A 72,089-nucleotide genomic window follows, 5' to 3' on the forward strand; every position below is an offset into this window, starting at 1 on the left:
TCGGTTTAAGGAGCCTGCCAAGGGGAAATAATTAGTCGCGTAGCTCCCACATGAACTTCGCTATTCAAAATTTGATCGCTGCGATAGGTAGTGTCGAGGACGGGCCCCAAAGTGCTCATTTGCTGTAGTCACCTATTGTTGATCATTAGGAAGTTAATTAGCGTAACTTCGCTAATTACGCACGTAAGTGCGGAAATTGCTATGTATCTAGAGGCCGCCAATCGGTGCACTCGAATGGTAAAGATAACGTGACCAAGATTTCAATTTTTCTAATTTTAAAAATTTGGTGCAGCTAAAAAAAGAACACCCTGTATAGGCTGATGATGATGATGGTATAACTTCAACATACTTTCTACTTCAAGGAGGAAATGTGCCGAATACGATGCCTAATGATGATGCCGATGAAAGAAATAGTTTTCTATATTGTTTGCTAAACATCAACTGCTATAGGCTCATGAATACTAATGAGGTTTTCACCCTAACAGTGCGCACCACTGTCCGTCACTCTAATGGCGTTCCCATCTGTACTTGACGGCATGCATCTATGTGCTATGTCCCACCGCTGACATACCACTAGAAAGGAATTTGGCCATTATCCAAACCGTGTTCACTGTTACAGGCAATCAGACTTTGCTTCCTCTCCTTAAATTTACCTGCTAAGCTCAAACTGTTCCCAGAGGCATGTCCTTGGGCGACATTTCGCCTGTGAACGATTGCGAGATGTCGGCTTTTGACGCCCAAATTTCGTCGCCCTATACAGGAACCTACGATTCACCGACTCTCGCAGACGAATTTAGCAAGATGATTGCACGTGACCTTCCTGCACAAGCTGCTGACCTCCGCCGTCTCTTGGAAACTTACCGCGACTATTTTTACCTTGACGGCCGCTCTTTAGCCCAGACATCGGTGGTCACCCATCGTATTTACACCGGAGAAGCCAATCCGGTACGCCGGAGGCCGTACCGGAGGCCGTACCGCGTTTCACACGCTGAACAAGCGATCCAACGAGAAACCGATATGATGTTGACTAAAGATGTTATCGAACCATCTTGCACTCCGTGGGCGTCTCCTGTTGTCCTTGTCAAGAAGAAGGACGGCAGTTGGCGCTTTCGTGTCGATTACCGACACCTCAACAAAATCACGCGCAAGGACGTCTACTACTTGCCGCGTATTGATGACACTTTCGACTGCTTGCACGGAGCCAAGTGTTTTCATCCACAGACCTTCGATAAGGCTATTGGCAAATCTTGGTAGATGACATGGACCCTGAGAAAACTGCTTTCGTAACACCTGACGGCCTCTGCCAATTCAAGGTTATGCCGTTCGGCCTTTCTAATGCCCTTACTCCATCCCCCTGTGCAGAGTAGCCAACCGGACACTTAACCTGGTTAACCTCTCTGCCTTTCACCTCTTATTTTCCTTCCTTCCAGCAACCTTCGAAAAAATGATGGACTCCTTACTTCGCCGCTATAAATTGTCCGCATGTTTGTGTTATCTAGACAATGTGACAGTCTTTTCCCCAACTTTCGCGAGCCATTTCACGCGTCTGTCGGTCATTGTTACTGTTTTCCGACGCGCCGGCCTGCACTTGAACTCATCCAAGTGCGACTTTGTACGTAGTCAAATTACCGTTCTTGACCATCTCGTCAGTGCCGCTGGCGGTCAACCTGACCCTAAGAAGATTCGCGCTGTCCAGAAATTTCCTGCTCCGTCTTTCACCGCAGATGTAAGAAGCTTTGTAGGACTATGATAGTATTTCCGTCGTTTCGCGAAGAATTTCGCCGAAACCACCCGCCCACAAACCGACTTACTTAGGAAGGACGTTACTTTCACATGGGGACTTGCTCTAACCACAACTTTCTCCGCTCTCATAAGCTTGATAACGGCTCCCCCAATGCTGGCTCATTATGATTAGGGCTCCGTGTTTTCGGTGTTTATTTTTCTTGAAAATCGGCGGGTGTTTATCCGAGTTCATATTTCTGGCAGAAATTCGGCGTTTATAGGAGTTTATTTCCCGTAAATCCCCAATTCTCCAAAATTCGGCGTTTCGCATTATTCTCAAAACCAGAAAATATTAGATCAATTTATATCTGAATACTAGAATATCAAAACACACGAAGCGCATCTTATTTTTCCTAGAACGTTTGAATGGACAAAAACGTGTATACGCACAAGCGAAATACTTGAATACAGAACACCTTTAATTTTGCGTATAACAACCTTAGCTTAAAGCTTATTGTAAAACACGCAAGCATACTTTGCGAAATTGCTGTCAGTGATCGAAGCGCGCTCCTTTCTATTGAAGACTCTCAGCTTTGAAAACGCCCTTTCAACGTTATCGCTAGAAACAGGAAGTGCCACAAGACGCAGCGCGCATTTGAGAAAGCACTGGCCACTCGACATTGTGAAGTCTCCAAAACTACGGGGGTTCAACAATGTTACGTATTTCATAGCACTGATAGTTCGCAAAATCATTCAGGAGCTGGCTCAAGTCGTCCGTTTCAAGAAGCACTAATTGAAAAATAGGCGCATAGGTTTCGAACGCCCAGGGAAGCTAATGCTTCACATTTGGGTTCACAATTTCTCTTGAGGGGGGCAGCGGCGGCTGCGGGCGGCGAAGCCCGGGGCCCGTATGTTCGATGTTGTCTAGGCGCCCTAGCCCCGCTGTCGCCTGGCGCACCTTAGTGTCGCCAGGGGACCGTATATCAAGATTCCGTCGCGCGCTTCTGGTGCGCCTACATTCGTTGACCTGTTGACGTCTCTCGCTTCGTGCGCGACAATGCCGTTAATAAATGTGCGATGGGTGTGGTCTCCGAGATACTGTCGACGGGCGGTAAACTTTGAATCGGTCAAACCAGGAGTTGTATAAATGAGCGCTTAGAACTTGTCCTTTCGATAAAGAACGGAACCAGATCATATTGTCCCTTTAAATCAGAGTTTATCGGATAAATCCGAATTGTCAAAAATTTTACCGGCGAATGTTTATCGGATTTTTTCGGATAAAACCGAAAACACGCAGCTCTAAATATGATCCATCTGCCGCCACTGAACTTCACACGGATGCCAGTGTCCACGGAATTGGGACTGTACTCGTTCAATGGCAGCGTAACGCAGAGCGCGCGATTGCATACGCGAGTCACCTCCTGTCACCCGCCGAGAGGAATTTTTCAATTACTGAGCGCGAGTGTCTGGCGTTAGTTTAGGCAGTAGCCAAATTCCGCCTCTATTTGTTTGGTCGCACATTTCCCACGCCTTGTGCTGGCTCTCATTCCTCAAAGACACCACTGGGCGATTGGGAAAATGGGTGCTACGGCTCCAAGAGTATTTATTTGCTGTTTCATACAAGTCAGGCCACTTACAAAAAAATGCCATCTGCCCCGGCCGTCATCCTGTCGACCACACTGAAAATTATGACATGACAGCGACGCTTGCGTCCTAGCCATCTCTGATCTGCATGACATTCGCACTGAACAACGGCGTCATGACTGCTTACGTGTTGTCATCGATCGTCTCCATTCTGGACATTCGTAGCCCACGCTGCACATGTTCGTACTCCGCGACGACGTTCTCTACCGTCGCAGCTTCCGCCCTGAAGAACCAGAATTTTTACGCGTTGTCCCGCGCCATCTCCAAACATCTGTGCTTGAGCAGTTGCATGACGCACCTATACTGCAGACCACCTCAGCGTTTCTCGTACTTACGACGTCTTTGCCCGGGCTCACACGGCACGCCAGATTGCCGGCTCCCGACTCACTGAGTCTCAGGCCGCACAGGAGATCCGGTACGACAGCCGACATCGGGACGTTCGATTTCCTTCTGGCTCCGTTGTCCTTCTATGGACACCATGTCGCCGCGTCGGCTTGTCTGAAAAGCTGCTGCCGCGCTACACAGGGCCCTACACGATATTGCGTCAGCTTGGCGATGTGAACTACCAGATCACTGCGCTGGACTCGTGTGTCCCCACTGACGTCGTGCAAGTGTCCCGACTGAAACCTTAGTTTGCCGCGAGTTCACCTCCCTTATAGTTTGCGCCGAGACAGCACCTTTCCAGGTGGGTGTTATGCTACGCCGCAACTGAGAGTGGCGTCAGTCAGAAGAAGACGATTTGATGTGTAGAGGTGGAATCGGTCTCGCCAGCCATCTTGTTTATGTATCGTTGCCTCTCTTGTATATATTGCAAATACACCTGTATAAGTGACTTCCGCAACGTAACAATATCAGCTTCGTAGCTTCGCGGTTATAGTTTTTGAGTCTGTGGGCTGCCAGCCTCGGTGAGGCGATTTCAGAAGACTTGTGCGCTTGGAAGACCTAGACACATGAGGCGTTTTAGGTCTGGCAGCAAGCATGCCACGCCTCGAGCCTGACTTATCGCTTGTAAACGGCGTTGTATTGAAATCATACAGGTGGTTAACGTCGCTCTTAGTGTGTTAGTGTAGCTTACTCGTGGTAGTTGTTCTTCAAAGAGTTGAACCTTTGAACGCTCAAGTAGATGGTTCCCGTGACGCCCACGCTTTCCAGGCACGTGTACAGGGCCTGGGACCACATCTGCGCATTGAAATTTCCAGGCAACAATGTTGGCCGTGAGGAAAACACACCGCAAGATCAGAAAAACAGTGTGGAAATTACGGCGTTAGCTGCCTCACTCGGTCAACAGTTAACCTTCTAATATTCAAACAATCGTATAAAAAATAATGCCAACATTCTACGTGTAGCTATACGCTATACATAAAAAAATAAAAAAACAAACAAAAAACGACATTTTCCCCGAAAGGAAGGCGTGCAAGCTTAAGAATAAGCTTGCTAGTTAGGGTGGTCGGATCCACTGCGTGACCGCGCTGTTGCACTAACACCACCTCTACTAACCACAAGGGTGTCAGCTCAGTGATGGAACATCCAAATTTATCATTTTCCTAAGGTCATTCGAAGAAGGTTAAAGCGCATCTTGCTGCTGTCGTTTTTATCGGCTTTGCATTATCCAATGAGCTTTGGTGGAGGGAGACTATGTGCATGATTACAGCAGTGAGTAGAACGCTATACAAATATTCTTATCAGAAGCTATTTGCGAGGTGGAAGTGTTCCAAAATAGAAGATGTTTACCAGTTTTGGTAAAGTGCGCATGCAAAATTCTTTCCAACGTTAACACTGTACACGTTGGGGTGTGACTGCCACTGGGAAGGCGAAAATGCGTCGAAAATTTGCATTTATTACTTCTATGGACTTACATCTGGAAGGCGTTGAAAATAATTGGGAGGACGCTTAAACTTCGACTTTAGGAGTGCAAAGCGATAGAATTCAAAGATCCATGACTGCTTCTCACGCTTCCCATATGCTTATGTAACCGCAATGTTTACCGGGAAACGCTAGCTGCGAATGCTATGCACGAAGGCGAGCTTTCTGGTAATAACGCGGCTTCTTGCGTGGGCCGATCCCGAAGGTTGTGCACAGCCGCCCCAAAAAAGTACATGATTTTCAGGTTGTTGTTATTGTTTCGCAAGTTTAATATTTCAGTCTGAGGATATTTAGCATAAAATGCATGTACTTTCAGTGTTTTGTTTCATGACATTTGTTTGTGGGCTTTCATTCTTAAAATTCCGAGGAATAACTTTGTCATGAATGTAAGACAAGGTATAATCAACGTTCGTGATAGAAATATATAGCAATATAACCTGCATATACCATATATAGCAAGGCGTGGCAAATACCGATAGCTAAATGTACACGGAAATTTGCGCTCAAGAAAACTCCGCCGACACCGACACCGAATTTTCTGCGACCCGGGGCCCTTAACGCTGTCGAGTTAATAGGGCGATGCAGAAGTCAAGATCACTATTTTGCATAGCAGACACACAGTCCACAAAAAACGCACGTGGAAGAAGCGATTAAGCTCTTTTGTTTCTTAATGATATACTGGGAGCGTTCGCATAATTAATGATTACAGTATCTTGGTTTTATCTCTGGAAATTTTTTGAGGATGTATTTTATTGGATATACTCCGCGTCTTTAAACTTGTTCTATACAACTTACCGTGCTTCAGCACGTACTAATTTGACTGATCTGCAACGAAGCTCGCCGTATTGGCGGGAAGCAAGAACATTGATACCAGGGATTACAATAACCTCAGTTGGAAGTGAGCGTTCTGCTTGCGTGTTTCCCAAGAACATCTAGCAATCATTTTCGATTACTATAAGGCCACTTGGACCTAATCAAGTGTTAAATCACACAATCAATCAATTCATCAGTCAATAAATCAATCCCTATAGTTCACAAAAAACATTGAATTATTCTTATGGTCGAATTTGCAAAGTTATTTAGTCCGTTGTCGTAGTTTTTTGGGTTTGCCTCCGTTCAAACATTGTTGATAAAGAAAAGATAATTTTTCTATTTCAACAGCCATGAACACTTCTGTATTGTCAGATTTATCGCCGTATCATTAACTGGATTATACTTTTAGATCGGTAATTAATTCCGGAAGTGATAACAGCAAGCGAAAGCCTAATCTGTTGACACTCTTAAGACAATGATTTTGGTACCAATCTTTATTGCGATAGGAATTATATGGACACTCCAGATGCATTTCCGCCGTCGGCGTTGCCGTGAGGTTCTGTATAATGTCCAAGTTATATAACATCGGGGCCGAGCGCCGTATGCTGCTTGTGCGAGTGAAAGCGTGCGAGAGGGAGCCGAGGATGGTGGATCTATCTCGCACGCGCATGGGAGGAAGGCGGGGAGGAAGCGCGCTGTCTTCTATCGCACGGAAGGCACCGAGGGCGCGAGACTGGGGCGACTGCGTATGGCGCGACCGCGTGTACCCTATCTTGAAAGCGATAAGCGATGGGGACAGGTTGGCTGAGTGCTGATAGCTTCGTGTGTACTGATGGCTTCGTGTGTGCTGTACTTAGATTTAGGTGCACGCTAAAGAACCCCAGGTGGTCCAAATTTCCGGAGTCCCCTACTACGGCGTGCCTCATAATCATATCGTGGTTCTGTCACGTAAAACCCCATAATTTAATTTTTTTCGCGTGTACTGTGATCTCGCCGTTTAGTTCGTGTTGGAGATTCGCTCGCTGCTGTTGTGGTGCTTCCTCACGCCAGTGTTTTGACAGCGAGGATCCGCGATCATCGAGTGAGATGTGTTCATGTTTGGTTGTGTGCGCGTGACACCATGCTTGTTCATTTTGTTAGTGAATGGAAGTGAATGTTTACAAGTCTATACGGCCGCTAAAACTACTTTTCCTTACTTGGTATACCTAATATTTGCTATCGCAATCGATGCTTCGCCTTTCTGGCGAGCGACTGCTTTTCTCGGTGTTTTTTTAGATATCCACGTCACCATTACCGATGCCTAAGTACAATATATAAAGCGTATGAGGTATGCAGAGACACACATAGTGTTACAAAAATTTTCGCACAATCGATGGCTTTCGGCATATTCCCTAGAAAGCATGTTGCGTTTGATTTGGGCGAGCATTAATTTAGCTATTTTGTGCCGCTTTCATAGGTCACTTTTGAAAGGGGTACCCGCTTGTCGCATCCGAACTTATCCGCCACCCTATGGACAGATTTATCATCGCACTAAAAAAACCGGCATTTTGATATCCATAGAGCTGGGTACAGCGACACAGTGACACGATTGTTTCGTGGAGCTTTTTAGTATGTCGGGGATGATTTTGAAGTTATGAACAGGTACTGTGGCTAGTTCAATGTTTTTCACTCCCTTAGAAGATACCAGAAACATTTTTAATGCTTATTTGACCCCTTCTATCATTTTGGCTTAGGAAGGCCTGATTGTCGAAGAGGAATGGGGCAGCAAAAGGTTACAGTTCCATATTATTTTAGGTTACTTTTGTTGATGCAATGAAAAGTCAGGAGACACTGCGTGATGGCATTCGCACGTTTGTGTGCCTGAGTAGCAATTGTGCCGAGAATCCTAGACTGGTAGATTTTCATCTGCGTTTGAAAAGCCTTGTGCATGAAGCAATAAAGGTCGCTTTTGGCGGCGTCATAGTTATTCTAAGGGAATTTTTTGCGCTTTGCTCATTCATACGCATGACGTTGTAAAAACCCCGAACGAATGGCCTCTGCCATACTTCTGCCTACGCGTTCTATATGTTCATTGTCACCTTTATCAAGCCGTCAAAATAACCTTGTGTCGACGAGCTACCACGTAGACCGGCAATGTTTCGGGCTCTCGCGGCAGAGGAAAAACCGACACTTCATCTCTTAGCGTAATATATCTCAGAACGCAAGTACGTGCTGGTGGTGGTGTTGAAAAACTTTATTTTTGTCAAATAGAGAGAGTTTGGGGGCAACAGAGTGCCCCGCTACATGGTCGGCGCCCTAGTCCGGGACACCGCATGACGCGGCCCTGTCTCGCGCCCGTTTCACTAGAGCCCGTTGGGACTCCAGCGAGGAGCAGTTGAGGAGGGCAGTCACCCGTGCCTCTCGGAAAGGGGTAGGGGAAGCGGGGAGGTGGGTGCGTGACAGCCGCTCGTGCCTCGTCTAGACGCGAGCGTCTACGTAATTCTCATGCGACGCCGATGCTGCTGCCGGTAAAGAGGGCTCCCCCCTAGAGAGAAGGAGGAAAGTTCGACGAACAATGAAAAGTCCACGTGACGCGGCGTGCGGCGTTGAGGGGCGGCGTTGATGGATGCAGCAGGATTGCGTCGCACATTGGTGGGGCCGATGGCACGGGTGCTTCAATGTAGGCGAGTTTGAGACATTCCAGACAATTTTGTCTGATCGGCCGTTCACATTCACGACAAAAGTCGTCGGGCGACGCTCGAGAACACAATAAGGCCCGGAGTAGTGTGGTTGCAAAGGCTTTCGCACAGCACAGTTACGCACGAAAACGTGGGTAGCAGAGGTGAGTGCAGAAGAAACGTACAGACACCTTGCTTCTAGCGAACGTGTAGGCACGGAGTGTATCCGGCTGAAGACGGCTTGCAGTTCAACAACGTAGTCGGCAGGTGATGACTTAGGTGTTTTGATGGTGGCGACAAAGAAATGACATGAAAGGCGTAGGTGAGTGCCGTAGACTAGCTCAGCACAGTAGCAACCTAGGTCGCTCTTTAGTGCGGCTCTGATGCCAAGTAAGACGAGAGGAAAATGTAGAACCGACTTCTCCGGCGATACATGCGCCATAAGGGAGACCTTAAGGTGCCTGTGAAAACGTTCAACAAGTCCATTGAACTGCCGGTGGTAAGCACTAGTGCGAAACGTGTCGTTCCTAGTAGTTTGAGTAGCTCGTTGAAGAGTCATGAATCAAAATGCCTACCGCGATCGATGACTATTCTGGATGGGCAGCCGAACCTTGCAATCCATGTAGGCACGAAAGCTGCTGCAACAGTGGGCGCTGAGATGTCAGATATAGGTGTAGCTTCTGACCACCGTGTATAGGGATCGATACATGTCAGTAGGTAGCAGTAACCTTTTGAAGGTGCGAGAGGGCCGACTAAGTCCAGGTGTTCGGTGGCAAAACGAGCATACGGTGGAAGAAAAGACTTGGCAGGCGGAATGTGGTGCTGCTGGATCTTGGAGTGTTGACGCGTCAATCAGCAGTGAACCCAATCGCGAAGTTCCGCGTTTAGCCGAGGCCAAACCAAACGACTGGAAAGAAGCTTCTGTGTCGCGCGTATGCCATGACGCGACAGGTTGTGCACGGTTTCGAATAGACGCCTGCGAAGAGATGCCGGAATGTATGGTCTATGTGTGTCGGTAGAAGTGTCGCAGACGACGGACGTACCATCTGTAGTCAAAACGACGTCCTCCAATTTCAGGGACGGTGACGAATTCCGGAGTGTACGAAGTTCGGTGTCGTCACGCTGTTGACTGGCGAGTATGTCGACATCGATGATGAAAGGCTCCGACGTCAACGTGGAAACGGCATTCACGAGACTGAGAACGTCGGCTAGAACGTTGTCGGCGCCCTTGACTGTGGCGGAACGTTGTTGTAAACTCGGAGATGTAGCAAAGGTGTCTACTCTCGTAGGGCGAGTAACATGACACCGAATGGTTCATTGCGTGCACAAGGAGCTTGTGGTCTGTCAAGACAGTAAATGCGCGGCCTTCTATGACATGGCGAAAATGTCTGATAGCCAGGTAAACGGCGAGTAATTCACGGCCGAACACGCTATAGCGGGACTGCGCAGACTTCAGTTTCTTGAAAAAAAAGACGAGTGGGTACCATGCATTGTCAATAAATTGCTGCAGAACGGCACCAACAGCGGTGTTTGAAGCGTCGGTCATGATCGCAGTGGGCTGCGTCTGGTTTTGGGTGTCTAAGCAGCGTGGCGTCGGCGAGGGCAGACTTGACTCTTGTGAAAGCGTCGGTGGTCTCTTCAGTCCACTGAAACACTTGTTTACGTTTGTTCACCTAACAGGTGGTGGTGGTCAAAACTTATATTTTGCCTTAAAATTGCTGCGAAGAGACTCCGGTTGGTCGGAGGTTCTTGGCTTGCGGTGGGGGGCCCTCAGTCCAGGACTCCGCTTGCGGCTGCCGCTCTGCGGGCCCGGTCAATCAGACTTAGCTGATCGTCCAGGCTCTCGCTGGCCAGCAGCTCTTCCCATCGCTCCGCTGTGGGGTGTTGTATGGGGGGTATGGCAGTGATAGCCTGACATGCCCACGTGATATGATATTGCTACACGCGTGTGGTATTTGGTTGTTTGAACGATGCGCGCGGGCGCCATCGCTCGAGAAAAGAGGAAGAAGGAGCTGGGCTCGCGCTGTGAGTCTAACCGGTCAGCGCTGCAACCGCTGTTGTAAATACAACCTGTAAATAGTTGGTAGTCTTACTGACTGGTTGTTCGCGTAACATTCTGGTGGAGGTGGAAGGTTCCCTGTCCTCGCCACGGAGCTCCGAAGCGGCCGCACCATCGTCTTCTCAGCCATGGCTTACGATGGAAACACCTCGTCGCCACCTACACCTGCGGCGCCAACCAGAGCGTACGTTACGGTTCCTAATCTCCGCGATCCTGGGACATTCTCCGCCCAAAATTGCGTTGACGTCGACGACTGGCTCAGTCGTCGAAGCCACCACTCGGACGCTACCATCATGCTTGCCAATGGGCTATTTTATTTGGACGGGACACCGCGTGTCTGGTTTCGCACCCATGAGGTTGAGATATCCAGCTGGGACACTTTCAAAGAGAGACTTCGCGACCTATTTGGCAATCCGTCAGGTCGCCAACAGGCTGCGCGGCAAGAGCTTGCTTCCCGTGTCCAGTCGTCGACAGAATCGTAGAAGTGCTCACGCTTTGCCGGAAAGTCGACGAGCACATGACCGAGGTTGACAGGTGGGCCATATCCTAAAAGGCATCGCCGACAATGCCTTCAATTTGCTCGTCTATAACGACGTTTCTACTGTAGTGGGGAAAAGAGTCCGCAGCCATTGAGAAAGGATGACGAAGCCCAGCTGCCCGGAGAGCGCGAGACAGTGACCGATGCTCTTGGAACAAAGACGTTGTTCCGTATAGCCCCTGCTTGTAAATAAACCCCCTTACAGTTTGGTGGAAAGGTGCTGGGTATCTCCTAGTCTCCCAACCTACAACTACGTAGCCGTACTCTGCCTCCAGCGCCAGCGATGGCTGAAGAAACCACCACCCAAGGTCCTTCTCAGACTCAACCCAACGTCTGTCCCGGCGTGCTGCCTCAGCGTCACCCGCCGATATTCAGCGGGACTGACCACCAAGACGTCGAGGACTGGTTGGCAACTTACCAGAGGGTGAGCGTAGTCAACAAATGGGACGATGCGACTAGGCTGACCAATGTCATATTTTACTTGACTGGCGTCGCCAGTCTCTGGTTCCGCAATCACGAAGCGGAGATTCGTAACTGGGCCTCGTTCAAGACCACTTTTTGAGAAATCTTCGGCCGTCCCGCAGTACGCAAGCTCCGCGCAGAACAGCGACTTCGTGAACGCGCTCAACAACCCGGTGAGAACTTCACCAGTTATATTGAAGACGTCGTCGACTTGCGTAAGCGTCGATGCACGAGTCGATGCACGAGTCAGATAAGATCAAGCAAATCCTGAAAGGAATAGCCGATGACGCGTTTCAAATGTTATTGGCCAAAGACCCCCAAACCGTCGCAGATGTTGTCAGCTTGTGCCAGAGTTTCGACGAATTGCGCAAGCAACGCGCCCAAACTCGACGGCCTCTGGAACAGAACGACTCGATCGCGGCCTTGACTCTGGGTGACCAGAATGCACTAATGATTCAGATAAAGCAGTTCGTGCGTGAGGAGGTCGCCAGACAACTCTCTATTTTATCGAGCACGCCCGAACCAGCACAGGCACAACATCTGGCCCCAGTCCTACGCCAAGCTATCCAGGAAGAGGTCACTGACGCTTTGCCTTTCGTTCGTCCGCTACCTCCGGAACCTGCGCCCTTGTCGTATGCGCAAGTCGTCGCTGCCGGGCCGCCTCGTCAACCGACCTATTCTTCCGCGTCGGCACCCGTTCGGCCCCCACCAGTTCCGTTCAGCCGACCAGTCCCCACAAATCCATGGCGCACTGCGGACAATCGCCTTATCTGTTATTCTTGCGGCTATGCAGGACATGTGGCGCGCTTCTGTCGCCGTCGCCCTCCTGTTCCATTAGATGTCATGCGACCGTCTGATTACGATCCTGGGCGCTTTGAAGGCAGAGCGCGGCTACAACAATCCTCTTCGCCCGAGCGCATGCCCTCAGCTACCCGCCGATCTCCATCCCCCCGACGTCGCTCTCTGTCACCTATGCGCCGTCGACCCTGCCCTTCTGACACTGAAAACTAAACGTCGCAGTTCCCGAGGCACGAACTGCGTCGTCGTCGAAAAATTCAAGTCCTCAAATTTCTCCAGCGAACCTCATTGACGTTATTGTGGATGGTTTTCGTACCCTTGCGCTTGTAGACACTGGTGCTGCCGTTTCAGTGATTGATGTAAAACTTTGCCGCTTGCTTCGGAAGGTTACGACGACGTCAACGGGATTATCCCTCCGTACCGCGGCCGCACACCATATTCAGCCGTTAGCCGCCTGCACAGCCCGCGTCATAATTGAAGATGTTGTTTATCCCACGGAGTTTCTTGTGCTACCAGCCTGTTCGCATGATGTCATCCTTGGTTGGGATTTTCTTTCTCGCCATTATGCTGTTATTGACTGTGCTCGTGCCGAGGTGGCGTTCTCTGCGTTGTGTTCTGCGTCGTCTGCACCTACAATGGAAAAGTTGTTTGTCGCTGAGGATACGAACATACCACCCAGTAGTGCAGTCCTTGTCCCCGTGTCCTGTGCCGCTGTTCGTGAGTCTGCAGTTCTGAATATGACATTGGTCAGCCTAGTCGCATCGTCCCATTTGTTGACTGCGCTCACCCTCTGGTAAGTTGCCAACCAGTCCTCGACGTCTTGGTCGTCAGTCCCGCTGAATATCGGCGGGTGACGCTGAGGCAGCACGCCGGGACAGACGTTGGGTTGAGTCTGAGAAGGACCTTGGGTGGTGGTTTCTTCAGCCATCGCTGGCGCTGGAGGCAGAGTACGGCTACGTAGTTGTAGGTTGGGAGACTAGGAGATACCCAGCACCTTTTCACCAAACTGTAAGGGGGTTTATTTACAAGCGGGGGCTATACGGAACAACGGCCTTGGTCCAAGAGCGTCGGTCACTGTCTCGCGCTCTCCGGGAGGCTGGGCTTCGTCATCCTTTCTCAATGGCTGCGGACTCTCTTCCCCACTACACTACTGTCGAAGCCATCGTCAAAGAATGCCGCCGCTTCGAGGTAGCCAAAAGCCGCCGCGCCGTCCCACAGTTTTCCCGGCTCCCAAACACCCCTGCCACGTCCTCTTGCTTCGCTCTTCCTGCAACACGACCATTTCAAGGGAACCTCACGCGTATCGTTCGCCGCGAGATTGAAGCGGCGAGTGCGGCCCCCCTTCATCCTCGACCCCTCGACGGTACCTTTGACCCAGCGGCCCCTACTATTTCCGTTATACAAGCGGTTGTGCGGCAAGAAATTGCAAACCTTGGCATCCCTACCACCTGCTCTGTCTCCCGACCTGATTCGGCACCCATTCCTATGTCCTCAACCTTTAATGGCCAGTATTTCGCTCCCAGACCACGCAATCCTGCTGAATGGCGAACACCTGACGACAAATCGATCTGCTTCCGCTGCCACCGAGTTGGTCACGTATCCAGCCACTGCCGCACCACCTGGATGCCGCCGTACTGGAGCTCATTCCCTGCTCCTCGCCCATACGCCGACGCTCGCCGTTACTCACCTCGCCGTCCGTACCCTACTTCTGATGACCCTGGCAGCCGCTCCTCCAGGCGATCGCCTTCGCCTCAACGCTGTCGCTCCCCGTCACCCCAACCTCGCCGCTTTTCCTCGCCAAACCGTCGGACGGAAAACTAGGCTATGCAGCTCTTGGAGGTAGCGCTGCACCCCGTTCGTCCTGTCAAAATCCTCCGTTGACGCTCCTCACGAACACGAACCTCATTTAAGTAGACGTAGATGGTGTCCCGCTGACGGCATTGAATGATACTTGAGCCCAAGTGTCCATAATGAGCGCTACCCTATGTCGTCGCCTCAAAAAAGTTATTACGCCTGCCGTCACTCGAGCCGCACGCGTCGCCAATGGCGCCACTGTTGCCGTCTGTGGTATGTGCACTGCTCGCGTAGGAATTGCTGGCGCCAAGTTCCCGTCCTGTTCTCCGCGCTGACCAGTTGCCCTCATGATCTAATCTTCGGGCTCGACTTTCTGACGACGCATTCTGCCCTCATCGACTGTTCCACTGGTACGCTGTGCCTCGAGCTTCCTCTTCTTTTCGACGTTCGCCCCGCACAACCGAACACCCTATGCACTACAGCGTTTGTTCGGTTACCTCCAGAAGCCCTAACCTTCGTCGAATTGGCCTCAACGGCAACCGTGCCTGATGGCTACTATGTCGTCGCCCCTATTCGTGATGTCCTCCTGGCGCGCGACATCTCTGTACCACACTCCGTCGTTACGGATGTGTCGTTACGGACGGACGCCGCTAATCGGATGTGTCTCCTCGTTGTCAATTTTGGCTTGACGAAGCAAGTGGTACCTGAAGGCATAGCGGTGGCCACGCTCCGGTCAGTGACAGACGATCACGTCACTGCTTTTGCAGCCGACGCGTCTCCAGATCCTCCTGATTACCCGCAGGATGCCTTGAACCTCAGCGGCCCATTACGTCCCATGGTCACTCCGGACCTCGCCCCTGGCCAAGCAGCCGCTCTATATTGCCTTTTGCTTTCTTACCGCGACATATTTGACACTGACCATCACCCACTTGGTCAGACGTCCCTTGTTAAGCATCGAATAAACACAGGTGATGCTGTTCCCATTCATCGCCAACCGTATCGCGTGTCCACGGCAGAGCGGCAAGTTATTCAGCAGGAAGTCAACAAGATGCTCGCCAAAGGGATTGTTGAGCCCTCGTCGAGCCCTTGGGCGTCGCCGGTCGTGCTCGTCAGAAAGAAAGATGGCACGTGGCGTTTCTGCGTTGATTACCGCCAGCTAAACCGAATCACAAAAAGGAGGTTTACCCGTTACCACGAATTGACGACGCTCTTGATTGTCTTCACGGTGCCAAATACTTTTAGTCTGGTTATTGGCAGATTTCCGTCGATGAGCGAGACCAAGAAAAGACCGCTTTCGTCACTCCAGATGGCCTCTACCAATTTAAGGTTATGCCGTTTGGTTTATGCAATGTCCCTAGCCACGTTCGAACGGATGATGGACTCTCTGCTTCAAGGTTTCAAATGGTCAACTTGCCTTTGTTACCTCGACGTCCTTGTGTTTTCTCCTACGTTTGAGACGTACCTTGAGCGCGTCGTAGCTATCCTGGACGTCTTCCGCAAGTCTGGCCTCCAATTAAACTCATCGAAGTGCCACTTCGGGCGCCGACAGATTACAGTGCTCGGCCACCTCGTCGATGCTTCCGGAGTACAACCCGACCCGGAGAAGGTTCGAGCAGTAACATCTTTTCCTGTACCTCAGTCTGTCAAAGACGTCCGGAGTTTTGTGGGGCTCTGCTCTTATTTCAGACGGTTTGTGAAAGATTTCGCAGCAATCGCTCGACCACTCACTGAACCTCTGAAGAAAGACGTGCCTTTTACGTTGGGTTCCCCTCAGGCTGCCGCATTTTCACGCTTTATCACGATTCTGACCAATCCACCGATCTTGGCCCACTTTGACCCATCCGCACCTACAGAGGTCTGAACCGATACCAGTGGTTATGGGATCGGCGCAGTCTTAGCGCAAAGGCAACACGGACACGACCGCGTTATAGGCTACGCTAGCCGGCTCCTGACAACTGCAGAGCGCAACTATTCGATCACCGAGCGCGAATGTCTTGCTCTCGTCTGGGCTGTTTCAAAGTTCCGGCCATATTTATAGGGCAAGCCCTTCTCAGTAATCACAGACCATCATGCGCTGTGTTGGCTTTCGTCGCTCAAGCATCCTACTGGCCGGCTCGGTCGTTAGGCTCTCCGACTACAATATCCCTACACAGTGACGTACAAGTCGGGACGCCAACACCAGGACGCAGATTGCCTCTCTCGCTACCCAGTCGAAGACCCGACCTCTACGTCTGAGCCTGACAGCGACGCCTGCGTTCTCTCTGTTTTTCCACTGGTCCATGTCGCCGACGAGCAGCGCCGTGACCCGTCCTTGCGTATCATCATTGACCGCCTGGAATCGTCACTTGCCGACAGCTCCCTTCGCTTATTCACACATCAAGATGGCGTACTCTACCGCCACAACGTTCACCCCGACGGCCCAGCATTACTCCTTGTGATCCCTAAACACCTTCGCTCGGCTGTTCTCCACGAACTTCACGACCTCCCCACTGCCGGTCACCTCGGTGTGTCACGTACCTACGACCGGCTCCGCCGACGCTTCTTTTGGCCAGGGCTTGCTCGCTCCGTTCGAAGATACGTAGCTGCGTGTGAGAAATGCCAACGACGCAAGACACCGTCGACGCTCCCTGCTGGGTACCTTCAACCAATTGACATTCCCGCGGAACCATTCTTTCGGGTTGGTTTAGATTTACTTGGTCCTTTTCCTCTTTCTACCTCTGGGAACAGGTGGGTCGCTGTGGCCAGAGATTACGCCACGCGCTACGCCATCACCCGAGCGCTCCCTACAAGCTGCGCCACAGATGTTGCCGATTTTCTTCTACGCGACGTGATTTTATTACATGGAGCTCCGCGACAACTTCTCACAGACCGTGGCCGGACATTCCTGTCAAAAGTTATCGCGGACATCCTGCAGTCCTGTGCCACGAGGCACAAGCTATCCACGTCATATCATCCGCAAACAAATGGCCTTACGGAGCGTCTTAATCGCACTCTCACAGACATGCTCGCGAAGTATGTCTCTTCCGACCACACTGACTGGGACCTCGCTCTACCGTTTGTCGCCTTTGTGTATAATACCTCGCGCCACGACAGAGCCGGTTATTCGCCATTTTTCCTTCTGTTCGGCCGAGAACCAGCGCTGCCCCTCGACACAACCCTCCCTTTTCACGCAGCACCCACCAGTGAATATGCACTTGATGCCGTCGCCCGCGCTGCCCACGCAAGGGAAATTGCCCGTGACCGCCTTCTGCACTCCCAAGAGAGTCCAAGGCGTTTGTACGACCAGCGACACCGAGACGTGCACTTCCCGCCTGGTTCTTTGGTGCTTCTATGGTCTCCGTCGCGTCAGGTCAGCCTGTCAGAAAAACTGCTGTCTCGTTACACAGGCCCCTACCGAGTGCTTCGTGCCGTGACTCCCGTCACCTACGAAATCGCCCCTGACGCTCCAACTGCTTCCCAGTCCAGTGATATCGTGCACGTTACACGACTGAAGCAGTATCACCCTCCCAGTGATGATATTTAGACGCTCCGGGACGTCGCTTCTGCCGCCGGGGGATTATGCTACACGCGTGTGGTATTTGGTTGTTTGAACGATGCGCGCGGGCGCCATCGCTCGAGAAAAGAGGAAGAGAGCTGGGCTCGCGCTGCGAGTCTAACCGGTCAGCGCTGCAACCGCTGCTGTAAATACAACCTGTTAATAGTTGGTAGTCTTACTGACTGGTCCTTCGCGTAACAATATAAGGTTGCTTTATCTGAGCACCATGGGCAGCGAGAAGGGTATGCCGTAGGATTTATTTTACTGAGGATATGCAAATTGGGATACGTGCCGGTTTGGATTTGTTTCCAACTGACTGATTCCTCTTTATTTAGTGTTCGGTTGTTCACCAGCTTAGCGTCTAGCAGAGTCATACGTCGTGCGAAATCGGGAATGAATCGGTGGTAGAAATTGACAAATCCGACAAATTGGCGACGCTTGGTGAGTGTGGTCGGTCGGGGAAGGTCTTCGATGACGCGAATCTTGGACGGCAGTGGTCGAATGCCGTTAGCGTCGACGATATGACCTAGGAACTCGAGTTCTGGTTGACAGAATTTGCTCTTGGCGACGTTCATGACAATTCCTTTACTGGCAAGGCGTGAAAACAACAACCGCAAGTGGTGAAGATGTTCTTCTGCAGAAGAGATTGTGACGAGAAGGTCTGCAATGTATGCAAAAGCGAAAAGGCACACCTTGGGTGACGGTATCGATAGAACGCTGAAACGATTGGCCCGCGTTCCGTAAACCGAAAGGCATGCGGAGAATTTCAAAAAGACCGAAGGGTACGGTGATGGTGGTCTTGGGAATGTCATCTTCAGCGACCGGTAGTTGATAGGCGCGAACGAGATTGATCTTAGAAAAGATCGTCACACCGCGCAACGCTATTGTGAAGTCCTGAATGTTCGGCAGAGGGTAGTGATCAGGAACTGTAACATTTAGTGCCCGGTACTCGCCGCATAGGCGCCAGTCTCCAGTCTTCTTAGGCACCATGTGAAGTGGTGATGCCCAATTACTGGAGGAAAGGTGGACGATGGCAACTTGCAGCATATGTTCGAACTCCGCGCGAGCGATCTTGAGTTTCGAAAGGGACAAACACTGCGGTCTGAAGAAGACCGCAGTGGTGGGCCGGAGGTGATGATGTGATGGTACACCTCATGTTGCACCGGTTGCGTCCAGACAGGCAGGCCCGTCAAAGTGGGAAAGTCGCGTAGGAGCGCGGCGAAAGGTTCGTCCAACATGGCTGAAATAGGCGCGATCGCCGATGTGCCTGATTATGGGATGATTTGCTGGAACTACGGCTGCGTGGGCGAAGAGATGACGTGCGGCGATGTTCTGCTGTACAGATGGTGCGTTCCAGGCACTCACACAACGAGTCGAGCGAAGATTGCGCTGCTGAAGAGCAGGGAAGGGTTTGCAGGGTGGTTGTATTGTCACCCGGAGACAATGTCGAGGCTGCGATGGTTGGGGTGGCTAGTTATTTATTTACAAATACTTCAATCCCGTAACGTATTTCAGTATATCCATGACTTCCATGAGTTTGTCGGCCAAAGCGGCAAGTAGGGTAAGATCCATGGCAGAGGCTGTCACCAGGACCATCTGCACGTTAGCCGGGAGTCGCTGCAAAAACAATTCGCGCTACAGCGTGTCGTCGATGGAATCGCGTTGTCTCCGAGCAGCTGCCTTATTCGGCGAAGAAGTTGACTAGGGCGTCGGTCACCGAGTTCTTCAGCGGACAGAAGCTGCTGGATGCGAGAACTCCGTGAAGCTGCTGTGCGCTGTAGCAGGGCTGCTTTGAGATCGTCATAGGCGGGGGTAGACAATGGGGCGTTCAACAAATCTACTTAGTCGATGGCTGCGGGCGAGAGCGCTGCAACGGCGTAATGAAACTTTGAGGCCTGAGAGCGGATACCAGCGACTTGAAATTGCGATTCGGCCTTAAGAAACCACGCCGAAGGATGCTGGTCCCATTACTGTGGGAGGCAGACAGCGTTGGCCGAACAGGAGGGCTAACCGCGTTCCTGAGAAGGTTTCTGGCTTTGAGCTCTCGTAGCGTTAGTCTGGTCCATGGTCGTCTCTACCACAGGAGCGTATGACATTATCACGTCAGAGGTCACTAAACTATGGCGACGAGCGATCACGTAGGCCGGTAAAGTCTCGGGCTCTCGCGGTGGAGAAAAAACCGACACTCCATCTCTTAGCGTAGCATTTTTTAATCTGTCTCGGAACGCTATCCTCTGTGCCGGTGCGTGCCAGCCGCTCGTGCCTCGTGTAGACGCGAACGTCTACGTAATTTTCATGCGACGCCATTGCTGCTGCCGCTACAACTCTAACTTCTTTCTCTCCAACAAACTCACAACATATGATGAATCTGATATCTCTATTTATCTGACAGTTACTTGAGAAATGGTAAATCGCAGCTGAGGAGTCGTTAGATGTCGCACATGGCAGTTGTCTTCATTGGAGAGGAAACATTCCTTTGTAAGGGGTAATATAGCACCTGGTATACTTACACGAAGTCTTTATAATTACTTTTCTTGTATGTTAGCTTTGTGTGAACGTATAGCACTATATTGTATACACACTTTCTATTTATTTCTGTTAATTTACTCCTACCTCTACACTCATTTCCTTTTGCAACGTGGGTAAAAAATAATTAATGTACGAAAACACTAACCTTCAGGCCATGAGAAGCACATCGCCCTATCTCTTCGCAGATTTGGCCAACCGGTGACTGAAAGCACCATCTCTACGAATACGTAAGCTAAGACAACAAAGTGCAATCAATATGGAACCGATTTTGGGTTACTAAATTTCAAATCGCTTTTTGAGGTATCCAGTCTCGTATTTCATCCTTATGTCGTTAAGTTTGTCATATCGGCTTGTAACCTAACCTATCATGTTCAGTTACAATATCGGCTACTAATGCATAAACTTTTCAGCATCCGGTGCAAAAAGCAGTGGTTTTTTATACCTGCACAGGTCAGTTTTTCGTTTCATCGACTGTTTAATTTGCGACGACCACAGCCAAGTGTTTATTAATCTACGGACGTCACTTTCAACATGCGGCAACTGCAACACAGTGTCCGTGTATATCTGCATGGACCTCCTACATGTTCTGTATGTGGTAGAGCCCCATGCCAAGAACCAATACCTCTTGCTCCAAAACCGACCTCTACAGAACTCAGAAACTAACTGTGGTGTCGATGCGTACCTCTTGATGATGTAGAACCCTGACTGCTACCTCTTCTTTATTTCCCCCCTTAACTCCCTCTCTCCCGCTCTGTAGGGCAGAAAACCGGATACGTGTCTGGTTGACCTCTCTTCCTTTCTGTGTGTCAGACTCTCTCTCAGTTACGAATCGCCTTTCTATACCAAAAGGTAATGGCATCTCTACAGCGCAGTTCGGCAGTGTATGAAATAGAACTGCTTGCCTCCACGCTGGCTATGTGGCTCCAGTCTGCGTAGGCGAACGCGTGGAGTCCTCTGGTGGCCCCTTCCAAGGCCAGGGCCCTTAGTAGCAGCATGGTGGTGGTTGCGACGTGCAGGGCCAGCATCACGTAGAAGAACTGCATGAAACGCGGGAGTACCAACAAATAGGGCCTGTGAGATAACCACGCAGCGCAGCTGTGAAGATATTGGTTTTGTAGCTGATGAATCTGTCAGTAGCGCACGAATGGTGCCAGTGTATATATATATATGCTAACGTGGGCGTATGCTTGTTTTTCGATAGATTTCGAGGCTGCCTTGAACTAGACTGAGGAGTGAATACAGCTGCAGAAATTGCTGACTAGCCTGTACAGTACTAAGAGTTTCGCCGTATCTACACGACGACGCAACTTGTTCTTTTAAGTACGACTATCGTGCAGCACTTTTTCTCAGCGCACCCTTCGAACATATGATTGACACATCGTAGACTGATATTGGAGACTGACACCGCGAAGGTGCCTTGCGATGCCGCAGGATGTCCTTAAACATATGCTCGTGATTTTTGTTGGTGTAAGAGAAAGTTCCAGGTAAGAGTACGCTCTAAGAGTGCTGCAAAACACCAGTGAAGCATTCGAACTCCAGCCCAAAGAGCGGAGCTCACTTCATAACGCGGATGCCAAAGATTCTAACCGCTGTCTACTATGGCACAAATATCTACAAATGAACACATCAGGACTGGATCACTCAGCTTCACCAGGATGTAAAGACACACATTGAAATACTCAAAACAGCCGCCGCCACTCCTTGCAACGACGATAACTTGCTCCCCATGTAGGACGCCCGGCGTTGAGTGCCGAAACGTGGGAAAAGGCAACGATTAAATCGCAAGATCTAACAGGTGAATCGCCCTACTCACACAAGAGGCTGCCAAATACGCCACCACGCCATGCAGAGAAAATTGGCTATCCCTCTGCCAGCCACAGCTTGAGAGGAATGCCGAGTACTTCCAATACGTGTAAGTTGCTGAGGTACCTAATCAACCCGGCCAGCATCAAAACGGAATCGAACCACAACATGACCCGAGTAATCCACCAATTACCAGGCCAAGAGGCGAACTTCCTTTTGACACTCAAAGCCCAGCACTTCCTCACACAACTATCGGAACCTCTGCCACCCGACACTGGCAGCCCAAACAAGCTCCTAGATCAGCACATTCATCTGGCATTCTACATGAAGTAACAGTGGTAGTAATGGGTTTGAGACGCCACACAGCCCTGGAAATGGACCTCTTTGTCAATATTGACACCCCCTCGCTACTAGAGCTTACCGCTCATCTGGACAAAGTATAGAGGGAAGAGAGCCTTCCCGTAGACTGGCAATCGGCGGAGGTCCATCTCATACCAAAGCCAGGCAAGCCCCCGGCCATTGATAACCTACTGCCTATATCCTTCACTTGATGCGTGGGGAAGCTCCTAAAGCATATCTTTCTCAACCGACTACGACCATTCCCGGAGGACTCGGGGAAACTTCAAACAACGATGTTAGGATTCTGTCTACAGATCTCATCACGTGACATCCGACATCAGTTGTAAGCGGAAGTGATTGTACAAGCGACGCGCAACTCCCCCAATGCTATCCTCGCCTTCCATCTTAGGGGGGCGTTCGATAACGTCAAGAATACAGCAATACTACCCAGAGGCTAAATACACTGGGCTGTAGGCTGAGGACGCATTACTGCATCAGGGTATTCCTCACAGTTAGAATCAACATCATCATCAGCCTATATTTTTATGTCCCTCTCCCTGCGATCTCCAATTACCCCTGTCTTGCGCTAGCGTATTCTAACTTGCGCCTGCAAATTTCCAAACTTCATCATCCTATCTGTTAGAAAAGGCGCCCTAAATGTCAGGGACCTAAGCCACAAATCCCTTCCTACTGGGTGGGCGCGGCACACCGCAAGACGCAGTGTTATCCTCTCTCCTGATTAATATAGCCCTAGTAGTTCTTCCGCCGCTCCTCGATAACCTCCCGGGGATCCGGCATGAGCTATACGTGCACGAAATTACTATCTGGTAGGCCACAGGCTCAGTCGGAGCAATGGGGAGCCGCTTGCATGAAGTGGCAGACGTGGTGAGCAACTATGATAAGTCATGTGGCCTCAGCTGCGCTCTCCAAAAGTCGGAGCTATTTCTGGTCTCACCACGAAAGAAACGTGCACCCGAGTCCCGACTCACCCGCTATCAACAGACAGCTGGAGGGAAACACCGTCGTCCCGTGTCATAGCTTGAAGATACTGGGAATGGTTTTCATGTCGGATCGCAGCAACAAAATATTAATCAACAAGCTTAAGAATACAACAGCCCAAGTTACGACTTGTGCAAGCCTTCGCCGTCCTTGTCTCGTTTAACTTACGGTGGTACATGTGGACTACTCAACGCAACGAATTCAAGAAAATCGACACAATGACCAGAAAGGCATACAAGCACGCAATGGGTATGCCGAAGAGTACAGTGCCGTCCACTGCTCTGAAAAGCGCGTGAACGGCCAGGCTTTGCTCTGAGAGATGACTATTGGCGGCGGTTGCTGGGTTCGAGATAGCGTGCCCAGGAGCATGTTATGCTTAATAAACATGCATACTTGCGCGTGTTGCATTTAACCAGAGGTGAGGTTCATAAGCGCCTTTGTTATCTCGAACAGTCCGTGAGCTCGCTTCATTTGTTGCGAAAGGACCGGCGCGCGTTATCAGCTCATATGCTGCATTTTATGGCATTTGCGGTGGCGCAAGCACGCTCAGACCGAGTGCAGATTAGGGTAAACAAATGCGCTTTTCAGCGTCGCCACTCGTCAAACGCAGTTCTGCATGTCTATTAGGCCGCGCATGCTCCTCTGCCCTCGGCACACTGCCTTGGACCCAGCAACTGTAGAGCATAGTCGGCCGCTCGCGTGCTCTACACAGCAGTGAACTGCACTGTACGTCCACAGAAGGCCTACTCCGGCTAAGAGTGCAAAATGCGGCCGAGGAGCTGATCGAGGCTCATCTATCCACCCAGCGAAGAAGGCTGGTGGTCATTCCTCTCACGCCTGGGACTCTCTGCCCCGTTCAGCCTCAGACTAAGCTTACCCCATGCCATCATGACCAACATCGCCGTACCTCGCAACGTGCACTCAGTTCAGCACGTGCAGCGAAAGGAGGCCCGGAACCCGGGCCATGCACAAGCAATACGGGAGTCAACTCTCTACAGCCTACATCGATGCGGGGTCTTACCCTAGATGTGCAACCAGAACAGCCACCGTAACGTGAACAAAGAACATCGGAGTAGCATTAAATTCCTCAGAAATAATCCCCTGTAAGCCAAGGAAACGACCATAGCACTTGCGCTCCCCGAAACGGAGGTTGAAGTCACAGTGACCTACTCTCAACAGGCGTGTCGCTGCTTCACTAGCGGCATAATTCATACCAGCATGCTCATAATCGTCAATAAAAAAAAATTGTAAACTCGGCAGTAATGCAGTTCCACTCAACGTGACAGATGGCGAAGGGCGGAGCAGTGATTCGCCGGTGTTTCCCTTGTGTTTTCCTCGCCTTCCATATATTTACCTGTTTATCTGTTTCATTTTATCTCTTTATTAATCTTTAATTTGTTTATCTTATTTTATCCTGTGTTTATCTTGTGTTTAGCTATTCTTTTCACGATGTTTGGATTAGCTTGCCTGCGCTGGCGAGCACCTTCAGCTTCTCTGGCGCGCACCGCTTGAGCAGGCCTGCGTCGGCGCTGTCTTTCACGGGCGAGCGCCCGCTGTCGCTCCAGGCGTGCTTGCTGCTCGGCGTCCATGTCGGGAAACAGCGTTCCGGAGCGTGGGAACGGCTCTCTTTCAGCGTGCTCTAGCGGAATCTTTCCACTTATGAGGCTGTGGCGCCCTCTCTTGACTAGTTTCTTATCAGCTTGGCGTTTTCGCGTGTTCATTCTGGATGGATTTACATGAATTTTTTTTTTCAAAAATTAAATCTGTCCCTTGCATAAGACAATGAATGGCTCACACCCCCTTAAGCAATGGCTCATACCTACGTAAACGCGGCCTCTCCATTACGACGACAGAACACAAGTGAAATTCTGCGCTGGAATGATTAGCGGCCACGCAGCCAGCTGTAGAAGCAGGCAACGACAATGAACGCGGGAGCAGTTGCACGAGCGCGTGCCGACCACCTGTGCATATAAAACCCCGTTTTTAAGGGAGCGTATGATGAACCGACAGTGGCTGATTCGGTTAGCGCGGTGGTCTCGCAACCCGTAGGTCAGTGGTCGAATCCGCAGCAAGACGAGTAATTTTTATTTTCGCGCGGCTTGAGAGTGGGGTCACACCTTATGTTGTGCGTGACACCCACCCACGAGGGACGACATCCCGAGCCCATAAGGTGTCCCGCACTTAAATGTCGCCAACACGCCGAGTCATGCTCATGTGGGCGCCCGCTCCCCAGGGCATTCCTCGCAACGCGATATCCCCGACCTCGTGCTTCGAGAACATACATGCCATCCCGACGCGGGGGATTCAGAGTCCAAGTGCATGCACCCCTGTACTCTCGTACCAAGACGTCACACATTACAAGATGACCCACAGAACATACCCTCACCCACACAAGTCACTACCTAGAGAGCAGGAGAGATTCATCCGAGCTCTGCAAGTCAATACTTCTAGAGCTCCACCCAACCCAACCAGAAATCACTTCATAGCCCCTACGCAATTCTCCTCGCAATGCCACTTCAGCGGAGAACCCAGGTCCCTTAGGTATATAGTCAGGGGCTGCAGACAGGCACCACGAAAACCTCCAAAGCCTTATCACACCAACGAGCTTTGGGAGAGAGCCTTGGCCAGCACTGACTTCGAGGATCAGAACGGCTGATCGCGATCGCCCAGGACGTGGCCCAAGCTCAAGAAATTCTGGAATGAGGATGCCCCTCCGAAGCTACATCCACATAATAAAGATGTTTAATCTCTCTCTCTCTTTCTTTCGAGTATGGTGCTCCTTTGGCACTCCTTTCGCTGAACCACGTTCTAGCATGTCCCACGCACATACAAATTCTCGTGTGTAGCGCCATTTGTCACTGACGTCAGGAAAACGCAAGTGCGCGGAATGGACAACCAATAACAATAAATATAAAATAACCCATTTTCTAAAAAAAACGGCTAGAGGATCTGGTAAAGAGATAGTATGTCAAAGTGAACGCGGAAAAAAGGTAACTTTTTTTCTGGATGGAAGGCGCCGAGAAGTGCGGACGTGCATTCTTCGGCTCTTGCTTTCATCAATGTTTTCGGCCGGATTTCCGAATAGGACTCACGACTACTGTGTATTTATCGGCGCAGCAAGTCGCAAGGAACCTACTGATATCGGACTTTTATCGGTAGGTGGCCTTTTCACCATTTTGTGCGTTTGTGATCTTTCGACCACGGCGAGGCGACGCGGGTAGGCCTAGGCCTAACCCCAGTGAAGTGGGGCGCGATGTCCAAAGTACAGATGGTTGAAGGGGTGGAAATCACCCACGAAGTACCGAATAGGTCAGGATGGACCATGGCGTTACGAAGAAACAACAACAAGCAACAAGAAGACACTACCCGACCAGACAAGGCGGCGGCCTCGTCTCGTCGGGTATTGCATCACACTTTGGCGGGAAGGGCAACAGCCGCACCACCGCAACGCAGGGCGTATCGAGACGCCTCGCGGCCGCTTCAAGGCTTCGACTCCTGAGGGACACTATACGCATCATTATCAGACCGAGGGATGGCCTGAATGTAACAAAGGTCAGCCAAATACGTTTCGCGCAAGTCCTGGCTATGGCGGCAGCCTTGGCTCCGGTAGAAACGAAGGACGATATCATCTGCTCCAACACAGCTCAAAACATCTTTGAGGTTAGCACGCCGCACAAGAAGAACGCAGATGCCTTCCCAGGGGTTCGACAAGTTCGGCTGAGCGAAGGAACGTACAAGGTGTCGGCTTACATAGCTGCCCGGATAGCACGTGCAAATGAGTCATACGAGGAGTCGACGCCGATATCGACAACGCCCCACTCCAAACGCTGATCCTTATTCACCGAAACCCTGGGGTCCGGGAGGCTCGAAGAATCAAGACCACAACCACGGTAGTCGTGCTTTTCGACGACGTGAGAGTGCCAAACTACGACTTGTGTGACGCCAGCATGTTTCGCTGCACGTTAAACAGACGGCAAACGGATGTTTGTTACGGGTGTGGAGGCATCGGGCATAGAGCAGATGTTTGCCATAACCCAAACAAGAGGGTGTGCCGAAGCTGCCGAACAACATCTCCAGTGGAAGGACATCAGTGCATACCAAAATGTTCATTTTGCGGTGGACAAAATCCTACAGCGTACAAAAAATGCAAGGAGCATTTCCAAGTCCCCGCACCGTCATACAAAGGAGGCGGCATTGAAGGCGCGTCAAGAAGACACAAGTGGCTCGGGAGAGCCGATCACGTAATTCCAGCGTGTCAAGTGCGCCCAGACGGGGGCGCTCCGTCACGCCAGCTGCGTGTCGACGCAGTCTCTCGAGGGGGCGCTCCCGTTCCAGAGGGTGCTCCAACTCTTAAGTGCGGATCCAGGAGAGGCCTACCTGGGTGTATCGAGTCAAGCCACAAACAACGACACCCAAAAACGTAACGCAGGCAGAATGGCCAGAGAAAAAGGAAGGACCCCAAGGCAGTAGCGCACCCACGATCTCTGCCAGGGGGGATTAAATTTTATTGCGATAGCAATTATATGGACACTTCAACCGGATTTCTGCCGTCGGCGTCGCCGTCGCCGTCGCCGTGAGGTTCCGTATCGATTCCAAGGGCGATAAAATCGTCGCCGCGCGCCGTATGCGCGAGCGAAAGCGCGCGGAGGACGCGCGCTATCACGGAGGGCGAACGCACGGCGGAAAGCAAACGCGACCGTCCCGCGAAAGGCCGTTGGGGTATGGGAGGGAGAGAGGCGGGGCGGCGCTGTGCTCCGGCGCTAAAGGCGTATCTTACCACTCAATCTCCCACGCGAAAGCAAGAAACGGGAAGAGGGGGGGAGGGGGGGGGGCAGCTTCTCCTCTGCCAACAACTTCTCTACCCGGCGGTCGCCCGCACCGTCTCTTATCTCCACACGGCTCTGACCTTTGTATGGGCTGTGCATTTGCCGCTCAGTTTCCGTTGAAGCGATAGACCGCGCGAACTTGCGCTTGCTGCCAGCGTTTTGGCAGTCGTTGGCTGCGGCCATTCAGTGTGATCTATTCATGTTTGCTTGTGCGCGCTGACACCACGATTGTTAATTCAGTTAGTAAGTCAATGTGTCCAAGTTTATGCAGCCGATAAAACTACTATCCCTACTCCGAATAGCACTCTACTAATTTGCTATCGCAATGGATGCTTCGCCTTTCGGGCGAAACTGCGACATTTTTTTGGAAGCAAGCACTTTGCATAATGTGCAATTTCCTTGCTTTATCGCGAGGAATCCAAAGCAAATAAAATGCCTAATAATTATAATAATGACACCAAGCATGATGACTATGTTCATTTCTTCAGCATTTTACTCAAAGTAATTTAAGAGTGCATGAACAAATACAAGTCAGTGATGGCTGGAAATACTAATGAATTGGTAACTGGGCAGTGGAATTATCCCAGTTTGCAAGGGCGGAAGACTCCCCTACAATAGCTTATTAAGTCACAGGCGGTCACACCGCACGTATTATTATTACAGGAAACTTTGTGTGAGTCTCCGTTCTTGGCGGGCTATCCATCTGTTGCGGGGCGGGATGAGAACAAACGAGGGATAACCACACTAGTTAGTATGAAATGCTCTTTCCAGGAGCATAGAATGCATCTCAGCAGATCCAGGGCTGAGGCACACCTCGGGACTATCCAAGCTACTAGGGCGAAGAGGTGGGGGAGCTGGGTGTCCCCTTTACAGAGGCTGAGATCGGAGAGGCTTAAATAACCTAAATGGCCCCTCTGCCTCGGTGCCCGATGGTATTTTCAACCAGCTCCTTCGAAACCTGGATGATAAGTCCGTCACGAAGTTGACGGAAGAAGTCAACAAGATATGGGAATCGGGCACGGTTCCCGAGTCCTGGAAGACTGCTTCGGTGGTACTCATTACTAAGCCAGGGAAACCTCTAGCCCCGGAAAACCTGCGCCCGATATCGCTCACCTCTTGTATGGGCAAGGTTGCAGAACACGCTGTTCTCAATAGTCAAAGTATATCGAGGGCTGGGAACTATTTCCCTACAATATGGAAGGTTTTAGACCCGCAGTCTCCTCACAAGATGTGATGCCTCTCATGAAACGCCGAAGCATCGACTGCAGAACTACATATATTAGGGGAATACTCGTCCTGGATCTGGCTAAAGTCTTTGGGAATATCTCACATAGATTTATACTTGAGGCGGTCTCGGAGCTAAACTTGGGACGCAGATTCAAGTCATATATGTTAGATCCTTTCTTAACGATAGAGTTGCTACCATCAAAATTGGGCAAATTAAATGTGATGAGTTCGAGTTGGGGGCAAGAGCTAGGGACCCCGCAAGGCGCAGTAATCTCCCCTCTCTTCTTTAACATGCGGGGACACTCGGAGCGCCTATCCTCCGAGCAAGACATTGGCCATGCCTTATACGCAGACGGCATCACGATTTGGTGTCCAGGTGGATCAGACGCGGACGTTGAACATGCACTAAAAGAAACACTAAATGTAACGGAATAATTATTAACTGAAACAGGGCTTAGCCTCTCTCCTACCTAGTCTGGGTTATTGCTGTACAGGCCGGCGAGACAAGGCGTTAGGGGTTTGTTTCCGATGGAACAGATACCTATTGCCTTACACACGAAGGATGGTAAGGCTATTCCTCGAGTCAACTCGATCAGCATATTGGGCCTGTTACTGGACGCCAGAGGCGGTAATACAAAGACAATTACCCATAACAGCTTCAAAATGGAGATTATGCTCCGGCTCATCTCTAGAATCTCGAATCGAAAAGGGGGATTCGGAGAGAACAATCGCCTCAGTATATATCACGCGTTCCTGATGAGCCACATCATTTATGTGGCATCAGCCCTAAATTTGACTAAGACAGAAAGGAACAAAATACAGGCTCATGTGGAAGAGCATTAGAAGAGTACTGGGATTACCAGTCACTACTAGGGCAGAGAAGCTTATGCAGCTGGGCATGCATATTACAGTCTTGGAGGTAATAGAGGCGCAAAGAACAGCACAAATTGTCAGGCTATCCACATCCAAAGCCGGCAAACGTTTACTAGACGCAGTCAACTTAACTCCAAGCTTAATTAACGATAACGAGGAATCACTCTCGGAAACAATCCGAGCGGCATTCGCGGTTAGTCCTTTTCCTGGGAATGTTCACCCACAGTATAACATTGGGCGACGCAAGGCTCGCGCCCGGGCTATTTCAAAGACAGTCGCAGATACCCAAGCTTGTAATCATTCGTAGATGCGACCCAATATGGGCATACCAGCCACTTTGTTTCGGCAGTAGTTGATAAGAACGGTACACTTATTAACGCGGCTTCTGTCCGTCACATCTCCATCGATGTAGCAGAACCGATAGCCATAGCTTTGGCAATGAGGTACCCTCCAAGTCCCAATATATACACAGACTCTCGTGCGGCCATACGTGCGTTTGCGTCGGGTTCGGTCTCCCGAGAGGCTGCGGCCATTCTTAGAAAAAGGAATGGTTACTGGTTTTCACCTCATTACATGGTTTCCGGCCCACATGGGTCTGAATATTCTTGCAAATCCTCCAACCCCAATGAGCTTGCTCATAACCATGCGCGAGATCTTGCCCGCCGTGGCGGTATGTAAAACTTTTGGGGGGTCAGACAAAATTAAGCACAGCGATCCGTTACTTACTTTCCACGAAATAGTTTCTCACGACCAGTTAGAGGGGAGGAGTTTTCCACTACCGCATCCTAAGCTTAACAGGTCTCATCGTCGTCTTTTAGAATGCTCCAAACGGGCTCCTTTCCTTCGAGGGGCTTTCCAAGTCGCATCGCCCCAAATATAGAACCACACTGTCCCGATTGTGATGTGCATTTCTCTACATTGGCTTACACGCTCTGGCAATGTCATGCATTACGTAACGCACCGTTCAACAAAGAAGCGGACTGGGACAATGCCCTTGAAAGCGGCGTACTCTCGGTTCAACTTCAGGCTGTCCAGAGAGCCTGCGAAAGAGCGGATGACCACGGTCTTGCTGCCCCTACGTGGACGCAGCCAGCGACTACTACAGACCTCCCACAGGGGGTCCTCACGTAGTTCCTCAGGACCAAACAAAATTCTTGTCTGTCTGTCTTCTTACTGGAGTGATTTTGTTCCGTAAGTTTGCAAGGTTCCCACGGCTAGCCTGTTTTTTTTTCCCTTCAAATGATTACTCATGCCTTTAGCAGATGCGGTCTTTTGTAGCATTTTATTCTTTATATGTGTTTATGTATTTGTTTCCTCCATTCACCTGTTCGTTTGATATCGTGTATGTTTCTGCCCTTGATATACCAGGGGCTGGTACGTGTTCAAGCGCAATGTTTGACTTTATGGGAGTGAAAGTCCAGTCAGGCACTGTTGCCTTTCACGCTCCTCCTATAAGTGCGTAGATTGTCGCACACTCGAATGAATTTCAATTTAAAATAAGTCGACCACGTAGTCATCCCATTTATGAATCCCGAAGCCTAAGGTTTATGGCGACATAATTTATGACTTGGCTCGGAATCAAAAGTGACCCGATAAAATCTCAGAAGGCATTATATTTTATTTCGCCTGTAAGCGTTCGTTAAAGATCAAATGAGGGACGTGAGACGCACGTTCTTGAGCCTGATGAAACCACCGTGGGCAAGCGCGAACACCAGGGCCCAGATAGCAGCCATCGACAGCAGAGGCTGTGCCCGGATGTAGTCGAACGTGTGCTCCACCCAACTCTGCTGACGTCGGCTGCGAAAATGAATGAATAAGAATACTGGCAAGAATGTTGCCTTGAATACGAGCAAAATCGCAAGTAACTGATTTCCCGAGAAAGCACAAGGGCGCACAGACATTCGTTCCATTTGAGGGTCTTTCTCGGAACAAAATTGTTCAACACTTTTATTGCTGTCGATGGCCAGCTCATTGTCACCATTCCATCGATGCTATTATCAATTACCACTGAAGAGTACGAAGTCCGAGCTATAGTTCTGACACTTAAGGTGTTGGTGAAGACCATTCGAGGTGTTTTGGACTTTACTTAAAATAGTCGTTACATATTAGACAGTTTTAGTTTAACGTTAGCATAATAGCGGGGTTACGGGAAATAGCGTTGCCGTTCCGCAAACGAACTTTGCAGAGAGTTTTAGTATAGCGTGATAGCGTAGTTTACTTGCGAAACGCTATTCCATTACGCTTTGAATTTCGCATACATAGGGTACCTAATTCTATATGTGTGTGTGCATCCGAAAAGTGCGATAGGCAGCGCAATGGTAGCCAGGGGCGCGTTGTATTTTTACCTCCCATGTCCGCCGATCTGCAGTGAAACAGACAAGCCGTACAAGCTGTCAACCGTAGCCTACGAAGTCTTCCCATCTCAGCGGCTATATGCTGTCTTCACGATTATCTTTCGATTTTACCGATACGTGGGCCTCGCCATCTCAGAGAAAATTTGTCTCGTTAGGCTTAGGCGCGTTCAAAACCAGAAGCGATTTCAAAAATTCCTCAAGGTTAGCCATAACAGCGGCATGAGACTAAGCGAAAGCGGTTTACGCAGTCATTTGCTACGAACAAAGTGAATTCTACAAAAACAACGCCAAATTCAGTTCTAAGCGGGCGTCCCGGACCACCGCCATGTTTTACGTAAACTACGTAAACCACGCAAAGACGGTACCGTTAAATCTGAGAAATAGCATGCGTACGGTAAACTGTATGGGTCGGTTAGCGTTCTGCGCATGCGTATTTCGATCCCGCTATTCCGGTAAGCCCGCTATTACAGTAAACACGCTAAACTAAAACTGTCTATTAACGCGATAGCTTTTAGGGCCCCGTGTCGCAGAAAATCCGGCGTCGGCGCTGGCATTGCCACCCGCGGCCGAGAAAATGAGCCTCAACCACGCAGGTCCTCGACATATATTTTACCACTAAAGTTGCTCACACTTTGTCTTGCATTCTTTATTATTCTTTGTTATTCCCCGGAATTTTGAGAGTAACAGCCCACAAACAATTGTCATGAAACAAAACACCGATCGCGCATGCCTTTTATGCAAATCTTCTTAGGCTGAAATACTAAAGGTACAAGCAATAAAAGAAGGCCGGCCCACGAAAGAGGCCGCGTTTCTACCAGAAAGCGCGCCTTCGTGCATAGCGTTCACCGCCAGCGTTTCCCGGTAAACGTTACGGTTACATAGGCTGCAGTTGCCGGGAAGTGTGAGAAACAGTCAAGGATCTTGGAATGCTATCGCGTTCCACTTTTGAAGGCGAAGCTTAAGCGTCCTCAATTTTTTGTGTTGTTGGCTGCGGACAAAAAAGAAATATAGTAGCGAAGACTTTGGATCAACCGAACTCTATCTACTAGGCTTCCTGTTTGCCTGTACCTCGGATAATGGGAGCAGCGTTTTCTTGAGCTTCTACTAAACGGAGCTGCCGCGAAAGACTCGAATGAGTCAGTATCAGGTTTGTCTGATCACGCGACATTTACACGGCAATTATATTCAGGAGTAGTTAGTTTACAATCATTAAGAAAGAGCGAAAACTAACATTCATGGCACCGAGAACGAATAAATGAATTTTCATTTTTTGATTGCCGCATGGGAGGCCTTAAGATCTCCTAGACCGGTCGTCAGCCTTTTAGGTGCGCGAGGAATCTCGGTGCAAAAGACACTGACAATTTGTGTTTGGACGGCTCAAGCTCTTGTTGTACTCCAGCCAAGCGATAAAATATATTTTTTTTAATATTCACATCAGTGTAGGTGAATAAATGAACTGTTTTAAAAGAGAAAACCAGAACGAGACATTAGCAACGTTTCCTAACACAACAATTTGTTCGCGGTCCTGTCCGTGTCTTGTTTTAAGTTTTTTTTCTGACCAGCTTGGTTAAATATCTGCAACGTGCAAATAACTAGCCTCTGTCCTGGCAGTGCTATTTACCTAATTGACCCTACGCACAATACCGAAACGAAGCTTCGCCTAAACCATGGAACATTCGGCCCCCACCCCCACCCCTCCTCTTCTGCAAGATTGGTTTTGCACGAACCTTGCGATATTTTAACTTGCATGTTGATTGGACATTTGTAATAACATAACATTTGGCATGGATGCTTCCCTAGTTCGGTGTGAAGAAAACTTGCTGTAATCCACACACATGCGGCTAAACTTTGGGAGGACACTTATATATGCTACGCCTGTAACAGTGGAACACGATAGCATTCAAATTTCCCGGAGTCCTCCTCACGCTTCCCGGCAACTGCAGCTTATGAAACTGTAATGCTTTAATGTGTTAGCATTCTTTGCTGAGCACCCAAGCCCTGTCACACGAGAGGTGTAATGCCATGTATCTACACAAAATTCGTAATTTTCAAGAACATTTAATCATTGTGCTAGTGTAAATGTAGACTATTGGTAGCTTTTAAGCAACAAAAACAATTTAAAGTAATAAAATAAAATAAAATAAAAAGAGAATAGCCATAGAGGTACATAAGGCTCCTTATAAACTGTATGGGGAAGCTTATAGTAGGGGTGGGCCAACTTAAATTAAGAGGTGGCCCAACTGGTAATTTGCAGGGGCCAAACCTAAATTTGGGAGTGGGCTAACTTAGATTTGGGGCTGGGCCAACTTAAATTTTGGGTCAGCCAACTTGAAATGTGGGGTTGCCTAAATTAGGTTTGTTAGTGGGCCAACTTGAAATTCGAGGGTGGCCTAACTTAAATTTGGCCATGGGTAAGCTGAAACTTTGAGGGGGGGGCAACTTAAAATTTCGCGGTAGGTCCACTTAAATTTCGGAGTTGGCCAACTTGAAGTGTGGGGGTGTGTCAAGTTAAATTTGTGGGGCAACTTGAAATTTGGGGGTGGTCTGACCCAAAATTGAGTGTGAGCACGGTGTAAGATATATATATATATATATATATATATATATATATATATGTCTTACACGGTGGTTGCGGGCCAACCTGATATTTTGGGGTGGTCCTATGTCCAATTAAATGCTGCTGAACGCCCTTTGAGTTATGAACACTTGACGGGCAAGCAAGCGCGTTGAGACGCTTGGCACGTTTTCATTGGGCCTTACTGAGGCCCAATTAGAACGCATGCGAAGCTAGCGTACTCAAGGAACGCACCCATAACACATAAAGCCCCTATATAAAAAAGTAGCGACACTCTCCTCCTCCACCTTCCCTCCTCCTCGATTCTCCTCTCTTGCGCGCTCGCTCCTCGACCGTGGCGCCGCCTACACCGCTCGAGCGTAGCAGACGACCTTTCGCAGAGTGAATGCGCGCTTAGCAAGGCGGTGCGTTTGAGCGTTTGCGTTTGCTTTCTAGCTTCGAGTAACTTCGTGTACAGCATAGAATTTCTGTAAGGAGGGTTATATAAATTCAGTGACGGCAGGTTTTCGTTTATTCCTGTTTTGAAAACTTCTTTTAAGTACCTAAACGAGCGCCAACGCCGTACCATGACGACCCCGAATGTATCGCGTGCGCTACAATTAGGTACGTTAACATTTGTCAAGCGCGTGTCGCAAGATATTGTTGCGAATTGGTGTAAATAATAAGTTTGTGATCGAATGTCAACATCTTGGCCTCCAGCAAGCCCTCGGTAACCTAAATAATCCGCACCGTCCATACCATGTCAATTCGCGACGCGTATCAGATGACGTAAAAAGGCTGATAGAGGACACAAACAATCGCTGCTCTGAAGGTTCGATGGGGCATTACAAGCTACAAAGCTGCCTACATGCGTGCTTGCCAATCTTATAAGCACGCGCCAAGGCTCGGGGTGGGCGCTGGTCCTATTATGTTTCTAGTGCCTCATACTCGACAGAATTTTGCGCGGTCGGTCATCCAGTCGGGACTCTGCGTACATAGAAAATGAAATCACTTTTTTAGCATTCGCTCGCGAAGCGGGAAGGCGGTAACAGCGCTTTACTCAGTCTCAAACTAGAGCATAGTGAGCTTACGTTCAGTAAATTATTTTTTTAGGTTTGTGACTTGTCACGTTAGCTCGTCCGTTCACGAAGTGACGTACTTGTCGCGAACAGAGTTGCATTAAGGTGCATGCTTTGGGAACGGTTGCGAGAGGGTGACCGCACGTTTTCTTTGCGAGTGCTCCACCGCCGCTTCTTAAAATTCACACACTTTAAAGCTCACGCGAATTAGCATGTATGTACGTCTCAAAGACCTTTGATGCTGTCATTTGGCGACGAACGCACCCTGTAACTCAATTTTGGTAGAGTACGCACGTTTTTCATCGGTGCCTTTGTATCGCTTATCAACCGCGCTACCGCCAATGACAAACACCAACGAAAGAGGCAAACAAAGCTGTTCGCTATAAAGAGCTAGGGCTATTAAGTAACCACAATTACGATGAAGAGTTGCTTTCCTAAGATGACTTTTTACACTCGACCCTTTAATTTTATCAAAAGGACTGCGCAGAATCTTAAAAAAAGTTCCGGAATCAAGTTTCGGAATGACGTTCTCGCACGCAGCCTCGCGTGCCCGCGAATGCAAGCCTGTAGGCGTACAAAACGATTAAGCGCGCCGACTACACGTCCAAATACACCAAAGTACACGTACTCGCAAATTACCTCGCATAGTCGTGTGGAGAGTGTTGGTCTGAAGTTCTTCCTGCCAATTCGATGAATCCACGTCTTTCTTCTTAACCCGTCGCGCTTACCGGACGGTATCGAGAAGAGTCGCTTGCCTTTGCTAGAAGTATTTTGGCATCCAAAGGCGCAGCAAGCCATGGTTATGGAAAATGCCTTGAAGCGACGTCGCACTTGCCACAAAACTTAGTTTAACGCATTCTCAAACTTAAACAACAAGGAAGAGCAACGGTACCAAAGTGCGCTCCTCGCCAGTCGGTAGACGCTTATCAAGCGAAAATGGCGACGGAGCGTGATCGTAAACAAACGCAGCCAGCGTCCGGCGGCTCGGCGGTCCACGTGATGTCATTAGGCCAATACCAACGCGGCGTCGGCCTCGGACAGGGTGTGCGAGGAGGCGGCGGCATTCTTCAAAGCGTGACGCTACTTTTTTATATAGGGGCTTTAATAACACAGGCTTGCGAGAGCGAGGGTGACGATGCCTCGCGACGGTGCGCTCTCCCCTCACGCAACGCCTCACGCACTACTGCGGCACCTGTTGTAGTACCCTTTTGACCGCTCTGCTCCGCCGAGGCACGCTCGTGCCTAGCGTTTGCGTTGAAAGGGCCTGAAGCGTCGAGAAAATCTGAAAATTGTCTACTAAAGCCTAAATATTCTTTTCCACCGGATAAGCCATGGGCCACGCGCATAAGCTAGAAAAAAAATGTCGCAGTTTCACCCGAAAGGCGAATCATCAATTGCGATAGAAACTCAGAAGAGAGCTATACGGAGTACGGATAGTAGTTTTACCAGCTGTATAAACTTGGACGTGCAGCAGCACCAGCCACGCGCAAACTGTTGTCGACGCCGTCGCCGTTTTTCCCACGTTCGCATCGAACGTACGCGGCGTTGGCGATTGTTGCCAGGGCCTCTGGGGCGGCTCGGAGGTTTTCGACGAGATCAGAACGGGAAACTCGTCGAGCATCATCGGAAGTCTTTACCCCCTTCTCGCCTCGCAACGTTCTTACATAAATACGCATGTGGTGCCGCAGCTAAACGTCGCCTCCCCTCCCCCCTCCCTCCCGTCCCCCCACAGCCTTCCGCGCGACGGAAAAAGTCGCATTCGCTCTCTCTATATGGAAAGGAGGAAATAGGCGCTTAATTCTGCAGCCCTTCAGTGAGCACGGCGCAGAACGCGCGTTTGCTCTCCGCCGTGCGTTACCTCCCCGTGAAAGCGCGCGTCTCTCGCGCCCTTTCACTCGCACATACAGCGTCCAGCGCGCGGCGACGATTTCATCGCCGTTGACGTCATACGGAACCTCACGGCGACAGCGACGGCAGAAATCCTCTTTGAGTGTCCATATAATTGCTATCGCAATAAAATCAAGCAAGCCAAACTAAGCAAAAACGAAGTCACGACCTAGCCAAACAATGCTCACGCATTAGTAGACAATTCTGAGAATTTCAACACTGGCGGCAAACGCTATGCATGAAGGCAAGGTTTAAGTTTCTTTCTTTCTTTCTTTTTTTTGGTGCTGTTTCAAGAAATCAAGCGAGCCGCACCGCTCCTTCTTTTAAAAAGACCTCAAACGGCCGCTTGAAAATGGGTTTGAGTTTAAGCGTAACAGAATTATGTTTTCTCGTATTTAAAATTGCTGTTCGATGTTACCATGGTTCTGTGTAAGTCGGACTTTACGAATTTTCTTACGCATTTTACTTACAGAAATTTAGTTAGTTCAATAACGCCTCTGCGCCACGTAGATGGCATGCGTGGTTGGGGATTAATTAATTAATTACGCTTTCACTAAATACAGCGGTAGCTGATCCAACGGCGGCAGCAGCGACGAGACAAGGATATAGGCAAGCTTCCGTTTCCATCATTGTTAGCTTCATACGGTTGTTATACCAAGGAACCTGATCCCTCTGATGGCTTACTGCATGCCGAGGGTATCGACATGGCCATCCGTGATGTTTTGAGGTAGCACACGAGGCTTTAAGGCTATATCGGTCAGTTGCGTATACTTCACGTATATACTACGTGGCACCTGCAGTTCAACCGCTGCTCGACATGCGCAGCCACGGACTCATGTGGCTAACATTTCCCCCCATGGCTAGGTTTAGTGCATATATATACGAATACCCTTGAAAATGTATGGGGGCAGCCACTAGTTAAATTGGTAGAGCATATCACACGAGTTAGGCGGAGGTTGTGGGCGCGGCACCCAGCCGCGGCAAGCTGCCGTTTCATCCATTTCGCTTTTCCTTTACTAGGAATATACAGCATGCCGCAAATTATTGTCTCATTTGTACTTATTTCTGTACTTCAATAAGGAAAAACGTATGCATCGCTGAAAAGTGCCTCTAGAGGCGGAAGAAGTGCATCACTTCTGACTCTGACTCTGACCCATAACACTTACATCTGTAAATCAGGGAAAACATGCGGAATGCGGGAGATGGATATTCGAGACGATGAGCAACACGAGAACAAGGGCGAGCAGGAGCCAACGTTTCGACAAGTGGACTTGTCTCTTATTTGTAAAGCATGAATTTAACTGCACGAGGGCACCGATGATGACAAAAGCCATTTTGTTATTAAGACGATAGTCGTTTTTGGGCTACCTAAACGCGAAAAACTAGTCTGTGTCTCTGTCTGTCTGCCTCTATTCAACGGCTCGGCCAAGACCGATTCAACCGCCCAGCCAAAACCAACCGAGCTACTAGTACTGGTGCACGGGTTCACACATGTCAACATTATACAGCGCAAAGGAAGCCTCAGGCCTATTTCAGGCAAACTATATGTAAACAGCCGCAATCCGTGGCGTTCACTTAATTAAAAATACACATTGGATTGGTTTTTACGCTTGTAAATTAAAAATTAACGCGTTAGAAATGGTGTCGAAGAGACGCTACGCGTTAAAAAGAAGCCGACTGAAGCCGCGGCTCTGTAGCCGGCTTTAAGCCGACACTAATAAAATGTCCCAATAGATGGCGCGAGAGCAGGACGAACAGCGGGAAATTTGAATTGAATTCAGCGAAACCTCCATTTCATCCATCATGGGAGAAGTGAAGGGGAAGGGAAGAGCCTGAGGGGTGGGAGGGGGCACAAGAGAGGGCGTTACGTATCAGGGGCGGCAGAAGACTATCGTCTTTCGACGTCATTTCCAGCGAAGCAAGCAGATATGTGCCCAATTTTTTTTTCGGAACTCACAAGTCGTAGGTGGGCGCCGGTGTGTACAGGTAGGGCATGCACCCGGCGGCATCGTGGTGGTAGGACTTCGACGGCACCAATACCACCTGGTCGCCGTGCAGCAGAGGCATGCCTTCGCCTAGTGCCATGCGCTGGAACGAGTCCACGAAACGACCGCGCAACAGTCGGCACGGGACCTGCGTGCGTAACCAGACGACACGCGACTGCGGTGACTGCGGAATCGTATGATGTTGTTTTTCACTTTGTACTGCGACTGTCGATCAGAAACTCTAGGCAGAGAAATACACGCAGTCAGCACCTACTAAAGAGGGGCCGTATTCGCTTAACAAGTTACTTTCGGAGACGCCACCTTAGGTACACGTTGTTTGGCAAAGCCAGTGTGAAGTGAATAGAAGTAGTGGCACACTTATGGTTAGAGCTATTATCGCATCGCATAGTTTGACTGCACCAACAGAATGCCCGTGGCTCCAGTGTGGCGTCTCACTGAACGGTACGTCATAATAATCGAAAGCAAAGGAAGAGCTATGAATTGGGCTAGTTAGTGTGCATTCATTTTTTCTTGCGCTAAGTACAGTAGGACGCCTACAGGGATGGAACAGACACTAGAATGAAGCGTCTGTCACTTCGTGTCCGCTTCATTACAGTGTCTCTTCCATCCCTGTGGCAGTCCTACTGTACTTAGCGCAAGAACAAATGAAAGCAAAGGAGTATACCCAAAAAATAACCGGATATAAATACTGCTCCTCGAGCGTGATGAATAGAGGCAAATGCCTTTATTGTTCCTTGCGCTCCTATCGCCCCACTTTGACATATGAGCATGAATTCGAGGTTAAGATGGGCTTTTATAGTGTTTTTATAGTGCCTATAAATGCCTATTTTGGCGTTTGTGCCTAAATGCCTATAAATGTCTATAAATGCCTATTTTCAAAATCGGCGAATATATGAACACTATTTACCCTCAAGTTTTGCTTTCGAGTGCAGTTAGAGATCGTTATTTATGTCACCGGGCAACATTGACTGTTCGGACCTCTATGGGGCTTAACCTAGTCCTCTATTTCAACCAACTTCTGGAAAACAACCGCTAGCAGCAGTAAAATGGGAGGCATCGGCCAGCATATGCCGCCGCGCTGACATTGGCGCGAGCGGTTGGCGAATGCGAAACCGCGGAGAGCCGTCAGGGGAAAGGATAGAGAAGAGAAAAAGAAGGAAGAAAAATGCGATGCGCATGCGGCTTTTGTTTTGTTTGTAATTTACTTTTTAAGGTGTTCACCGCCGTCAAGCGTTCCTTCTCAGCGTACAAGATCATTCTCAATGACAAGAGGCACAATTTTGAATCCGAAATTCTGGAGATTCTTAGACTTTGTCCGCGTGCCCTTTAAACAGATTTCTTCAAACATGTGCACTTCAAGTGGACGGAAGTGTATTTGGCAGTGTTGGAACATTTTGCCTGTACAATTCGGATAATGTCATTGTATATGAGAAAATTGCCAGCGTTGTACCTAAGAGTCCTCAAGTAAATACATGTGAATTTCTTAATAAATCGTTGTCTCTCGCATTTATTATTTATCGGTTTTTGTTGTGTTTTAATTTAACTGCGTCCAATCAGACATAAAGTAGTGCTTTTTTTAATCAGTATTCCCAACTTTCAAGTATTTTGTTTCACGCCTGTTTCACTATATGCGACGCTCAAGTACAGTGGCCGTTGAACATGAATATGAGCAGTGTGCTTGTTGAATTAAGCCAATTCATAGTCATTAGTATAGCAGTGTTATGGGCAAATGCAGGGCTATGTTCAACTGTTGGTGCCTTTGTGCCATCGTACACAATAACGTTTCTTGTTTTTTTTTTTTTTGACGTAGATGCAGATCGCGCACGTCTTCGTTTGAAATAATTTGCATTATTGTAAAGATTTATTGTGCCTATATTTACGACGTTGGAGGCCTAAAACGTTGTTTTGCCTGCCTATTTTTGGCGCCTAAAACGCGCTTTTCTAATGCCTAAAGATCCGGCCTCTAGTGATGACCAGTGGAGACGTACGGCCAGTATTGCGTGGCTATCGGGCTAACGTAGATGTCTTTGAAAAGACTGCCTAATAGAATGCTCAGGCAATGCGAGTTGCAGGATTAACAGCTGACAGTCCAGCAGTGAAAATTAATTTCGCGTGTTCTCGCTAACCATAAATTCCGTTGACATCAGTGCAGGCGCAATTTACGTGCTGCTGTCGAAGGAAATGTGCCATATCGTTAAGGTGTCCACAAGCTACGTACGTCACAATAAGGTCATACTCATCACAACATTTTAAACCAGAGGCGTTGTTAAGCGTCAGAGAATATGGGCTCCTGAGGACGAATGAGCATATTTACACAAATCGCGGCAAGGCCGTCTTGCAAGATTTTGGCAGAACTGATATTGTCAGAAACTTCAATAAAAAGTAAGTTTCATTCCCTTGAGAGCAGCTGAAAAAAAATGAAAGAAGACAAAAACGATAGCTTCGCAGTTGGACTAAACTTTGTTTTGGCCCGGGGCTCTAACAAGAAACCAATTCCCTCATCCAGAGACACTGGTCGCATCATCCATTATACGTGCCCTATCGCACCGATCACGGATATAAAGTTGGTGTCCCATCGAGGTTCGCCACTCTCTTTATTCTAAGAACTGCCAACGAATATAACCACCGTTCCCGCCACCATTGCTGTCATCTCGGACGCCACTAAATTGAAACAATTTGTCACCAATTAACTCCACTCTTCCCAGTAATGCCTTCCCGCCTTGGGACTATTCAGCAAAAAAGAAAAAAAAAGAAGAAAGCTCTTTGTGACGAACGATGAGTTTTTATTTCCTGAGTTGGAATAGTTGCCCAATGGGGATGTCCGGGTACTGCAGCATGAAAAGGCTAAGGTCAAAGCAGCTACGGATTCAAATTTGTACTTTTGGAGCTTTGGCAACGTCTGTCATGTCGTTAGCCACCGTCGAGTGATGTGGCATTCCTGGTAACTACGGAGTCGAATAACCTACAATCAGGAATATACCAATGGTACCTTCTAATCACTTCAGCATCGCCGAATACGTTTGTTTTGCTTTCGTCTATTTTAGATATCCCTGTTTTTTTTTTTCATAGAAATAAGTAACACGTACAAAATGGCCGAAAAAATCTAGTTTTAGTTTCCCAACTTCTACATAAAGTAAACATTTCGATTTCATTTCCGCTGGTTCACCTTAGCATTGTCTTTCGCATCGTGCTTTTCGCTGCATACATCTCTCCTCCCCGTTCTTCTCACCACGTGCAGCGAGCATCGCCTTCATCTTCGTAACATCACTCCGTCGACGTTTCACAGTGTGCGATAGCATGAACTGCTGTTTACGTACACTTCAGCATTTAGGCATGGCTGTTTAGTGTCATAATCGCAAACATTGCGTTTTATTAATGTTAAGATCTTTGCGGTGGAGAGGATGGCAATAAATATTGCGGCACACATGGCATTTAGTTTTACAGCACGTAACCTCTTCACAACAGCTTCGCTACACAGATTCCAATATGTGCCCTGGATCTCCATATACATATTTTTCTCAGGTGTGTCCATCGCCATCATCGGGCGTAGCGCCCTAGTGACGCCTCATGTTTCTTTGTTGGCCGGTGTCCGAAGTACGCAGTGTGTGCGCCATTAGGCCAAACAGCAGAGCCGAACAGGTGTACTTACCGATCCCTGTCTGATGGCGTAACAGGTGCGGTTGTTGGCCGTCCACCCGCCGGGACAGAACCCGGACCATGGGACAGTGGATTCTCCCAGACCGACCATCTGCAGGAGCACGTCGGAGAGCGGCAACGAGTCGGCGACCACGCGCAGAACTACGTACAACGTCAATGCGTAGCCCGTGCCTGCGTTGTATCAATAAGAGGCCATGACGCTGTCACTCCAGTACCAGTATTATGCGACAAACTCATTACTAATAGAAATGCGATGTGGACATTTACATTACAATTGCATATTTGACTGCGCTTGTCCAAGAGTCACGGCTACGAAGTCCTAGCCATCAGGCGCTGCCAACGGCCGTTCCTCGTATTTCCGTTGTTGCCCACAATGCCAATGGGGTGGTGAATATTGACTCCAGGCGCGTATTTCTCACAAGCTTTTGTTGTTCGTTATCTTGCGCGTGCTTATTTGTCTATCGTCTATCAATTCCCAAAGCGCGTTGGATCAGCTTAATTTTTATGTTCCTGATATGCGCCCCATCGTAGAAATGTTTTAACCATGCCACTGTTACTATGCTAAAGAAAATAGATGGGATTAATAGACGGCTTGACGCACTGTCATTTTTTTCCGAAAAGAGCAATAGTATAAAAATTGAGCTTTGAGCTTTCCTCGATTTGGTGAAAAGATTGGCCATTTTGGTGTTTCTTGAGAAGTTAACACTTCGAACAGGTGACATCGTCAAATTTATTCTGTGGTGTAATTTCAAGTTTACAAACTTGGAAACGCAGAATGTGTACCTTGATTGATTGCGTATATAGCTGGACGTTAAAAAACAATATTGAAACACGTGTCACAGAACAAGAGGAACTGAGTTCATGAGGCATTTTGTTCATGCGAACATATTCGTGTCATTGACACATGCCCACTGTTATAATTGACCGGTGAGTTGCTCAAGGCTATGAAATGCTTCGTTAGTACAGGACCAGATAAATGAATCGAACAAGCGTACAGCAAGAATGTTGGCCTCCTCACTGGCAGTGTACACAAACTCTTGTAACTTCTTAGCGTCGATTTCAATGACCGTATGCAATGGCAGGTCTGATTTTATCTCTCGATGGATCAATAGCGAATTATCTTTTGGTCGGGAGCCGCAAGCTGTGAATATGCATCATATACGTGTGGCACATAAATATGCATGAATGTTTCTGTGTGAGATATTCGTACTGTCCACGTGCTGCGCTCACCGAGGAACAGCGGAACCGTGCTGAAGACGCCACAGTTGCCGTCTCCAGCGAACTGGGCCAGGTTGCTCTCCAGCTGCATCATGGGCATCGCCACGGTCGCCAGCAGGACAAGGTACGCCAGCAGGAACGGCACTGCGCGTGCGCGACGTCGGCAGTTGTCTCAGTATTCCGATTTAGGATAACCATTTACTTTGGAATCTAACAGCTAAGACGACTTATTAGTCAAATTTAGCTCTTCGATTCTGCCGCTAAGCTCGCAGCAATAACAACACGTACACCAAACTTCCAGCAACCTACCTGACCCGACACAGATTTTGAGACGAAAGAAAACAGAGCCGAATCAACTACTCGTATATACAGGGTGTGCCAGCAAAAGGTAACCGGTGTTTAAAAAACGATGGAGTGTGCTAGGTGGCTGGATCAAACTCAGTGGTGTTCACAATCGCACAGCCTAGTCTGCGGTATTTTTTTTTCGTTTTGCAAAGTCAGTTAATTAGTGTAACTCATTACCTAACTATTTAAATACTGGCTTTACTAAGCAACTGCGAATACGATAGTTGTGGATCACATTTAAATATGGTTCAATGAAATGTTTCCAATTAAGTAGCGTCGATGGAGCTTCTTGTACTTGCCTTTAAAGAAATCCCGCTAAATACAAAAGCAAGCGTGTGATAGTGCCACTATTTCAGCGCTCCCAGACGACCGACCAAGAAATCAAGAAAAGAAACCCAGTTGTCTCTGCAGCACTGTCCGGGACAGGCTTGGCTTTTCCGGTGGCAGCAAGATACGCGCCAGCAACTCTCGCTAGTAAGATGTGATCACGAAACAACGGAACAAGCATGACAAGTGCATTTTCCTTCCCGATTAAACAGTTCTGCGGTAAACAATTACTCCATCCCGAGCATTTTTTTTTACCTTGTGGGTTCTAGATTCATCCCACAAGCGGAGCGAAGGATATCTCTGTGCCACGTCACGTCACTGCGCGACACAACTTCATCCCCGCCACTCTCTCTGTGCGCCCGATCGCGAACAATCGCCTGATCGCGATCGGTCGTGTGGGGGCACTGAAATACAAGAATAACCGCGAGATAGAGGTGGTTTTTTTATATCGGGGGCTTTCTTTAGGAGCAAGTACAAGAAGCTCCACGAATTCTAATTAATTGCAAACACTTCAGTCGACCATTTTGAATTGTGATCCACAATATTCTTATTGACAGTTCTTGCTAAACGAATTTCTAAAAATTTAAGCAATTAGTTTGTGGTAATCAATTGAACTTGCGAAGCGGAAAAACTACCGCAGACTAGGTCGCGCGGTAGTTTGAATTCATTTCAGCCCACTAGCGCACTCTGTCGGTTTTAAAACCTTTGTTAATTTTAGCTGGGACACCTTATCGCTTTATATGCTACTTGGGAATACTAATCCGTATATTCTGCAATATTATGAACAAGATTGACAAATTAACCATAAGCAATCGCCTAGTTTTTGCTTAAAGAACAGTCAGCCAGCGTCTTCTACACCACCTTCGAGAAGCTGACGCGGCCGCCCTCGTTGGTGACATCGGGGGGTGCCAGGGAGGAAGCAGGACAGGAAATCGAGGGCAGGCTAAATTAAGTTAAAACTGGCTAGTCTTTACCTACCCATCGGTTTCCTGTTCTGTTTTTCTATTTCGTTCTCTGTGCTCTTGGTGCTCAGAACCAAGAGCCAACTCGACCGATATGCTTCCCTAATGACGTAATTAACAATACGGCAGCTGGCCTTCAATTCATGCAACATGCATTCGGCGCTTGCACGAACGCAGTGGTGAGCAGTGGCACCCACCTCCTCCGTAGAAGATGAACATCATGGGAAACATGGCAGCGTTCGCGCTCCCCGTGGTCATCATGATTAGCGTCGCCAGTTTGTGAGCGCGGCTTTGAAAGTGCGTCGTGTCGCGTTGCGCCGCCGCTTGCCCATTTTGATGCTGCGGAAACAGCGGCGTGTTGGATTCATTAGCAGTGCTAGGCAGGCACTTTGTTTCGTAGAATAATAAACAAATCTCATCGGTAAAACGAACATCAATTTCGGGTCACCTTACGAGATCATATACTAATTTTCATCAAAGTAGTCATAAAATAGGTGTAATTATTCGAAACTATTTCACAACCTTCATTCCCTACCAGCTGTCTGTCGTACGCTTATTCTTCTCGCACATTTCAAATGTGCTCCTAAAGGCTAAATTTCCTTGCATCCAGCATACCGACCCGTAAGTCAAAGCCTGCAGTCACCCATAGCTGTACTGAGAATAAAGTGGGAACAGCTTCATGCGCAGAATAAGCTTCAAAGCCTATTCTCTGTAATAGGGTGAGAATATACATGCAATGGCAGCACTAAGAATAAACTTTACATTATAATTGCAGCATTCCGCGCAGCTTTAAGTGAAGGCAAAGTCAGGCAAAGCCATCCCACTAGCTGCTTCATGTCAGCTCTAGGGACTTGGCGTACGCGCTGACGTATCTGCGTCGGCTGACCCGTGGCGGTGGCTTAGTATGAAGTGCCGTTGTTGAATGAATGTTAGTATGAATGTTAGTTAGTATTAGTTGAATGTTAGTATGAAGTTATGAAGTGCCATTGTTGAATATGAGTTTGCTGATTCAGTTCCAAGTATTCAAACAGTGTCGGAATGGAAAAACGTAGTGCTTTAGTTGCACGTTAAAAGCACCAGGTTACCCGCCGCGGTGGCTCACTCAGCTAAAGCGTTGCGCTGCTGAGCACGAGATCACGGGATCGAATCCCGGCCGCGGCGGCCGCATTTCGATGGAGGCGAAATGCAAAAACGCCCGTGTGCTCGCGTTGTATTGTACGTTAAAGAACCACAGGTGGTCAAAATTAATCCACAGCCCTCCACTACGGTGCGCCTCATAATCATAACTGGTTTTGGCACGTAACATCCCAGAAAGAAGAAGGAAGAGCCCCAGGTGATCAAGATGAATCCGGAGTGCTCCACTGGGGCACCTTTTATAGAACGCGCGTCAATTTCAGACAGTAAAAGCAATCAATCAATCGATCAATCAGTTCTCGACGATCGCCTATGTTTTTTTTCTGCAGAATTGACTAGCACCCACATAAGAAATGAAACAATACAGTAAGAAAGAAGGGTGAGTCTATTCTCCCGGCAGCATTTGTACCGGAGCGCACTTCCTATTGGCGCTCGGAAGTCACATGACAAACTGCCGGGGGAAAAACGGCCTGAAGGTGCGCCCTAACCTAACATCACATAACCTAATATCACCTAATCTAACCTAGCATAACATAACCTAACCTAACATAACACCCTAACCTTCCAAGAGCCAATAGGAGGTGAGTGACGGCAGAAATTCGTTGCAGAAGTTTTCCCGGCTGCCGGGAGAATAGCCACTGCCAAGAAAGAAAGCTTACCCCACTTTCCTGATCATTGTCGGCTGCTCTGGTAGGGTTTGGCAAAGTCATAGGGACAGTCTTAGCTGGCGTGCAAAGTTAAGACTGCAAGCAAAGAAAGGCCTCTAGAATGCTGGCGGACACGCTGGAAGGCAGTCTTCTTCTGACAGCAGGAGAAAAGACCCCGTCGCTTCACGCGCAGGCAGTGGCGGTAGCCAATGATGATGATTAGCCTTTAATTATGACACGTACCAACAACGGTACGTGGGTCGGGAACTGGCTGGTTGCAAGAAAGCCGCAAGAAAGTAGTTGTAACTACAGGAATCAAAGTCGAAACAGTACCTTCAGGAGAAAGGTTCAAGACTGGGAACACAACAAAAGTGCATAATTAAGCAATCCGATCATGGTCTTGGTAGAAGAGTGAGATGTAGATGATGAAGATTCATTGGATGGTTGAGACCGAAGAATATTTGGAAATGTTCTAATCATTTATGTCATTTTTTTGCGATTTACTTACGCGATTAGCATTCTTAACCTACTTCAACCACTATCAATCTGCCTATCCTCTTTACCCTTGCTTCAATATAAATAAAAGCCTTTAAAGCTTTCGGTCGTTATCACGGCGCAGTAATCATGCCGTCTTCAATCAATCGTGACCTTGTCATACCATGGATCGTCGTCAATTCGTCTTCGTCATGCATTCGTTCACAATTCGTCATTGTCCTTGTGATGCCGTCGTGGTAGTTCCCATGGTCGTCCTTATTCCATGTTCATCATGGGTCTCTCGTCATATAGTCGCTGCAATCCCATTGTCGCCATGCCGCTGGAGTCCCGCTGTCGTCATCCCATTACCTTCAAACCGTCACCGTCATGCCGCTTTCGCTGTTCCATTGACAACATTCCTTATTCGTCATTTGATCGTAATAAAACTGTCGTCATTCAATCATCATCATGCCGCTGTTATGCCACCGTAGCCACGGCATCGTCGTCATACATTCGTCGTCATGCATTCGTTATCATACCTTTGTTGTGACGCTATCGTCATACAGTCGCTGTGAGACCATCGTCGTCCTACAATCGTCTTCATCCCATCGTCATTACGTGGTCTTTACGCTGCCGTCATCGCACAATTGTCGTCATTTCAGCTTAGTCACACATCCGTCGTCACGCCCTTGCCGTCATACCACCTTCGTAGTTCAATCAGTGCCGTTCCTCATACTTCATTTCATCCTACTGACGCTGTCGTCACTTGTCGTCACTGCGTCGTCGTCACACTCTCATTGTCATACCGTCGCCGTGGTGCCGTCTTGGTCGTTCCGTCGTCCTCATCCCAGCTTCGTCATCCAATTGTCGTCATAGCCTCGTCGTCACGTCGAAGTGGACATGCAGTGGTCGTCGTCGCATTGGCGCCATGCCGTAGTGGTCCCGCTGTCGTCATTGTGCCGTGGTCACCATTTTAGAATCGTCACCGCGATAACGTCATGCCGTAATCCTCATACCGCCTTCGTCGTTCCATTGACGTCAACCCTTCTTCGTCATTCCATCGTCGTTACTGCGTCGTCGTCATACCGTCATAGTCGTTGGCGACCCTGGCGAACGAGTGTCATAGAAAAGTGAGTTGATCCTGGAGAAAAAGAATGAGCACTAGAGCTTCTAAATAAATGTGTTTTCAGCAATACGGTGTACCGCTGCATTGCTTGAATGCTAATCGCATTAGCGTCGAAAGTGATCGTGAGATGGGTTAGATTGTGGAACTATCGCGGCACCTCATCGTCTGACGTCCCTAGGCAGGCACTCATTCGGCTACTACGATAGACCACCGGTCATATGCTTTAAGCATTACATGACTTCCCCAACTCGACTTTTAAGTGTGAAGCACTTTAGGGGCCCGGGCTGTCGGCGTCCGTCGTGATCATGCTCCGCACATGTGCTCAAAAGAGGGTCAAAACAAGTGCACTATTGATCAAAACCGGTTCAAAATAAGCTAACATGATTCAGAATAATTTAAAAGACAAGATTATTCATGCAATAAGCGCATTAATTAGCAGAAACTCGTTAAAATCGGTTCCGAAAAGTGAGACTGGTACCAGCGCAGCGCAAGAGAGGGCGCCACCACCCCACAAGCGCTCGATTGCTGCTCCCACCAGCACTGCTCCAGCACCGGCGCATCACTGCTTCGCACTTCCCCAGGTCTCGCGTTAGTGGAGCTGCATTAGCGCTGGATTTGAACTACACAAGCGCAGGATTTGAGCAGAAGTGGAGCTATAGATACATTGAGTGTTAGATTTGAGCAAGATTTGACCTGGACAGGAACTGCATTTGAGCTACATTCTGCAACTGCACGGAGTTGCCACACATCGTCCGACCGCAGCCGAAGCCAACGGTTGCGCGCTGCAACCGTTTCGTGCGAGTTTCGCACAACGCGCCGTTTTGCTTTTCTCTCATCTGTCTGCTGAAAACTTACGAGCCTAGCACATTTTTTCTATTTCATCTAAACTACAAAAACAGCTGCACCAACCGTTTTCTCTGCAATCCACACGTTTGTTTTACCCTCTCTCAAGGCCGTTTCACATGGCGCCGATGGGATGACGATGGCACGACAGCGTGGTCTTGACCACAAGACGACAATGGGATGACGACGACTTTTGACGAAGACGGCTGGATGATAAATGACCAAGTAGGAAGGACGATGCTGGAATGACCCCGACAACGAACGCATGACAATGACGGTGTTTCGAGGACGCAATGACGATGATGGCATGACATTTGAACGGCGACAGCATCACGTTCGAACTGCGACAGCTTGATTACGTTGGCGTGAATATGGCGCCAAGTGTTAGCACTGTGTTTTTAATTTAGGAGAGGCGTAAATAAACCTAGATCGGTCGATCTATCAATAGATAGATAAAGAAAGAGAGATATAGAATGTGGACGATGTAGCCATGAATGCTAATCAAAATAAAAACGATTTTTTTAATTTGTTACGTGCATCCATCTCATGATACAACAACAAGGCATGCAATTGCATGCAGCGCTGTATTTTACAGCGTAAGCTGTTATGGGGCGCTATAACGTAAAATGACTCCAAACTGTTTTGATTCCAATTTCTGCAATCAGCGTCTATGATTGGTCAAAACATTTTCCGGCCACTCCCAGCTTCGCCTGTCTGTCACGCCACGTCACGAAAAACACGATAGAAAGCCGCAGGAAAGTCTGATATAACGTGTACACACTGATAATGCATGATTAAACCACACCAAAGAAAAATAATCATTCCTGATTCGACGCATTTCACCATTAGCCCTCTGCTATTGGTCCAATGTTTTCTGGCTACGCCCACTTCGCCTGTCTGTCACGCAACCTCAAAAAACCGCGAAAACTCATCACGTCAAAGTGACGTGTACGCGAAAAAAATGCATTAACATGTTGAACAAAACTGAAAAATTTTCTGAATAGCCAGTAACTGTCTCGTTCCAAAAGGAATAGAAGATGGCTGCCCGCCGATCGCTCAGGCCCTCGCTACTCGCACCTACCGGTGAGCGTGTATTTATTTGCGCGTGATAAACCTTTTTGCGGGGCAGTAAAACGTTATCGAGCGCTTTCGGAATGCATACGACATCGCTCTTCCAACTCTTCCTTGCCGAGGATCCGTTTTATTGGCAGCATTCTTATCCTTCCGTTGCATGCCGCCGCGATTTTCGACCAGCCACCGGAAGCTAAGTATGGCGAAGCGGACCAATCGGAGAAGCCAGCACCACCCTCTTCATGCGGTTATCTATTTTCACTGTGCTGGCTCGGCCCCATCGAAACCCTTTCCACTAGAGCGTGCTCCTCGCCTCTTGTCAGCCAATTAGATAAGAAAAACCGCTGAGTGTAGACAATGTTATTGGTTTTGAAAGCGAACAAAGGTGACCTATAAACGAGGAGAGTGTTTGATTGGGTTGTTCAGACAACGCTGCGGGTCACCGCCCGATGCTTGCGTCGGTGGTTACGTAAATTTGACTTCAGGAATTTGAAATCAAAACAGGGGTGCTATGCAGGATGCGCCGAGTTCGGCGAAACTCGGGATCTTCACGAGCTCTGGCGACGCCCCAAGATGAAAGAACTAATGGTAACATGACAAAGTTTGCCCGTCGGCACGCCTCCAGTTTCATTGGTTTATCTAGATTCACTCTGGGTGGCTATGAACCCTTGGGCGTTGCCATATGGGCGGTCGACAAACTGGGGCTCACGTGATCATACGGTCGGTGCATGGTGGTACCTTCTTTCACTTGTTTGTCGTTCCACCGAGTGCATTACAAGCAAAAGTAAGTTATTAAATAAATGCATTTAGTACAATAATATTAGTGACATTAATGTGGGTTATAAGCATTTTAAAGTTTACAATATGTACACTGAATGTGTATTAGACTAATTTGTAGTATAATACGTTTCGCGTTATACCAAGAGGGGACGCTCATCCTCCACTTTTTTTCTTTGGATTGGATTGGCACGGCTCGCTACGTACTTGCGCTAGCATTTCCGAGCACCGATTGCTGTGCGCTTGGTTTTCTTTCTCACTGGGGTTTCAACAGATCGCTCGTTGCTCTTCTCTTTCTTCTGGATTGGATTGGTGCGGCTCGCTACGTGCTTGCGCTCCCATTTCCGAGCACAAATTGGTGTGCGCCTGGTTTTCACACCAGGCTTTTAACAAATCGCTCGTTGCTCGCGCTAAAGTAAGGCTGCGAGACGAAGTGAGCGTCGGCTAGCGCAGAAGTGGTTTGCCGCGCGCTTACCGTGTAAGCACTCAGGTACTCCGGAAAGCACTCATACAAGGGTCAGAAAACTACGCTTTATTTTCTTTTACTTTGCGATGATCCTTTATACTGGCAAGCGTCGAGCGATGGCTTCTAACAACCGCAGGAAAAAGTGTTTATACTGGGTAGCACGAGCAGTCCGTGGCTTCTAACAAACGCAAAAGAGGGTCTTTGCAGCGCACGTGGCTGTTGAGTGCCACCACATCCATCCCAACTGGGATTGATTGATTGATTATTGTGGTTTATTGGCGCAAGGGCCAGATGTGGCCAAAGAGCGCCATCCCAAGTGGGACTCGAGCATCTATGCAGTTACCCTGTACCCATCGCTGACGAGGTGGCGCTTCTTCACTTTTTGACAATAACTTTTTTTTTTGCGTGTGAACGCCCGTGATGGGGTCGGCAAAGTTCACGCTGTGGTTGACTATTTCCCAATGCAGATTGAGGCATAGCCCCGTCAGCATCCACTAAATTTGTGATATATTTGTATGCGGCCAATTCGTCACTATGAATAATGGTCCCCGGTTGTACATTGGCTGCAATAATGGCGCCTAGCATCGCCTCCTTTCGTCGGTCGAACTTGAAAGTTGCAGCACCCCTCTGGTCGCGCAGAGCATGCCGAAGACCCGTGGGCCACCATCTTTCGCACTGCCGTAATTTTGGCGGCTCAGCGGAAAGTTGTCGCCTGAATTAGGCGGCCTCGATTGTATTTTGGCACGCCGCGAAGAAAGCCACTCCTCAATTTGCGCTATCCCCCCGTGGACACCGAGTGGAGGTTGCGCCAGCAGCTTGGCCCTCGCGAACTTACGGGGGTAGTTCCTCTAGTCGGCGATGGCGTGCTCCGATAGAGGAAACAAGTCGCCGGTCATCTCCTTTAACAGCCATATGTCTACGCTTTGGCTCAGGCAGTACGTGAGCCAAATCATTTGCAGCCTCGAGAGGTGGTCGTTCGGACGGCCGAGGCGGTCCGTGTTGGCGAAGTAACTTCCTTCGCCTCTCTGCCCGTGCAGTGCAGCGGTACTGCGTAAGTGCGAAAACTGATTTTGGCAGCTGTGGTACCGGAAGGCAGCCCGGCGTCCATTCTGAGCCTTCCAATATAATGTGACCGCTTCGCCTGCGTAGGTTGGTTGGTCCGGGTTGAATCCCAGGTGCTCGCAGGTGCCCCAGTACTGTGATGACGACGCCCGACTTGGCCTGGGGCTAGGGCGCGGTGGGCGAGCAGTGCTTGAAACAGGAGAGAGCTGAAGCGATCGGACGAACTTTTCCTCCGCAGCCTAGTAACACCACTCTGCGCTCGGAAAGCACAATTTGCCCGCCCGCCACGCTGTCACCGCAGACGAGGGCCTTCGCCTAACACATCACATAGCCACTGCACTGACGTTTTGAAAAGGCAAAAATGACGCAAAACTCTACGTCGGTCATGTAGGTGAACGGGTCCAGACGGTCATATTGACGCTTACTACCGCTGGATGCGATGACACAGGCTGCTGCTGCCGCCGCCATGTTCACGAGTTCGACTCGAGGGGGCTTTCGCGATGTACGAGTTTGGCACGAGTTCACCTGTCAATCAAAACCATAGGTCACGCCCCGCGCGAGTCATGTAACTCATGTGCGCGCCCACCGCGTTTGGGCCACGCCCAACTTATTTTTCGGCAACAGCGACGTCGTGCGGAACTGAGAGGCGTTAACTATCTTGACCGGCGAAATAAAACACGCACAACGCACTGTCGTCGGTGATGTACTGAGCACCGCTATCAAAAAAAAAAAAGCGCCGACTTTCGCGGGCTTATGCATATATCTTCTTGGGCTGTGATGGCCCCACAACACGGTTCATTGCCTGCATTGTGGCGATGTAGGGCACCGCATATAATTATCGGCTGGTCACTGTAGCTGCTTGCAAGGTGTCGATGCGCCGTGGTGGACGACGATCCTTAGCAGTGCGTAGTGTTTTCCAACGACAACGTATCGCAGCTGTCATATGAGATGGCTGCTCTGTCATCTGTGATGTATCGGACCCGTAGTGTCGCAAACACGGTCTGCGGTCAGCGCAAACGCACTTAGTGCGATGGCATTTTTTCATCACAAGCACGATACACTAAACAATTGCAACACCTTCCTGCGTTCGAATCCCAATTTTCTAACTGCACGCAAGAGCCTTCATCCGCCAAAATGCGATAACTGCGTTGTCATTACGATATCCATCTGCGATTGCTGTTAGCTAGGCAGCAGAGGCAATCGGCAAGCACATTGGAGTGAACAACACACTCAAATTCTGCGTACATGCGCACGGAGGCACATTCACTGGGCAAGCGGTGACAAGTGATGGATCGCTTTGCAATGCATCGTGGAGACTTCGCGCACGCAGATAAACTGGTGCATTTTCACTGTGCTGCGTCACTACGGACCCTACAATACCGCACAGCAATTTTGCAGCGACAGGCGTTGCCCCCGTCTCTATGGCTAGAGTGTCATTTCAGTTGGTAAAGCGGCGGCCTTATTAGCCGCCTCTGTGAAAGCACCTGCGGTGAACAGCCACGCCGCAGCGCTGCGTTGCCATTCCCCTAATAGACAGGAAATGGACAGATCATTGTCATGACTGACTTTATGCGTCATTATCGCATCGATTTTATCGAGAATAGCACTGCAGCGCCCCTGGTGACTGCTCCCCGTACATGAACTCCCTCGTGCGTGCGAGTGCGACCCTCTAGAATGTATCCGCTTGTAAGCTTTCGTCTCACTGTCGCCACTCACGGCAAAAAAGTGCAAAATTTAATAATTCACTCGATGTCCGTTTGTCATCACAAATTTATAGCATTCAAAACGAAAAACCGATGCTTTAAGAAATAAAATGTTTGTTATTTTTTTTGCTGTATTTCAATGTATTCGATTGAGGGAAAGTGTAGGTGCAAGAATGCACCGCATGTGCCTTGTTCGCATTCTACAGAGGATCCCTTTCAGCCCTGGCGGTGTCAATTGACACCACACGAGAAATCGTATCACCACGCAAAGAAAACGAAACAAGAACTTGCAATTTTTCGCCCGAAGTGAAGTCCGGGCCCACCTACTGCCATGGACATCAGTATTGTCGCGTTTTCTCGAACGCTGATTTCACGACGAAGAAGAAGCAGCGACGACATCATGGCGCACGCGCAGCCGGGTGAGTTCCGATTTTCTGCAATTGTAGCTACGTAATTCCTTTGGATTATGTGCCCAGTTATTTGTATGTTTTGCCTTAGTAGTACATTAGTGAGAGGGCGTTTGAGTTTTTTTGTTTGCACATGCAGCTTTTTCGCAGTGCCACGCTTTTGTCATGTACGATTTTGACACCATCAGGGCTCGACGGTTGCAAATGGCGGTGTCCGAGTTGATCGTGGCGCCTGTTTTAGAGGCGCGATATCTGAATGAATGCTGACGCGGTATGTTAATTACCCTGTCTCTCTTTGTTCACAGATGCGGGTATACCTGTGACTTCGTTTTATTTGTGCCACCGAACCCGTTCCACACGGCTACAAGCAACAACGGACGCGCTGTTCGAGGAGCTCGACAACGGCAACTTGTCCGACGTAGACGGTGAATTTGATGACTCAGACGACGAGGGTGTGCGGCCTTGTGCTTCTGATAAAATTCAAATTTCAAATTCGTGATGTCCACGAAGCATCGGGGCTCGGAGAGTTGCTATCACCATATGAATATTTCAAAGGGTATGTGTCAAATAGTGTATTTCTGGAGCTGGCTGAAAAAACAAACCAGTACTCGGTGTTTCACGAAGGCAGCTCTGTCAACACCAACGAGGCAGAGATAAGGCGTCTAGTTGCACTACATATAACAATGGGTGTTCTCCACTACCCGAGGCTCAGACTTTATTGGAAGCCCGAACATGAAATGCGATCTCGTGGCGTCTGCAGGAATGCCGTGCAACCGTTTCGAAAAGTTGCGCAATAACCTGCACATTGTAGACGTGAATTGCCCTGACCCTACCGACCGTCTCTGGAAACGTAGGGCAGACTTCGAGATGCGTTAACACGAGACTAAGGGAACACTTGTCTAGTCTCAAAGGTCGCCCTAGTACGCATTTGGCGATGCATTGTGAAGAACATGCGTGCTCACCTTGTCTTGGAAGCACCGCCATCTTGTTTAGGCATAGAAATCAAACCGCGAGAGAAATTGTGGAAGCTCACTGGATTGAAAAACTAAAATAAAAATGCATCAGTCATCTTTCTGTTTCATTGTTAGATAAAGAGAACTCGCTCCTGTCATCATATCTTTAACGCATTTTCGTCTTTTGTGCTTGTTTTATGAACATTGCTGCTTTTTATGCTGACCGCGTAGCGGCATTTCATGACAAGCGTTATTTTATGCGCTCTTGACGTGTTCTATTGACAGGATCACGCAGACCTGTGGGTATTTAAGCCGTTGGTTCTTCAATAATAAAAATCAGTTGTTAGAAAGCGCTCGTCCTTGTGTCTCCTTTTCTTCGTCCCTGTTTGTTTGCGCACAAAAATGTAAGAAAATGAATCTGTTCCAACTAGGCCGACTCGCAGTTATGCTTTAGAATTAACATTTTGTAGTGCTGGCCTCAACGTTTCGTCATGGTTAGGGTTGACTCAGAAAATATAATTGATCATCTGCCAGTGACATTCCAAATCATGTGTCCAATAACATCTTTAAAATGCCAGGCGTGCACATTTGTCAACCACAATAAGTTTCAGACTGTATTACGTGCAGTCGTTTTGAAAGTTGCCAATTAATGACAAAGAAATCGCTTCAACAATTTGTTTGGTTCTAGAGGGTTCCCGGAAGCAAGCTGAATTTATCCCTTCGGTTAAATGCGCCGCTTGTCGTTGGTGGAATGATGAGTGTACGCGTGATTATAGAAAAAGAAAAGCCGCTTGGAAAAAACTTCTCCCTAATTAATGCCCAACAAATTGGAAATATTATCAGTTTCACGCTGCTGTATTTAAGTATACTGTTAACCAAGCCAAAGATGAATGTGGTGTTAGGTATTACGGTTATCTATCAAAATAAAAAAGCATGCTCTGTTCGCATTTCTTCGCGATACGAAGGTGCTACCAAGGCCGTTAACATTAGACTCCATCGTTTTGACCCCACAAGAAATGAGCTCCTCTCTAGAAGCGATTGCCAAAGGTTTAGAAAATCGATTTGCAACCAGGCTATCGGCTATTCGTTATGTTTTAGACTCTTCGGATAGCTTCACGTCAATTTCATTATCTGAGCTTAGTCAGACTGCTGCATGCTTGCCGAATACGGCCCCTGGCCCTGACGAAATCACAAATGCAATGCTAAAAATATTGTTACAGGAATCGCCGAACATTCGTTTAAAAAGACCTGGTAAATAATTCAATTAAAATTGCTTGGATTCCTTTGCAGTGGAAGCTTGCCAAAGTAGTAATGATACTTGACAAACAACGGGGAGGGTATACATTGGAGAACATCAGGCCTATTGCGCTTATGTCAAACGTAGGGATATTGAGAGGTTTATTCACCTTTATCATGAAATTTGTAAACGATAATTCAATTCTTCGTCCATGTCAGATAGGTTTCACGGATGGCTGCTCCATCTGGCATGCCCTCGTTGACTTGGAAAGCCATATACAGCTTCCTCGACGTCTTAAGCAATACGCTGCCTTAGTGACGCTTGATATCGCTAAAGCATATGATACCGTGGAACACACTGTTTTGATGAATCGTCTGCCATCTTGTGGTGTTCATGAGCATATAGTAGCGTGAATTTATTCATTTTCAATTGCAGAACCGATTCGCCTCTTGGTCATCAATGGTGCTGGTCTGTGGCAATATTACCGGCTGTATGGAACTTCGTAAATGTATAAATTTTTGTCAGAGGCAGAACGATCTATCAGATTACTGCAGTTTGTTTGACTAGTATAAAAACTGGTAGCCTTAAATTAAGGAATTTTATTTTTGAGCACGGCTTTTAAAGCCCAGTTTGCGTTTTGGCGGGTAATCAGGTCACGCGGTGATCTTGGGGGAGTAACAGACAACACCAGACCTTTTATTTAGTCTGACCTAATAAGTACATTCAATGCACAACACCTTGAAAAGGAAGGAAATATTTTGCTTTTCTATCATGACGCAACCTTTTCTCTCTCTTTTTTTTTGCAGAAAAGGGTGATAAGATATCTGGCAGGTAAGATGCATCTTGTTATATGCATTCTCATGTGTAGCTGACTACTGTGAGTGAAAGAAAGCAATGACCAGTAAATTATTAAACCTAATATGTTATCAGTGTTCTAGGCGCAGCTTTGACCAAGCGATGCTTTGGGGTTTTCAAGCGGACCGTGTTTGGCGGGAGGGTATTACATATTTCAAAGAAAAGTCTTGACATACAACAAAGAAACATTTATCGAGAACACACCGTGGTTGCTTTGTGGCTATGGTTTTGGGCTGCTACGCGGGAGAAAATCCCGGCCACGGCGGCGATATTTCGAAATGCGAAAACACTCCTGAAAACGCTTGTATTTACGTGCACGTTAAAGAATCCCAGGTGGTCCAAAGTATTCCAGAGTTTCCCTCTACGGCATGTCTCATACTGAGATCGTGGTTTTGGCACGTAACGCCTCCTAATTTTATTTTTTTAAACAGATGTCGAGTTTCAAGTATGTGCAGATGTATTTCCTGCTGCAAGTCGATCTGAAGCGAACTTTTCGTGAAGCAAACATTTAAATGTTACACAACTTGATGCGATTCATTCAATTGTGGTAATTTTGTCCAGTGCAATCTGTAATGTCATGTCACACAAGGTGTCACACAAGGACAACAATGTCACAACAATGATTTTATGTAATTTCGATGTTTATGTGGTAGACAATACACAAGCTACGCCGAAATCAACAAAACACCAAATCACACGAACACTGTTGTGGTTGATGCAGCCGTGTCACTCACGAGGATGAAGGTGATGTTAGTTTAATTCTGGGGTTTTACGTGCCAAAACCACAATAAGATTATAGGGCACGCTGTTTGGGTTGCGCATGATTAATTTTGACCATGTGGGGCTTTCTAAAGTGCGCCCAATTAACGGTACACGGATCTTTTTGCATTTTGCCTCAGCAAATGCATCTGTGTCTGCCGGGATTTGATCCATGCCGTCGGTCTTAGCAGCGCTAAAGCCAGTATGCCACCACGGCGGGTGAAGGCGTTGTATAATGCTTGTTGTGGAAGTGATTAAGGTGATCAGTGTACTTAGAGGTACATATCTAAATAAATTGAGGGATTTTATCCCGCTTTTGTCATAGAGGAACATATCCTTTCTTGCAGACTGTTGGAAGAATGACCCAGAAGATACCCAGAAGATCAAATAGCCCCGATAATTGGATATTAACAGCGAAGCTGTTTAAGCCGATCATAATTTGTGGTTTGTGGTGCGTTTCAAGCAACTTATCAAGAAGAAAAAAAAAGAAAAAAACCTTCTTGCCGAGGCGGGATTTGAACCCGCGTACGTGCCAAAGTCCCAAGGCGAGCGTCGTAAGCACTTGGCTATACAGCCTCTTTTTCTTTCTTTCATGGTATTTAATACATTAACATGTCATCCAAAAAACATTCACTAATTGTGCATAGTCGTAGAATGGTGGGTACAATGAGTCACACACAGAAAAACAGAAGAAGCACTGTTCCGCTTTGAAAGGGTGGTAAGGCTAAGCACCTCACCAAAATGGGGTACCAGTCCGGTTGAACATCAAGTCCATCATAAACATTCTTTAGGTGCACAGTTATCTGGATGAAATTTACTTTTGTGGGTATAACAGGTTCGGCGTTGCGGTCCATCATTCGCATCTGCCACAGACTGTGCATTCCCATGAGAAAGAACACGTCGAAAGGTACACTGTCATCAGGGGTCGGCAGCAGATATCGCACTGTATGGGGGTTGATTTCAAGGTCTTTCTTTAGAGTCCGTTGGAGGATGTCCCAAAATATAATGGCATCTTTGCAGCCAATAAAACAGTGTTCAATTGTCTCTGGCACATCACAAAGACGACAATTAACAGAAGTCACAAATATACCCTTTTTCTGTAGCCATGTTTTTACCGGTAAAGTTTCGCTATGAAGTTTGTAAAAGAATGTTTTGCAGCATGGGGATATATACATTTTACGAACTCGCTTTAGTACATCGTGGCCTGGCCATTCAATGTATAGTGAGTGGTAAAATGGAGGCGGAAAAAGCATGGACAGTAAATCTTTGTATAGCTTTTTACGCGACACGGAGTACAAGTATTCAGTAGAAAACCGAACTGTCAGGAAACGAACCGCCAAATAAACCTCCTGCATGAAACCCAACAAGCATAAAGGCGAAGAAAAATTTGAAGAAACGACTAAATCAGGTAAAGCATCAACAAGTGTGACTTGCATGAATGACCGAATTATAGGATGTGAAGGACCGCGAAAAAAGAAGAAATGGGCTCTATTTGCCGCACGTAAAGATGCACTAAGCCGAGCCCACCCTCACTAACCGGTCTAAAAACATTGTCTCTCCTCATGGCCTCGAAAGTGGAAGGCCATATGAAAGTTGGAAAAATTCGGTGAAAGCGCTGGATGTAGAGCCTGGTACAGTGTATAACTTGCAATACGTAGTAAATTTTAGTTGCTAAAAACTTATTGCAGGCTTCAGCCCTTCCGAAAATAGAAAGTCGGTATGGAACGAATGTCTGAGCGTAACTTTGCAAGGCTGAAACCCGTTCTTTCCAATAGTGCGCGCTTAATTTATATGCGTCTAGCGGCACGCCAAGATACGTTTGCGCAACATGATTCCACTTAATGCCTGCAAAATGTTCTGGCTTATAACACCAGGAGCCGAACCATAAGCCTAAGCTTTTCGAAGAGTTCATTTGTGCTCCTGATACGCTGCCAAATGTTCTGCAAGCGAGGCTGTATAGCCAACCAAATTTCTCTGTTGTAGCTACAATAGAGAAATTTGGTTGGCTATACAGCCTCGCTTGCAGAACATGCATTTCTGCGAACCATATGATTGTGTTCGAGCGTCGTCGTCTTCGTCCACAGCTGGCACTACTAATACTACTACTGGTGTTCATTATACATAAGGAAGAGACGCTTAATTCTGCAGTCCATCAGGGAGCACGGCGCAGCGTCGTAGGGGAGAGGGGTAGTAGGAGGTAAAGAAAAAGAGAAGAGAGATAGTTCAGGGGGCTCGTCCGCACATGGGTAGGCAGCAGAGGCGGCAGGGACCGGCAAGAGAAGGTACGCTCAGCGGTATGCTGCTATCCCACTCGCCTCCACGAATTCCACGAGGCTGTGTAGTGCGGGGAGATGGTAGCGGGATGGGAACAGCAGGTTGGTCAGTGAGTCAGCAGGAAGTCCCTGCAGTCTATAGGCTCAGATGACCTTCGAACGTTCCTGTGCAAGGGCTGGACAGGCACAGAGGAGGTGTTCGAATGTCTCGAGGTCGCCGTATTGTCCGCACGAGGGAGAGGCGCTGAGGCCTTTGGCATGAAGCCTAGCTGCTGTCTATATGCAGCCAGTCCGAAGTCGCAGCAGGGTGGCTCTGTCTCGCCTGGTGAGGCCAGAGTCGGGGAGCAGCTTGGGTCACTTGCCATTTGCCACCCTCGGGTCGGGGTGGATCGCCAGTAGACGCTGCTTTAGTCGTGGCCTCGAGTAGTCGGAAGCCGCCTCTGATCGAGTGAGTGTGACTCTTGGGTGGTGGGCAGCTTTAGCGAAGGTGTCCGCCTCCTCGTTACCAGCTATGCCCACATGGGAGGGCAGCCAGTGAAAGGAGACGGACACTCAGGAGGAGGCGAGTGCCGAGAACTTCGCGGCACGTTTACACGCACACGCTACTGCTCTGCGAGGTGAAGAGGTTTTGCGCGCTATGAGAGCGATAGAGACGCATTCACGGAGCGGGTCTGCCGGAACGCGTTGTCGGCATTGCAACGTGGTGGAAGGCGGTGTTGGTGTTGCAAGCTGCGCTATGCAATGCGCAGTGACGGCCATAAGTCCGAGACGCGCGAAAAGGAATTATCATCATCATGAGTAATAAGATAAAAAGTTTGCGCGCACTGCCGGAAATCCTGGGCTACGATCGCCGAGCCATTGCTGTTTCAAGCGTTGCGCGTCCGAATGCAAGGCTAAGCATTTTTTTCAAATATAAGGTATTCAAGAAAACCAAAGAAGCTGTTGCGTATCATGTGCGTTTTCATTAAGCAGTCTTAGTCATCCAGAGATACTTACAAGCGGAAAATATATGTAAAATATTATGTCGCGATTTATTATCCCATTGTCCAGAAGAAAGCTGCGTTCAGTAATGCTACATCAATATAATAAATTTAATAGTCAAAGAAACCCTTCAATGTTATGCACTATTAGATATATAGTCCTGTATGTGTTATATATACCTGACCACCAATAGTCTGCATACAGTTTCCATGACGTGTGATTAGAGTTTCATAGCACTGAAAAAAAAAATGTGCGCTAAACAGCTCTACATTACCGATCAAAATTTTGTGTTCTATACACAACTCATTCGGGACGACACACTAACGAATGACACGTCAAACCCGAGAATACAGGGAAGAAAGTTACGCTTTCGAAACGCAGATACGCGTGAAGACAGAGACACACGTCTAAGATGAAGCTGTAGCTCGGGAGTTGCTGTATGTATACATGGTAGGGGATAATTCAATTTTCTCAGCATCTGCAGCACTTATTATGATGAGGTCTGTTGCATTTCAAAGAAAATGTTAAAATATTGCCACGGAAATGAGAGTAGCTAAAGGGGATATGAAATTGTATTTACAAAATATATACACAGAGAGACGGCTGCAGGCAAGATGGCAGAACCACAACACGAGCGCTACTGTGATCGTCGTCTTCACCGTCTTTCTGGCGCATTCTTCCATATTCAACAGTATGCATGCTTCAGTGCGCGGGAATAGAGTGTAACATAGAACCTCTGCCGTCGAGAGCGCCGTCTCGGCGCTTAAGCAGCCGTAAGATCGTGTCCGGCAACATAAGGCTTAAGCCGGGAGACGTGCACGGTATCAGTGGAAGACGCAGCAGATGATCGACTGTATAATGGAACGATCTCGTACGTGACGTCAGTGATCTGGCGTACTACCTTGTAAGGCCTGGAGTAGCGGGAAAGAAGCTTTGACGGCAAGCCAACGTGGCAGCAAGGCGTCCAGAGGAGGACCAAAGAGTCCGGAGAGTAATAACGACTGTGTGATGGCTACCCTAGAGGGCCTTCTGGGACAGCTGGGAGGCATAAAGACGATCCCTTGCAATATGGCGAGCCGTTGCAGCCCGAGAAGCTGCAACGGCTCCTGCCTGTGCACCGTGTTACCGAGGCCAAGTCGGTAACACGGTGCACAGGTGATGGTAAAAGAGTCTAGAAGGGCAATGTGGGATGGCGGCTAAACAAGAGATAAAAGGGGGAAATGCCAGCAGTGTCATGGCGTGACAAGTTGTAGGCAAATGTCACATAAGGCAAGGTGCTGTCCCAATCACGGTGGTCTGAGCAAACGTACATGAAGAGCATTGTGGTCAGCATGCTGTTGAGATGCTCGGTAAGCCCATTGGTTTGCGGCTTGTAGGCAGTGGTTAACTTGTGACGGATGAAACACGAAGAAAGACTGCCGTTGACGACTTTGGACAGAAATTAGCGACCACGGTCGGTCAGCATCTGTCGAGGAGCGCCGTGGTAAACAATAGCGTAAAGGCCCGTTTATAGTCTGACGTTATCGGCGCGCGCGCCAGCGTTGTTCGCGGTCAGCAACGCTACGCCGGTTGCGCTGCGCCAGCCGAAACGCCATCTCTTCTATACTCCGACGCGCGCGCCGTCGGCTGTTATCTTCGGAGCATGCGCAGATTGATCCCAAGCCCACGCGCCACTTTGAACGGCTGTCTGCGACCGTAGGCGAAGCGGCGTGGGCGCCTTTATTTCTTCGCGCGAAATGCATTGTGGGCTGGCGCAGTCGGCGCGACCAACGCGCGAATGTGTCAGGAGCCAATTCAGCGCCGGGCCCGTCGGGGCGCGTCGGAAGCCGCCGGTTACGTTGACTGCGCCGGTGCGCTCGACTATAGACCTTTTCACAAACCGACGTTTGAGCAGCGCCATTTGCCGACACGGGCGACGTCTAGCGTCAGAACAGGTTATGCCGCCATTTTGGACTGTGCGCCTTGCGAGAGCAGGCCATGTGAACAGACCGGCCGCACTTCGGTTGTGTGATCTTCGCCGCGCATTATTTCGATTGTTTTCTTCCGCTTCGCTTGCCTTGTGCCGCTTGACTTGTTACATGTTTCACGTGCTCGCGTGAGCGCTCAGTGTAGTGTGCCATGGCAACAGCAAGCCCAGCCAGTGGATGTGGTGTTTCGTCGTCGGTAGCAGCGGCAGCCGCGTCTGCTTCGTCGAGACCTGGCGTGCTAATCAGCGATATATTTCATTGTTATTGCGGGGCACATGTGACCGTATCGTCGATTGAATCTGATCACCATTACGCTTAGCCGTTGAGGCTTGCCTTGTTTAGCGAAAGCAGGCGCGTACGTAGCGGTCGGGCAATGCTTAGAACCAGGCGCCGGCGGCCCGACGACGCGTGTCAGTGGTTGGTAGATATGCGGTGGTTACTCCATACGCTTGCGACGCAACTGAACAGCTCAATCATGCAAAATTTATTGGATCTGGTGCGGTGCAGGGTGCTTATAACCAAATGTCAAAGTATAAGCGTGGCGATCGAGCAGCGCGGTACCTGCATCGAAACGACGCGCGACAGTGATCACAGATGCCAGCGCAACTGATACAGCCCAGTTGCTAGATTTTTATTTTTAGTATTTATTTATTTATACTTACTGTCAATCCCAATAGGGATTATAACAGGACTTGTTATAAAGCTATGTTTGTTTACCTATTTCTTTACGTTTGTTTACCTTCAATGGCTTTTCTTTCGAATGTCTGAATTTGAACAAGCTTCGCTCACGGTGAACCATAACGTAGATCGTGCGCGAAGTTTGTATTGAAGATATTGCGTACGGCAAGAATTGTTCGTGTGCGCTATCTCTGAAGCGAAATAAGCCAATAATATATTGCAGCGTTAGGGCCATCTTTGCTCTTTCTCTTGTTTCCCTTACACCGTCTCACTGTGCTATGTTCATAATAAAGTAATGTTGAATCTTAACAATTGTCGAATAAATACATGTGCATATGACTGTAAACCACTACTGACCGTGAGTGAAAAGCGCTTAGTGGTCAGCGAAGCGGTCACTGCACGCACGTAAGTATTTCACTTGATCGACTATGTGAATAATTTTTTTTTTCGTTACTGTTATTCTTGCAAGCATGATGCTATTGTCCGCGTACCCATGCGAATACCGTTTTTTACGTTCTTACTTGCGCGGGGTCATTTAGCGCGTTTCTACGCCACACACAGCGCATTACGGTTCCCGAACTCTAGCACTGGCGCTAGGCCGCGCTGATGAGGTCGACACGTTCGTTTTTGCATTCTCTTGCTACCCAAGCACATAGACAGCGCTCAAAGATGGGTGAGCTCGATGCAGCATCACACTGTTGAAATTAATTACCTTTATGGGCAGGGCCGCGCAGAGTGCGTGTGAACGCAGAGACAATGTTTTGGTGGACACAGGGTCTGAATACATCTTCCATAGGACACGATTTTTCCAGATCGTTGCGAAGTGTATTTACCGACTAGTTCTCTCTCAGAGTGATCCAATTTGTCTTATATCGGTGTCACACAGCCACTTTCGATATCGATCGAGACCGATCTGGATCGGAATATTCGACTGCGATTGTTTCCAGTACGTAGATTGAGCAAAGAAGCCAATCGCGACCAAGAAATTCGACCCATATCGGGCTCGATCACGATCAAAAGAGCGCCATGTGACGCCCGTATTAGGCACTGGTATGAAGTCGTGTTTGAAAGAATAATAAATGTAGCCTCTGCCACTTCATACGATAAAATATTGCATCGAACAGCTGACAATTCTCGCAACCTATTGGGAAATGTGCCGAAAAGAGTTTACCAATATGCGTTATTTTACTGATGTGTGCATTGGTTCACATTAGACTGAAATGCCAAGTCCTCAGGTGATGCAGAAAACCGGCGAAGCGTGAACATACCAGATAGCGGCAGTGGTCTCGCGGAGTGCTGTGTTGTGGACACACTTAGTCCCCAAAATTGTTAATTTTCGCTTGTTGTTTGTGCACCCATAAACTGCACAGTGCTGGCCTGTAGCCTTTTGATGAGTATATATGCCAATATTTTCGAGCGTAAGTCATTCGTGACAAAAATAAACGGAAACATCGAAGGAAAGCTACCACTCTGCAATGCAAGCGCAAGGCAAGCTCACAGTCCAGACCGAACAGGCAACACTGACACATACTCTCCACGCCAGACCGTCGGAAGCGCCTCGTGAAAACGTCTATACAGGGGTTCGTTTTCGCCAACGTGATGTAGCGTGCGCGCGCGCGCGCGTTACGTCGGACTATAAACGGCCCTTAAAGAGGAAATTCTGTAACGTCAGTGGCACAGCTTCTCGGTAGTGTCCGCGTGATAGCGTATCGTGTCACATAGTCCATAGCTACGGCAATGCACTTGTTCCCAGTCAGATGTTGGGAATGGCCCGATGAGATCAAGGCCGACGCGGTAGAACGGAACACCGAGAATGTCTATGGGTTGAAGAGGACCGGCTGGTGACAAGGACGGATGCTTGTGGCACTGGCAGGACTCACAAGCAGCAACGTATCGGCGCACAGAGCGGTGGAGGCCTGGCCAGAAGAACCGACGTCGAATTCGATAATACGTGCGAGTTGCTCCGAGATATCCAGCGGTTGGGGCGTCATGAAGCTGTTCGAGAACAATGAAACAGCGTGTTTCGGGAACAACCAGAAGCTCTGGGCCATGGGAGCTGGTGTTGTTTCTGTATTAAGATTCCGTCACGAAGCACGAATAATTTTAGGGACGGGGCAGAGTGATGAGAGTGTAGACGCTGGATAATTGATCGCGAATTGGCATCGCTGAGCTCTTCGCTGCGTATGTCGGATAAATCGTATATTGCGAAGTGTGTCTGAATCGTGCGCTGACGAGTTGGGGGGATCCACGGGATGACGGGATAGGCAGTCCGCATCCTGGTGCAGTCTGCCAGACTTGCAAGTGACGTCAAAGCTGTATTCTTGCAGTTTCAGCATAGAGTAACATACAAGGATAAGAGCGGACACTTCCATAGGCCCCTGCGGCCGATTTTGGTTCGCAGCGCACCCAGCGGGTGTGTGGAATCTACGCAGACTCAGAGATTGGGACCGCAGGAAAACAGATCTCGAAGGCTATCTTCTAGCGATCAGAAAATGTACACGGCCTCCAAGATAGCTCCCGTGCGAGTGCTCGTCCCGGAGGCTATATTATGGCTATATTTAGATTTTTTTAACGCGTTGCTTGCATGCATCGAGTAGCTTCGTGTAAGCTGTACCGCCAGAGCAGAAAGCACACGATGCCACTGTGTGTTTATGCAGGCACTTTAAATAAACATGACAAGTGTTGGAAGAGACGAAACTTTATTTTTGAGTCATTCTCAGTAAGCACATGTACACTTTTTTTTCTCGCAACGTTAGATGAACGCAAGCACAAAAAGATGGGTACACTGAACAATGAGAGACATGCCAATACAGCTGCCACATGTTGAGAATTTCAAAAAAGGAATAAACAGGCGATATTATGAAAAACCCCACAGAAAAGTAAAACTGCAGAAGATGGCATTAACATTAAGAGGAAAACAACGCTCGTGCTTTGAAGCCTAACCTTTCTTATTAAGTGGTAGTTTCGGGCTGCATAGCAAACAAGGAATGAAGGCTGCTCACTGCAGTTGTCAGCCAACCACGCTCTCTCCCTGTCCTGCCGTTGTTACTGCACCTCGCAACACAGCAGTAATTCCCGTAGTACTTGACTATGGTCGGCACGACCTGAAAAAAAAAGTATTGGTTATGTCTTCTCTCACGCCTTCGCACAAATTTTCACCTACGCACTTCAGATCGCCCTTTCGCGAAAAGCGTCACGTGCAATTGTCGCAGCTAAAAAAAAGCAACCTTCGGTGCCATGCATGCGCTACTGAGGCAGGAGTGTTTATTCAGAATACGTCGTAGCAATAGCTTACAAACATTCTTCTCAATTCGCAAGTTCTCTCTAATTGCGCTCGTAACAAAGGCTTCAAGCAATCTGCGCACGCCACGAATAACGATCCTAAGCATAAGTGCATTCTTTCACAGAAGTGCAACACACGTGCATTAAATTCAGACTGCGTATACCAGCGTGTGTCGACTCACTTTCTCGCGCCCAGAAACGATTTTCTCGCAAACGTGCTGCGCAGCATTCCAAATTGCTGCTTCTTACATAATGTGAAGCAATCCACGAACATCATGCGCGAAGTGAAGAACACAAAAAGCTCTCTGCGCCGAGCAGCACAATGCGACAAATGTTTACTTACGGCTGAAGTGACAAATACATAAGCAATTTGCAAAGTAATGAAGGGAAAAAAGAACGTAATGAAGGCCTTCTTACCAAGCAGCAGCCAAGCAGATAGACACGTTCTGGCAGGCGAACCTAGCAAAGACCACGCAGACGTTATCGCACATCTTTTGTAGCGTCGCTTTGCCTGATCACACCATGGCCGATATTTTCTAGCGATGCGTTATTCTTTATACTAGTCTTATCATCCACCGCTCATGGCCGGCTGATCCCGTTGATAACGTCTACGTCTACAGCCACATAGACAAGTAGACGTATAGTGCACTATAGAAAAGTTACTACAATAGATAAGTAGTACGCGCGTTCCCTTGGAGACAGGGAGTGTTGTATTGCCCTCTAGCGGGCGGCATGAAGCTGCGTAGCTCGGCCGCTTTTAGGCTCGAGTGGCCACTCTTGTAATCCGTATGTTACTCTATGGTTTCAGTGCCCAGCGACCAAATAGTCCAATCGGATCTTTGAGGGAACACAACCAGCAAAGCGCATGGTGGTGTGTGATGACCGAAAAGGTGCGGCCAAACAAGTATATTCGGAACTTTCCGACAGCCCAAACTAGTGCGAGGCAATCGCGCTCAGTGATCGAAAATTTACACTCTGACGAAGAAAGAAAGGAAACTGGCATAGGCGGTGACGCAGTCTCGTCCTTGTTGCTAAGGGGCGAGCACAGGGCCGAGCACAGGGCCGATGCCATGTCCACTAGCGTCGGTGCGAAGTTCAGTGGGGGCTGACGGGTCAAAATGGGCCAAGATGGGTGGTGACCTAAGTGAAATTGTGAGCGTGTGAAATGCAGTGACCTGTTCAGGACCACAGAAAATGATGTTTCCTTGTTCAAGAGTTGCGTGAGTGGATGAGCAATGCCGGCGAAGTTCTTGACAAAACAGCGAAAATAGGGGCACAAGCCGACAACGCTCTGTACGCCTTTAGTGGAACATGACATAGGGAAGTCTTTGACAGCGCAATTTTTTGGGGGTCAGGTTGCACGCCTTCAGCACTCATGAGGTGGCCAAGCACAGTTATTTCGCGGTGGTCAAAAGGGCATTTATTAGAGTTGAGCTGAAGGCCTGCTCGCCTAAAAACTTCAAGAACTGCGCCATAGTTGGCAGGATGCGTGCTTGAGTGCGTGTGAATAGCGCGTAACAATATAGTAACCTCAGCAAGCTGATATTAATTTTAGTAGTAGTTTTTTTAATGCGATAATATTGAATCGTACAAAGGTTCAGTAAAAAATACTCAAGAACCAGTAATTCAACCTGTAATGCTGAAATAAATAACAATACTCAATTCTGTAAAATGTTCCTAATAACACAATTAGCGCCGACAAAATTGACATATAAAATATGCTTCAGTGCCTAAAACGACATTTTGTTAAGTAACTGGAACGTCAATGCATTTCTCCGCAAAGTTTGGGAATTAATATCTCGAAACTAGCCTCATCCTGAGAATAATTGAAAGTGGATTCGCCTTGCGCACTCCACGGCTAGACATTGTATATTGCAATATGGGCCATAATGTAATTAGTGAAAAACTTAAATAGTGATTCTGTTAATTAGTTGAATATGCATTTTAGTGTTTCGTGCAAGTAATGTCCGCCTCTTCGAGTAGACCAGCTCATGAACTAGCATTGTGCTATCTGCCACAGGCATCCTTTAAATATTTTTAAGTGTTCGCTGAAACACTTTGTATTATGAGTGGCCCTTCCTATTTGCCACCTTCATACAGCTTCACATTGTGAATGTTCACCTTGCTGACGCCACGCCTTTTCTTTCATTAGTGGCTGTTGTTAGCGCGGTCTCCACATGGGCGGTTATCCGTTGTTGTGCTGCCAGCAACCCTGGCGTCCCGGCACCTGAGCCTGCCAGGGCTCCCATCAGTCGGTGGAACAGAATTACCAACATGGTACAGATTTTTAAAACCTTTCTAACGGCCGAATGCGCAGTATTTAGTCACACACTGACGATTGCGCTCATACAGTATTCAGGAGCAGTTTGTTTCTGAAAAGCAATCGAGAATGATTAATAACAGCGTTCTGAAATTCTGTATTAAAATTTTTAAAAAGGCACCAATTCGATTTAACTCTGCGTGCAGGTGTGCTTGATTATGCTGATATTATAACTGAAATCAGTCTAGAGCTATCTATTATTAT

General features: G+C 48.4%; 1 pseudogene; it reads right to left on the bottom strand.

Annotated features, from left to right (window-relative positions):
- Positions 1 to 4,437: 4,437 nt before the first annotated feature.
- LOC119443706 (sodium-dependent acetylcholine transporter-like) lies at positions 4,438 to 47,182 on the bottom strand (annotated as a pseudogene).
- Positions 47,183 to 72,089: the final 24,907 nt, after the last annotated feature.

Source organism: Dermacentor silvarum, chromosome 3, assembly GCF_013339745.2.
Source record: "Dermacentor silvarum isolate Dsil-2018 chromosome 3, BIME_Dsil_1.4, whole genome shotgun sequence".
In the NCBI taxonomy this organism is placed as follows: Eukaryota; Metazoa; Arthropoda; class Arachnida; order Ixodida; family Ixodidae; genus Dermacentor; species Dermacentor silvarum.